We start from the raw sequence: 72,089 nt of genomic DNA on the forward strand, positions 1-72,089 counted from the left end.
TATGTCTACATGTAACAAACTCAGCAGTACATATTCTTTTAAGGAAGCTGAGAGGTAATGAGAGCAAATGTATATTTATAGTCTGCTGTACTAAGCTTTTTATTCACCCTCTCTGGTTCTCTTCGATCCTCCCTGTGAACGTAAGTTACCATGTGTTGCTATTTCTTTACTGGAATACAGTTTTGTTCCCAGCTACTTGTTTGTGCTGTTATTGTCAAATATATTCCATTTCTGTAATGCTAAACAATACGATTACATTCGTAATGTTTTATGCAGTTGCTTTCTAAATCAGTCAAGTGGAGAAAAGATTAAAACATTATACAATTACACCATCATTGTATATTACCTACATAATTACCTTTATGTTGCTGTCTCTTTTTTCCTTTCATGTGGCTTCAAATTACTGTCAGATGTCACTTGCTTCATGCTTGAATAACTTCCTTTAGTACTTCTTATAAGGTAGTTCTGCTAATAACAACTTCCCTGTTTGTGTTTATCTGGGAATTGTTACCTCTCCTTCATTTTTGAAAATTAGCTTTGCTGGCTATAAAATTCTTGGTTTTTAACTTTTAGCATTTAGAATATGTCATCCCTTCCTATGGTCTCCACTGTTTCTGTTAAGAATTTCACTATAAAATTACTGGTGTTCCCTTGTACATGACGAGTCATTTTCTCTTGTTGCTTTCAATATTTTTTTGAGTGTGGCTTCAGCATTTTGGCTATAGTGTATCTGTGTGCAGAAATTTTTATGTTAATCATACTTGGAACTTTTTGAGTGTTTTGGCACATAGATTGTTTTCCATCAAATTTGAGAAGATTTTAGCCATTATGCTTTCAATTATTTTTCTGAGCCTTAGTCTTTCTCCTCTCTTTCTGATACTCACATTATGTACATGTTGATACATTTAATGAAGTCTCACATTCCTCTGAAGCTGTCTTATTTTACTTATTCTTTATTACTCTGTGTTCTTCTCATGCATGACTTCTACTGCTGTATCTTCAAGTTCGGTGATTCTTTTTTTCTTTTTTTTGACAGTTCAAATCTGTTTCTGGGAACTTACATTGTGTTTTTCTCTTTTGCTATTGTATTTTTCCACTTCTGATTTTACCTTTATATATGTGCCAAGTCACTTCAGTTATGTCTGACTCTTTGTGACCCTGTGGACCGTAGTCCATCGGTCTCATCTGTCCATGGGATTCTCCAGTCAAGAATACTGGAATGGGTTTCCATGCCCTCCTCCAGGGGATCTTCCTGACCCAGGGATTGAACTCTGAGTCTTTTTAATAATTTCTATCTTTCCTGATATTTTTTATTTAAAGAAACATTGTCATCATACTTTTCTTTAGTTCTGTAAGTATGATTTCTTTTAGCTTTTGAATATACCTCTAACTGCTACTTTGGTGTCTTTGTGTGCTAAGTCCAATATCTGGGCCTCTCAAAAGCAATATACATTGCCTGCTTTCTTTTCCTATGTATGGGTCAAGATTTCCTATTTCTTTTCATATCTCTTATTTGTTTTCTGAATACTGGACATATTGTAGTGACCAGGTACTGTTGCCCTCAGGAATTGTTTTCTTGTTTGTTTGCTTCTTTGTTTGTGACTTGGCAGAACTGATGTTACAAAGTTTATTTCCCCTGCAGTGCGCTGCTCACAATACTCTTAATCAGACCTTTTTACTTATTTTATTTCTTTAGGTTTGTACTTATTGGCCAAAGGTTACGCTTAAATCCCCTTAGGCAGTTAGTTTTTTACCTTTCACCATTGGACCTGAAAGTTGATATAGTTCAGAGATTCTATTTTCCTATTCCACACACCCTGCCCCCACCCTCCTGCCTCCCAGCCACCTAGTACATTTTCTTTCTTTCTTTTTTTTTTTTTTTTTAATATTATTTTATTAGTTGGAGGCCAATCACTTCACAACATTTCAGTGGGTTTTGTCATACATTGACATGAATCAGCCATAGAGTTACACGTATTCCCCATCCCGATCCCCCCTCCCACCTCCCTCTCCACCCGACTCCTCAGGGTCCTCCCAGTGTACCAGGCCCGAGCACCTGACTCATGTATCCCACCTGGGCTGGTGATCCGTTTCACCATAGATAATATACATGCTGTTCTTTCAAAACATCCCACCCTCACGTTCTCCCCCAGAGTTCAAAAGTCTGTTCTGTACTTCTGTGTCTCTTTTTCTGTTTTGCATATAGGGTTATCGCCACCATCTATCTAAATTCCATATATATGTGTTAGTATACTGTAATGTTCTTTATCTTTCTGGCTTACTTCACTCTGTATAATGGGCTCCAGTTTCATCCATCTCATTAGAACTGATTCAAATGAATTCTTTTTAACGGCTGAGTAATATTCCATGGTGTATATGTACCACAGCTTCCTTATCCATTCATCTGCTGATGGGCATCTGGGTTGCTTCCATGTCCTGGCTATTATAAACAGTGCTTCGATGAACATTGGGGTGCACGTGTCTCTTTCAGATCTGGATTCCTCAGTGTGTATGCCCAGAAGTGGTATTGCTGGGTCATATGGCACTATAAAACTCCTAGAGGAGAACATAGGCAAAACACTCTCCGACATAAATCACAGCAAGATCTTCTATGACCCACCTCCCAGAATATTGGAAATAAAAGCAAAAATAAACAAATGGGACCTAATGAAAATTAAAAGCTTTTGCACAACAAAGGAAACTATAAGTAAGGTGAAAAGACAGCCCTCAGATTGGGAGAAAATAATAACAAATGAGGAAACAGACAAAGGATTAATCTCAAAAATATACAAGCAACTCCTGAAGCTCAATTCCAGAAAAATAAACGACCCAATCAAAAAATGGGCCAAAGAACTAAACAGACATTTCTCCAAAGAAGACATACAGATGGCTAACAAACACATGAAAAGATGCTCAACATCACTCATCATCAGAGAAATGCAAATCAAAACCACAATGAGGTACCATTACACGCCAGTCAGGATGGCTGCTATCCAAAAGTCTACAAGCAATAAATGCTGGAGAAGGTGTGGAGAAAAGGGAACCCTCTTACACTGTTGGTGGGAATGCAAACTAGTACAGCCACTATGGAAAACAGTGTGGAGATTTCTTAAAAAACTGGAAATAGAACCACCTAGTACATTTTCATCCAGAGAAAAGGCGTGTGGAGGCTCCCTCTCTGAGTTTTCCTGGAAGGGCACAGTCTTGTATATATACAGTTTTCCAGACTGCTAGGGAGGAGTGTAATTTTATTTTTCAATCTGGTTTTCTGAGAGCTCCTTCTAGGCCAGAATGCTTTATTATTAAACAGTGTTTTGTCAGAGGTTGTATTTAACGCCAATATGGCTTCACCCCTGTATTGACAGTTCCATGTGTCCCTTGCAGCATGCTATCTCATCTGTCCGATCTTGCTGTGAATTCTCCTGAATGATTGCCTGAGTGTATGCATGCTCAGTCTCTTCAGACATGTCCTACACTTTGCAACTCCATGGACTTCTCTGTCCATGGGATTATCCTAGCAAGAAATACTGGAGCAGGTTGCCAGGTCCTCAATGGGTGCCATCAGGCAAATGAGCACACCCTTTTGCCTACCAGAGTTGTCTATGATCAGAGAAGGGGTCTTCTTTGCTATCTCCATAACACTTTTGGCTGCACCGATGTTTTGCTTGTATCAGAGCTACTGACCACTCTCAGTTTTCCACCAAGATACCTTTTTCTTTTTTTTGAGGACACTCTTAAGCATGAAGTTCTCTACTCTCTATTTCAATTAAAGTGAGTACCTTCAGGTAGAGCTGTGAAGATCTTTGTTCTTATGATCTCTCTCGTCTCTCCTGCAGCACTATATCAGATCTTGGCTCTGTGACCTCTTTTCCCTAAGATGACATGTGTGACACTGGTGTGAGCGGCAATCTTTGTCTTCTCTTTTTGTTCCTTCTGGCATGGAACTTCCATCCTGTGAGTGAGCTGGGCAAAGGGTCCCAGTGTTTCAGCTGAGTAGAGAGAGAGCTCTGTTCTCAGCTGTAGCTGCCCAGGACAGAACTTCTGCAACACAGGGATGTAAGGGTGCGGGATGCGATGAGAAACACCAGCAACTTGCCCCTCCTGGGGTGAAAGAAGAGAGTCAGACTGGGAGTGTTTGGGGAAGGGAGTCCCATCTTGTAGACCGCACATGGCCAGGGCAGAATTTCTGTAACACAGGGCTGATGTGTGTAATTACAAAGTCATGATTCACATGCCACAGACATTCACTGTTCCTACTGACATTTAGTAGATTTTCTTCTATGTGTATTTCTTCATTTGTTGTATGACCTTAAGGAAATTTCCAGAAACTTTGGAAAATAGCTTTCTAATTTCACCACTTAATTTATTGTTTTCCTGGGGAGGGCATCTACTGTACTCTTTACTCCCTCAGTTTGGAGGTCAGACGCCTTTTGATTTTCTTATTGTGTTTCTGCTGAGACTTCTGATTTTTTTGTTAAGATTTCCAGACATTGGAAACTTGTTTTGCTTTACTTCATTGAGAATATTTATAATGGATGCTTTAAAATTCTTTCCTGTTAGTTGAAACATTTGGTCCATCTTGGACTCAGACAATTGCTTTTCTCATTTGAATATGTTCTATTTTCTTGGTTCTTTATGTATCAATTTTGGATTGTATCTTGAACATTATCAATGCTGTCTAGGTTCTGAATTCTGTTGGTTTAATCCAATGAATATTGTTTCCATGCTTTTAACAGATAATTTTCAGGGCTGAACTTGAACTGCAAACTATATTTCTTATGTTGCAGATTCAGTCTCAGTTCAGATATTCTGAATGGTCCTGGATTGTTTAGGGTCTGTTTCTCACATGCAAAGGCATGACTCCTTTATTGTACTCAGTCTGGACTATAAGTCACAGAGGTGAGAATTATATGGCTTCCTACTCTTTCTTTGCCAAGCAGTTATGAACCCTCTACCCAAAGCTGTCTGCTTCTGTTTCCTCTCAAACACTTTCTAGCTCCTTTCTCGTTATGTTCAAATTTTATATAGTAGATATTTTATGCAGGCAGTCTTATCCAGTAGTATCTTATTCTGTCATACTCAGCATGTGAAACATTTATAAGAAGAACTTTAATCAAAATTCAGTCTTTTTTATAGATATAGTGGCTTCATAGATCCAGTGTTTGATACTAATATAGCCACTTCTGCTTTTTTAAAATTAGTCTTAAGATATTATATTTTTTGTTATTCTTTTACGTTTAAGTTGAAGTGAAAGTGTTAGTTGTTCAGTTGTCCGACTCTTTGCGACCCCATAGACTGAGTCTGCCCGGCTGCTCTATCCATGGAATTCTCCAGGCAAGAATCCTGGAGTGGGTTGCTGTTTCCTTCTCCAGAGGATCTTTCTGACCCAGGGATTGAACCCAGGTCTTCTGCACTGCAGGTAGATTCTCTACCATCTGAGACACCAGGGAAGCCTTTTTAGTTATGTCTTTATAGTTAAAGTTTTTTTTATTTGTAGACATTATATAATTGAGCCTTGCTTTTTAAAATCAAATATAATTGACTCTGTAGTGCTTAACTGTTTGCATCTAATGCAATTATCAATAAAGTTCAGTTTAAATCTTGCTATTTATTTTCAGTGCATCCAATAAGATGCTTGTTTCTTTTCCCTTTTTTGTCTTCATTTGCATTAATTTATTTTATGATATCATTTTTATCTCCATTTTATTAGTTATACTCCTTTATTTATACTTCAAGAATAGTATAAGAAGCTTAAAATTCAATAATTCCATTTCTCCACTCCCAGGCCATACTAGTACTTTTATACCTCATGTTCTTTCCTATTTACAAAGCCAAAATACATGTTATTATTTTGCTTTGAACAGTTCTCATTAATAGGAAGAATGTCTTATTTTTATATTTTCCCACATTTTCTTTTTTTCCCACACATATTTAATATTTCTGGCATTCCTCCTACATCTGTGGAGAGCCATATTTCCAATTATTATAACTTTCAGTAATTACCTTCTTTAAAGTTTCTTGTGGTACTGGCCTACTAGTAATGAATTATCTCAGATTTTGCATAGCTAAACTTGTGCCTTTGCTTTATAATGATAATCTTTTCTGGGTATGGTGTTCCAGCTCTTCTCCCTCTTTGTCCTGTCCTTCTTCTTCCAATGTTTTGAAGATATTTCACCATTGTGTATTGAATTTTTGGTTTTCTATCATGAAAGATGCTATTTTGATATTTATTCTTCTCTTCCTAAATTTTTTTTTCAGGTTGCTTTTAAGATTTTCCTTTCTATTCATTGCTTTTCAGCAATTTGTTTATGGTGTGATTTGATGTTATTTTCCTCATGTTTTTTTCTTAGAATTTGTTTAGCTTCTTGAATTTGTGAATGTGCAGCTTTCAACAAGCTTAAAAGAATTCTGGAAACCACTTTTTCAAGTCCCATGTCTCTATCTGAGACTCAATTTACATATTTGTTTAATCTCTTAATGTCAGCAGCTTATTGACACTATGTTGATTTTTTTCAGCCTTTTTCTTTTTACATTTACTTTGAATAGTTTCTATTGCCAAATCTTTCAGTTAATTTTTCTTTCCATAGAGTCAAATCTGTTGCTAATGTCATTCAGTATTTTTTTTAATTGCGGTTTTTATCTTTAGAAATTAAAGATGGGTCTTTTATATATCTTCTGCTTCTCTCCTTATCATGCTTATGTTTTCTTATATCTTCTTGTTTTATGTCTTTGTCTATGATTTCTATCATCTTCATCATTCCTGGGCCAGTTTCTATTGACTGTTTTGGACTTTTTCTGGGTACTCAAGCCAACTCATAGATCAATTTGCTCATTTAAAACCTCCCATGGCTTTCAGTATACTTAGAATGATATCTAAGCTACTTTCCTTGATTTACAAAACTGTATATGTTCTGATGTCATATCTAATCATATTTTAACACAATCTCTTTGTCCATTAAGATTCAGCCATCATGCTTATTTGCTCAGTCATGTCTGACTCTTTGTGACTCCATGAACTGTAGCCATACTAGCCTTCTTACCATCCTCTGAACACAGTGAGCTTGTTTCTACCATCGGGGTTTTGGCACTAACATTTTTCTTAGAATTCCCCACTCCTCTCTGAAAGGCTAGCTCCTTGCCATTTGTGTCTCAGTTTCATGTGATTTTCTTGGAAAGAACTCCCTTGACCACCCAGTCCTTAAAGTGGTTGCCATTTACTTTCTATTACACAATTTACTCTAATTCTCCTAGCATTTATCAATATCAGCTCTTTTGTATTTCTGTCTGAATTCCTTATGCCATATATGATTAAAGATTAGATTAATCTTAAAATTAATCTTAAGATTAGAGACCCAAACTTATTGTTCACTGTTTGCACAGTGTCTGGCAGAGTAAGCACTTAATACACATTTGCTTAGTGAGTGAATGAATAAAATCAGCATCTGAAACTTAATCATCTATGTAGATTACAAAATATTGCTGTGGCTTAAGCGAGCTCTTTAAAAGTATTTTCCAGTATTGCTATCATTTCTTATATTATCCAACTTCCTTTGCATTTCCCTCCACTCTGTTTTCTTTCTCATCCTTCAACTCTGCTTGTGGGTTTTGGTTCCTATTTCATAATGGGTCTAATGATTATTGCTTGGTTAGCGAGGCTTCCCTGGTGCCTCAGATGGTAGAGTCTGTCTGCACTGCAGAAGACCTGGGTTCAATCCTTGTGTTGGGAAGACTCCCTGGAGGAGGGCATGGTATACCACTCCGGTACTCTTGCCTGGAGAATCCCCATGGACAAAAGAGCCTAGTGGGCTACTATTCATGGGGTCGCACAGAGTCAGACATGACTGAAGCAATTAAGCAGCAGCAGGAGTGAGTCCTGCCAATGGAGAGTTAATACCAGCGGTGTGGAGTTTGTCTTTAATCCCAAGGACGTGAGATGCCATCTCTGACCTTAACTGAAGATATCAGTTTTATAAAATTATCTTCAGGATCTGGATAAATTACTTTTAGGTTTTCTATGGATCTGCATGGCATGCTATCCTTCAAACTCCTTTCCTCTTTCCTCCCCTAAACTGTTATTTTCTGTTTACTCATCCTCAGTTGAGCAGTGCATGTATGCCCAGTCTTCAGTTGTGTCTGACTCTTTGAGACCACATAGACTGTAGCCCACCAGGCAACTCTGTCCATGGGATTCCCCAGGCAAAAATACTGGAGTGGGTTGCCGTTTCCTTCTCCAGAGGATCTTCCCAACCCAGGGATTGAACCCATGTTTCCAGCACTGGCAAGCAGATTCTTTACCACTGGCAGGCAGAGCGACCTATCAAAATTCAGGGTTTGTCATAAGACACTGCACTGATATATTACCCTTTTCCCCAAGTCTATCAATTAAAGTACTCTCCCATCCTCAGATCTAGACATAGTCAGTACACTGAAGTGCATGACTTCCATCACAACTTCTACTATCTGCAATATATTCAGTTAGTGGAGGTTATAGTGACCTGACCTGAACCCTTACACTCTTCTTGCCCAACACCCTGGACAGATGGAGCACATATTAAATTATAATCCTTAGTATGTATTATGCTTTCAAGGCCCATTCTAGCCCTACATTTATTTTTTCCCTTCCTGGCATTTTATTGCAGATTCTATAGCTGCCAGGATAGTCTACCAGAATTCTAGCTGCTTTAAAAAAAAAAAACAAAAACAAAACCACCTTTCTAGTTGTTTTGGTTGGCATTGATCTTATGTTTCGGAACCAGGAAATAGAGTCTGAGAGAGATGAAAGGTGTTCCTGACAACTTTCAAGAAAACAGGATTATTTCTTTTCTAAATTATACCAAGAAAGCATTATCATTCTACTTTTCCTGTATCGTCTTAGATATCTTAGCAGGCTGCATCTAGGCCATCAGCTAGAAGATTTCATTAAATTATAACTTCTATCTGTCAATTTTTAATCACTCTTGGAGGTTTCTTTTTGTTTTTTTTGTTTTTTTTTTCTATATTTGTTTCCATCCCATTCTTCCATTCAGGGATTAAAAGTGTGGTAACACATGAAGAAACTAGAGATGGGAGAGAGCCAGAAAACTTGTACTTTTTGAGTTCATAACATGTGCCAAGCATAGTGTTGTATGATTTAGTTTTATTCTTCAACCATTGGAGTTAGGTGAAGTTATTCTATTGCACTGAAAAAACTGAAGGCTTAAAGACATTAGGTAATTTGTTCAAGGCTGCACAACTACATATTTGTTCAAGTTTTATCTGAATGTACTATAAAAATTGGAATAACAAATTGTTAAACATCTGTTCATTCATAACCCGCAGTTTTTACTTCCAGATCTTAAATGAATTGTTTAACAGAAAAACAAAACAATAATTCCCTCTTTCTAATCCCTTTGTTTTTTATTTGAAGATATTCCCCTCTTTATTTTGTGACAGAGACCAATACATAATATGTAACTAGATATGAAAGTACAATCTACCATACAAACTGAAAAAGGATGTTCATGATATATGCGGAATACTCTGCTGTATCCTCAGCTTATAAAATGTGTTCCTCTCATTTTTCACATTATTAATAAATTTCTTGTCCAGAGACTGAACATCTAAATTATCATTTACTTTTTTTTTTTAAATTATCATTTAAAAAAGGACCCCGGTATTCAAGAGAGTTGCCTGGTACCTCAGTCTGTAAAGAATCCACCTGCAATGCAGAAGACTCGAGTTTCATCACTGGGCCGGGAAGGTCCCCTGGGCCGGGATGGTCCCCTGGACCGGGAAGGTCTCCTGGACAAGGAAATGGCAGTTCACTCCAGTATGCTTGCCTGGAAAATTCCATGGACAGAGGAGCCTGGTGGGCTACAGTCCATGGGTTTGCAAGAGTCAGACACGACTTAGTGACTAAACCACCACCACTTCTTACCCTATCAACAAATTTCCTGTCCAGGGACTTGACATCTAATTTATCAATTAAAAAAAAGACCCCAGTACTCAAGAAGCATGCAAATTTAGTAGGAGAATTACTGCCCCAACTCCATGATAAGGAAAAATACATTTATCTCTCAAGATCCCCAGCTTCACTGAGGGTTTTTCTGGAAGAACTGATCGTGGGAAACTTGGGAGGAGACAGATCTTGTGTTTCCAATGTAATTGAAAGGCAGGAGGCAGGGGTGTGTATGTGGAAAGTTTCAGGAGAAGGGCTGGAGGCAATAGTGTAAGAACTCACTGTGAATCTACTATAGAGAGAATGTCACTTACAGGCTTGAGATTAGAACAGATAAGTGGAGTGAGTCCTGCTAACGGAGAGCTTTGAAGACAACAGTCAGGAGTTTATCTTTGATCCAGAGGGCAATGGATGCCATCCCGGAACTTAATGAATAGGCTCCTTTCCAGGCAGTGTGGTGGCCATGCAGGGCTGTTCTATGGCACATTTACTACTGGAATGCTGCAGCCAGTAAAGAGGAGGGGAGACAAACAGGCAACTACTAAATTCACTGAAGAGGGGAAAGCGGTCCATTTTCATGTCATTGATTTCTACAGTTTGTTCACCTGTTTGTTGAGGGTCGTTTCATTTACTTGCTATTCCTTTTTTTCCCACTGCTCAGCACTTCTCCCAAGTATTGCTTGGTTATTGACTGAGTGTGACATTTTATGTATAAGTTAGGTAACTGGGGGAGGAGGAGCTCGTAATGAAGGACAGTAGGCTCTGTTTAGCTAGTTATTCTACTCGTGCATAAAAAATTCATTGACCAGAAAGGGTTAATGCCCCTCCAAATGGCTTAACTTAATCCCAGAGTGCAATTGGCTCATTTGGAGGATTTGGCCCATTGAGTGCATGTTAGGAAAGAAGCTGAAACACCTCTTCACTAAGTCTGGTGCAGTGAGGTTAAACCCAAGGGCATATAACAGGTCAGTAGCAGAGTCAAGAATAAAATCTCAGCCTTCTGAACCCCCTGAAAATGCTCTCTTCACTTGACTAAGTTTCTTTCTCTTACAAGGTATGAGAAGAAATATTAAGGAATGAAAAAAGTGAAGGCATCAAATAAAGATGTATGTAGAGCAGAATTTTTCAGACATACAAAAGGAAAGAAATTTGGAAATAGATAAAACAGACTTCAAGAACAAGTTAAGCAAAAATTTTCTAAATGCTTAAAATGCAGCAGGGCATATACTTCTGTTTAGGGATTGTACATGGAATGCATTATGCCCTGAAGGGTGAAAGCAGTCATCTCTCCTTTGGTCAGCTAACAAAATATTAAAATTAGCATTGTTTTTGAATTACATACAGAGATTTTACATGCAGGAATTACATATCCTGGAAAGGCATACATATGGATACAGATGGCAAAAATAATGGCTATTAAAGAACTAAGCAAATAATTGTGCATAAGGGTAGTATAATGGAGAGGTGAAAAATGCTTGGAGACTCAAAGGTCTGAATTTGCATTTCTGCTTTATCACTCTTAGTTCAGTTGCTTAGTCATGTGTGACTCTTTGTGATCCCATGGACTGCAACACGCCAGCCTTCCTTGTCCATCACCAACTCCTGGAGCTTACTCAAACTCATGACCATCGAGTCAGTGATGCCATCCAATCATCTCATCCTTTGTTGTCCCCTTCTCCTTCCACCTTCAATCTTTCCTAGCATCAGGGTCTTTTCCAGTGAGTCAGTTCTTCACATCAGGTGGCCAAAATATTGGAGTTTCAGCTTCAGCATCAGTCCTTCCAATGAATACTCAGGACTGATTTCCTTTAGGATTGACTGGCTGGGTCTCAAGACTCAAGACTCAGAGACTAAGAAACTAAGAGTCTTGAGTCTCATCACTTTTAGTAGTGGTGATCAAAGTCATTTAATCTTTTAGACCTCAGATTCCTTAATTGGGGGACTAGGAGATTAAGTGAGATAGTTTATATAAGGTAACTAAGACAGTGCCTGACATACAATAGACACTCTTTTCCCCTTAAACATGATATTAATATTATGGATGTATTCATGTATAATTCACAAATCAGCCTTAATTTATTTTTTCCCTAGGCAAGAATACTGGAAAGGGTTGCCATTTCCTTCTCCAGGGGATCTTCACAACTCAGGTATCAAACCCATGTCTCCTGCAATGCAGGCAGATTGTTTAATACTGAGCCACCATGGAACCCACAGACATTCAGTATGCATTAGCTCTTATTAAAGCTTACCAAAGGGCTATCTAAGTTGGGACTGCGGTGGATGGAGGTCAAGTGAGATCTTAGGGTGATACCTTATAGTTTTCATTTATGTTTTCTGTTGCCAGTATCAAAGCTAAAGAGAAATGTAATCATGAGCTTTTATATCCAGAACTAGGGAAATTGAATAGAATTTTAAAAAACAGAAAACCAAGGTAGAATATCCAAAGAAACACACACACAAAAACGGATGAAACAAATGTAGACAGCTTAACATGTTCTAAGGGCACAACATATATCTGCACTAAAAAAATATTAAAGGCTATCTTAAAGTACTGTATGGCCTAGCAAATCTGTTTTCTCTTCTACATCAGAGTTTAAAATTTTATAATTAAGTGGTCAGTGATGTGGTATAAACTGGAAAAGGAGATTATTAAGATATGTATTTATTTAAATCAGCACTATATCCAGAGACAACATGAATTGAAGACTTATGAATTTGATCAATAAAAACCCTTAATTAAAAGATAATTGTGGTTTAAAATATGCTTTAGTTCAAAAAGATTTCTGAATCCAAATTATCTAGATAACTGCCTGCACTATTTTGATGCTATTGTTTCATTTAAGGCATTATCCTAGGTAGCAACTGCAGAGGAGAATTCCTTTGTTCAGTTAGTTACCCTGGCTACTCAGACTTCAGCCCAATATCCTTGCTTTATTCAGTGGAATAATCTGTGAAGAGCCACTGAAACTTTAGAAAAACTTCCATCTGTTTGTGTATGTGTGTGCATTTCTTTGGGAACAGAGTATATAGTATTCATCAGATCTTTGAAGGAATATATGACATAAAAAAGCTGGACACCATTAACCACAGGGTTCTTCTTCATTTTGTGCAAGCATTTTCTGACCCAAGGTTGCATTTTGTCTTTCAATGACTTCTGCTTCTGGCCACATGTCCATGCCTAGTCCACACCCTAATCATTGTTCTCACTTGATTCTCTTATTCCTGGTTTCTTATCTTATTCCACAACTTTGGCTAGCCAAAGTCAGGAGAGGATTTTTTTCTTTTCTGATAGCTTACTTCACAGTGTAGCTACATGGAAAATGGATATACTTGAATATATGAAATTTACCTAATCCAGATGAAAAATCTCTGAGGGAGGGGATATCAAGTTTACAGACTGAAAACAAAAGCAGCTAAGACTTTCTCCACTTTAGGGAGCTAAAACATAGATTCTAAAAGGCAAAAGGAGAACAATGAATTGTACTGATTCACAGCCTACCTGATATTGATATTGAACTTTTTATAGGTTTGTGTCAGAATGCCCATATTTTTCACAACGGGGAAGACAGAGTTTAGATGATAGAGTACAGGTACAGTTTATAATCCCGTAAACACTAAGATAAATGCTGTGTACAAGAGAGGGAGCATGTAAATATTGGGTGGATTAATTTGGTCATATTCCTCACTTCTACTTTTTTGTCTCTTTACCTTCATCTGATAATTTTCATTAATACCACATATATGGATGTTTTTTATTTTCTAATCAGTAGAAAGATAACTTTCTTCTTCTTAGCAAGTAACATTTTTTCTTCTGGTCATGTCTGAATTATCATTAGTTAGAATGTTTTGCAGTATTATTGCCTACTTGAAAAACACTTTTCTAGGCTTTATTTTCAAAGAAGTAGTCAGGCAGTTTAAAATCTAATGATCAAATGCACTGAACTGCTAGTTTTCAATAATAAGGAACACTTAAACTGTTTTTCCTTCCCATTTCCAAGTAAAAGAAGTCTCTAAACTACGGTTCTTAATAGGAGTCATTTCACACTCCCATCCCCATCTCAGATAATATTTGGGTAAATTTGGATTGTCACATCTAATGCTTGTGCTCCTCGTATATAGTGTGTCTATCCTACACTGCATAGGACAGCCCCTCTGTAATGAAAAATTATCCAGTCCAAAATATCAACAGTGCTGAGGATGAGAAACTCTGCCCAGCGTCTCACTCACCATGCCTTATGCTCTCCCTGCCCAGAAAAGAGGAGCAACTTATTTGGTTCGCAAGTATGAAGTGGACTTGCCTGCCACACTCTGTCCCTTCGCTTTTCTCTCTGGAATCCCACAGCCTACAGAGAGGGTGGATTTACACCTGCTGTCAGCTGTGTGATAAAGTTGATCGAGCCGGCTGTGTTCCACCTCTGCGGACGGCAGGGGTTTTGTTTGTTGTCTGTTTGGTGGTAATGGGAATGGGGTGACTTCAATTCAGAGGAACCTTAGCAGGACTATTAGGACTTATCTAAACTATGTCCTTCACGATTGCTTTTATCAGTAATAAAGCTGACATTTTGATCTCTAACTGCTTGACTCCTGTATCATTCTCTGTAAATTGGTTCTGATCTCGGGTTGGGAACAGTGGTGTTATTTTTTGACCCCCTAGAACCCAAAATCTGTTACTGTCTGGTGGTTCAGGAACTTAATGGCTTACCTCTAGGATTCCTGGACTTCCCTATCAGAGGATCTCACTCAGTAAGTAAGATCCAAAGTGTAATGCCAACTAATTAATTTAAGACACATGATAAGGTTGAGATGATCAAAATAAGAATACTAGATATCAGTTTCAAGCCTTCTTTTTTTGAACGTAGTGTTTTTGCTTTTTCATAGGTAATATAAAGGAAAATTTATTATAGAGATGACCTTATGGGATTTTTCTTTTGTCTCTGAAAATAGCAGTTAATTCCTTACTCAGAAAATCTAAATAAATCATATCATAGCTGTATGCATTTTATAACCACCTCCATGAATTTTTTTCACTGGTGACAGATGGGCTATATTGAACTTTGGGAAATAAGAAGCAAAGTAAAAGAGGTCACTTAGGGTTTGTAGCTAAAATAAGAGGGGGTAAAGTTATTCAAGAGAACACCATGATTCTAACATGAAACAGATTCTATGAAGTATTGTCATTAATAATGAGACTGGTTGCCCAAAGCCAGACACAAAGTTCCTTGGTTTGTGTCATATCTGTATGTGAGAAGAATATAGTGCTCACATGACAATGCGGAGGGCTGTAAGTGATTTTAAAAAGAAGGATGTTGTACACAATACCAAATAACCTAAACCCATCCAAAAAGCAGGCCCTATCAGTCAGGAAGGCTTAGTACAACACAGGTGGATTCTGTGATGCTGCACGCCCGCTGTGGCCCTGTGCTCCTTGTAGCCAAGCGGGGGCCCAGACCATCAGAGGGTTCACCTTCCACAATCTCTTTGACAAAGCCAAGGGAAGCTGAAGTGTCACCCGGTGGTTTTTAACTCTTCTTCCAAGAAGAGACATATATTTCTGGTTGTTGAGGCAAATCAACAATCACATCTAACCTCAGAGATGGTGGGTAGTGTCCCAGTGGCTTGGGGGGTAAAAAATTCACTTGCAATGCAGGAGACACAGGAGATGTGGGCTTGATCCCTGGTTCAGGAAGATCCCCTGGAGAAGGGAATGGCAACCCATTCTGGTATTGTTACCTGGGAAGTCCCATGGACAGCGGAGCCTGGCAGGGTCACAGTTCATAGGGTCTCAGAGTCACACATGGCTGAACGACTGAGCACGAGTAACCCTACCACCTGCTTGAAAGGATAGAATTGAAATTTTGTGACTAGCTCTCCTAATCACATAAATTGTTACCAAAATTCCAGCACAAACTAATGATACTTCTCATCACATATTTGATTACTTTTTCACTGTTGACTGTCATAATTTACAAAGTGCCTGAATTTCCAGAATAATCAGCGTATCAGAAAATACTTTCAGGTAGCCAAGACTTTTGTCATCTCAGTCTTGGATGGTGTAGTGTTTACTATTTTGTATTCCAGAGTCTCTGAGGCCTGTACAGCCATAGTGATTCCCGGCTCTGTTCGTGGCACACACCACATGTACTAACATGGTGCAACACGTCATTTGGGAAGACCCGCAGTGCTGTAACCCCATGTGTTCACAGGTGCCCAGCCTGAACTGCTGTGGTGTCCCTAAGGCACATACAAGAGACTTCTTGCTATTTCTTTTACTTATGCCTTCATTTTTAGTGATATAGCTTGAAAGGGAATATGATGGAAATTGGTAGATGTTCTAAATTATGTTTTTTCCATTAAGCAAATGATCCAACATAATGTGATGACTTTATATTTTTCTTGTTTAGTCACCAAAATCTGGACATTCTTGGGTATCTATACATGCAGTGTCAGACTTTATTTTTTGGGAGCTCCAAAAATCACTGCATACAGTGGTTGCAGTCATGAAATTAAAAAAACGCTTGCTCCTTGGAAGGAAAGCTATGACCAACCTAGACAGCACGTTAAAAAGCAGAGACATTACTTTGCCAACAAAGGTCCGTCTAGTCAAGGCTATGGTTTTTCCAGTGGTCATGTATGGATGTGAGAGTTGGACTTTGAAGAGAGCTGAACACCGAAGAATTGATGCTTTTGAACTGTGGTGTTGGAGAAGACTCTTGAGAGTCTCTTGGACTGCAAGGAGATCCAACCAATCCATCCTAAAGGAGATCAGTCCTGGGTGTTCATTGGAAGGACTGATGTTGAAGCTGAAACTCCAATACTTTGGCCACCTCATGGGAAGAGTTGACTCATTTTAAAGACCCTGATGGTGGAGGGACTGGGGGCAGGAGGAGAAGGGGACAACAGAGGATGAGATGGACGACAGAGGATGGCATCACTGACTCCATGGGCATGAGTCTGAGTAAACTCCGGGAGTTGGTGATGGACAGAGAGGCCTGGCATGCTGCGATTCATGGGGTCGCAAAGAGTCGGACACGACTGAGCAACTGAACTGAATTGAACTGATACATATAAGAGGTGAATTATGCTACAGTCTAAAGAAATACTGGACCCTAAACAGACAAATCCTAGCTTTGTTCTTTCACAGTGATAACAGAAGCACTGGAAGCAATGAGATCAGGGGAATTAGAGGAAATGCTCATTAAAACAAATTTAAAAGGTCTAATGATTAAAATATTGATTAATTAGCCAAACATTGATTAGCAGTCACACTTTATCAACTACAAAGTTTCTAATTACTGCGCTATTATTCCATAGATTGACCTGTTCTCTTTTGTCACTTATGATGAAGAACAATTTTTATTAAGTGGGTTTTGGATTTTTGACCTGTAAAATTTTAATAGGGAGTGCAAAGTGGGTGTCGTGTGTGGTTTGGCATTTTATTCACCAAGGGACTGATAGTTACTGTCTCCACTTAACCAGAAGCACAAAAAGTGCAGAGGGACAAGATTCACTTAGGGATTAAAATCTTACCATCTTCCCAGTCTAGGGGAAAAACAAGCCACATGTTGATCGACTGAATGAGGAAAGAGGAAAATGTTTGCCCTTCTGGTTATGCAGAGAATGGCTGATACACTCAACCAAAGTGTATCAGTTACAGATTGTCCAGAAACACAAACACACAATGAGTGATGTAGAGTGAAGAATTTGTCATAGAAATTTAATTTTGTGCACTTTGGGCACAGCTTAAATCATCTATGCAAGGCTGTTGCTCTTGCATCTGATACTGGGTATGGTCTCAGCAGGGCAGACAGTTGGGGATAAATGATGGAGCAGAAGTGGGGGAGAGGAAAGATACACTGGAACTCACATTTGTCTCTCACTGTCTCCACCTTCAGTGATACAGATCACCTGCAAGAGAGGCTGGCACTCTTTACCAGGGAACTGCCCCTGCACATGGTCCCAGATTCACGTGGGCCCAGCCATCAGTCACGCATGTCTGACTCTTTGCGACCCCATGGACTGTAGCCCACTTGGCTCCTCTGTCCATGGGATTCTCCAGACAAGAATACTGTAGTGGGTTGCCATTTCCTCCTCCAGAGGATCTTCCTGACCTAGGGATCAAAGCTGCATCTCCTGCATTGCAGGCAGATTCTGTACCGTCTGAGTCACCAGGGAAGCCTATCCAGGATTCAGAGATGCTGAGAAAGGAGATTCTGTAGGAACTAGAAGAGCTTCCAGCCCAGCTAGTGCTCCACACCAACACAGTACTTCAGCAGATCAGGACAGCCAACTGCCTCAGTGCCTGTGCAGACATTCAGAGTGGAGAAATAGTTGCCCTTTTACTTCTAGCTTCCAGATCTTGCAGGTCAATTTCTCTTGCAGTTCATCCTAACCCACCATAATCAGGAAAGGCAGTTGTGGGAAACAAAATTCCAACTTAACTAAGTTGACACAGTAGAAAGCCACCACAGAAAGCAAAAAGGATTCTAATCCTAGTTGTCACAGACAGCAAGGTCTGAACTCCTAAAGGCACGTCACACAAAAACAGACATCTGGGCTCAGGTGCCACTGTGAAGGAGATTTGCCACCAAACTAACATGATTTTCCCTTTCGGGGAGAATTCTTTTTCACTGATACCAAGGAGGAAAAACAACAACAACTGATTCATACCAGGCCAATGAAAACAGTCCATTTAAAATATTCCAACTGGGCCACTTCTGGACATCTTGCAAAAGATCTCGTTGATCTCAGTAACTGTCTATTTAAATCTTCTAGGGCAGTACTTATGCCCTGATTCACCAAAAGAAAAGGCCAGCACGGCACATAGGGTTACAATCTCAATATAACTGTCTGGAAGTGCTGCTCTGGGTTTACTCCTGATGAGATCAGCTCGGAGGCCAGAAAGCAGATTTACAGCGTGAACATAAATGAGCAGGGGGCACACCTTTCTGATCATGCATATGCTTGACAGAGAAAATGTGCTTACGACCTTATTGCCAAATAAGTAACAGCACATAAGCTCCTTGCAGTCAGTGGGAAAATGACATCCTGAAGACAATTCAGCGCTAGGCATTAGGCTAAGGAGATCAACAGCCACAGTCTGGGAAGAGGCAGGGTGGAGGAATTCAAGCTAGTACCCTGCAGGGGAGGGACTCCTACAGGCTCAGCTTCTGGGCTCCATGGAGGGGCCATGTTTCAGGCACAGCTGTCTTATTGAAGTAGTTGAAAGGGGAACTGCATTCTGTTCAGATAAGAAGTACCTCGCTGGCTTCCGTGTGTGAGGATACCAAAAACGAAGCCTATAAATCAAGAGAGCCAGCTCAAAGTCTGAAGAATTCTTCACAGTTCTCCCACTTTATGTATCTGAATGTACACTGGCACATAAGATGGGAAAGAAACTGTTAGTCTCTCTGTCGTGCCCAACTTTTTGCAATCGCATGAACTGTATGTGGCCTGATGGTTTCCTCTGTCCATAGAACTCTCCAGGCAAGAATACTGGAGTGGGTTGCCATTTCCTTCTCCAGAGGATCTTTCTGACCCAGGCACTGAACCCAGGTCTCCTGCATTGCAGGTAGATTCTTTACCATCTGAGCCATCAGGGAAGCCATAGTCAAGGAGGTCTTTTGCTATTAGCAGTTTCACTGGTCTCCTGCAGTTTAGGTGACACATTTTATTCAGTACTAGTCCAAAGTTAAAATTTCAAAGTGGGAGGAAATGTTTAAGAAATTATCTGGATAACTCCAAGTTATCTGGCACTTAAAAGTTCTTTTTTTTTTTCTTCTGGCAGTGCCATTCACCTTGTGTGATCTTAGTTCACTGACCAGGAATTGAACTTGTGCCCCTGCAGTGGAAGCTCAGAGTCCTGACCACTGGAGTGCCAGGGAATTCCCTCAAAGTGCTTTCTGATCCTGAATTAAGATTTTCTGCTCCTGAGATTTAGACTTGCATGAAAGTGAAAGTTGCTCAGTCTGTCCAACTCTTTGCAATCCCATGGACTATATAGTCCATGGAATTCTCCAGGCCAGAATACTGGAGTGGGTAGCCTTTCCCTTCTCCAGGAGATCTTCCCAACCCAGGGACTGAACCCAGGTCTCCCACATTGCAGGCAGATTCTTAACCAGCTGAGCCACAAGGGAAGTCCAAGAATACTGGAGTGGGTAGCCTATCCCTTCCCCAGAGGACCTTCCCGACCCAGGAATTGAACTGGGGTCTCCTGCATTGCAGGAGGATTCTTTACCAACTGAGCTATCAGGGTAGCCCTTAGACTTGAATGCTGCTGCTGCTGCTAAGTCACTTCAGTCGTGTCCGACTCTGTGTGACCCCAGAGACAGCAGCCCACCAGGCTCCCCTGTCCCTGGGATTCTCCTGGAAAGAACACTGGAGTGGGTTGCCATTTCCTTCTCCAATGCATGAAAGTGAAAAGTGAAAGTGAAAGTGAAGTCGTGCCTGACTCTTAGTGACCCCACGGACTGCAGCCTACCAGGCTCCTCCGTCCATGGGATTTTCCAGGCAAGAGTACTGGAGTGGGGTGCCATTGCCTTCTCCATAGACTTGCACATATGGTCACAATTATGTGAAGTAAGACATGCAAGTAAATACCTGCTCTTACATTTACTATATGCGGCAAGTCTAAATATTAATTCAGAACTAAACACGGGGAAAGACTTTTGAGAATCCTTTGGACAGCAAGGGGATAAATCTAGTTAATCTTAAAGGAAATCAACCCTGAGTATTCATTGGACTGTCTGATGCTGAAGCTGAAGCTCCAATACTTTGGCCACAAGATGTGAAGCACTGACTCATTGGAAAAGACCCTGATGCTGGGAAAGATGAGTGCAGAAGGAGTTAGGGGGTGACAGAGGATGAGATGGTTGGATGGCATCACCAACTCAATGGACATGAGTTTGAGCAAACTCTGGGAGATGGTGAAGGGCAAGAAAGTCTGGCATGCTGCAGTTCACGGGGTTTCCAAGAGTCAGACACTAAAACTTAGAGACTGAACAACAACAAAACATTAATAGATGACCGGTCACAACACTACCTCAGAATGAAGAGTTATGGCAGCTTCCCACTTTTCTAGTGAAAATATGGAAACAATATCAGAGAAGGAGCATAGATTGAAAACTTTGAGGCTACTGATGGTATCATATTGAGGCTAAATTAGGAGACAAACATCCTGGTAACAATAAAAGAAGAAAAATAAATTATCTCATTATTAATTTTTAATGTCCTTTTCCTATTTTAATGTTGGATTTTATTATTGTTTATGAATTTGGGAAAATTATTTTCATGTTTTTATATATATATATATAAATATACATATACATATATATATATATATATCTCCAGCAATCAGGTCCTTCAGAGTCTACCCCATCTGTGCTCCCCAAGATCATTCCATTCCAAGGACATCGTATAGTTGCTGACTGAGCAAGGTCAAGGTATAAAGCATGACCATTTCAGCTCAACATAAGACACTAACGGGCAATTTTTGCTCCATAGCCTCCTACTTAGTTGGTATGTTTCCTGCTGCTGCTGCTGCTAAGTCATGTCAGTCGTGTCCAACTCTGTGCAACCCCATAGATGGCAGCCCACCAGGCTGCCCTGTCCCTGGGATTCTCCAGGCAAGAACACTGGAGTGGGTTGCCATTTCCTTCTCCAATGCAAGAAAGTGAAAAGTGAAAGTGAAGTCGCTCAGTCGTGTCTCACTCTTAGCGACCCCATGGACTGCAGCCCACCAGGTTCCTCTGTCCATGGGATTTTCCAGGCAAGAGTACTGCAGTGGGGTGCCATTGCCTTCTCCAGGTATGTTTCCTAGGACTGCTTAAAACAACAGGAAAGTATGTCTCAGTGCTGAAGGCTAGAAATCCAAAATCAGGATAGTGGCAGGGTTGTTTTTTTCTGAGGGTTCTTGGGATAATCTCTTCCATGCCTCTCTCCCACGTTCTGATAGCTTCAGGCATTCCTTAGCTAATAAATGCATAGTCTAATCTTCTGTCTTCACATGCCATCCTCCTTGTGTCTCTGTCTTCATATGGCTTTTTTCTTACAAGGACAACATTCATTTGGATTAAGAAGCCATTATACTCTTGGGGACTCTCCTGGCAGTCCAGTGGTTAAGACTTTGCCTTCCAACGCTGTGGGTACTGGTTTGATCCCTGGTTAGGAAGCTAAGATCCCACATGATTTGTGACCCAAAATCAAAACATGAAACAAAAAGAAAAATGCCTTGATTTTCTGGGGCTAATAAAAGAACAATATTTTAAAAAAAAAAAGAAAAGAAACGAAAGAAAGAAACGACTTTACAGATTTTACTGTCTGTGAATCTATTTCTGTGAATCTATTTACTCCAGTATGACCTCATTTTAACTTAATTGATTACATCTGCAAAGTCCCCATTTCCAAACAATGTCACATTCATAGTTATTGGGAGTTAGGACTTCAATATCTTTTCGGAAGGAGGGGCATAGACACAACTCAATGCATAAGAGTTGGCCAAGGTTCTTCTTACCTGCAGTTTGACTTGTCTCTTTCTAGTTCTGTTTATTTCATCTTATTTTCTTATCTTCACAGATTTTGTTCCTAAGAAAAATCTTATATTTAAAATATTTCAGCTTCTTCTTTGAAAAAACCCAATCTGTGACTTAATATTCAGATTATCATTGTTTTTATGTATTTAATTATTGTTGTTGCAAGTTATTTCAAAACTCTTCACTGATTTTTACTTATTCCCATAACAATATTGCTGCTGTTGTTTAGTTGCTTGGTCATGTCTAACTCACTCTTCCTATATATATATTTCAGATTATTTTCCATTATAGGTTATTACAAGTTATTGAATATAATTCACTGTGTAATCCTTGTTGTTTATCTATTTTATGTATAGTAGTTTGTATCTGTTAATTCCATACTTCTAATTTATCCCTCCATCTTCCATCTCCTCTTTGGTGATCATAAGTGTGTTTTCTGTCTGTGAATCTGTTTCTGTTTTGTATGCAAATTCATTTGTATTATTTTTTAGATCTTACATATAAGTGATATCATATAATATTTGTATTTCACTGACTTCACTTAGTATGATATTCTCTAGGTCCATCCATGTTGCCACAAATAACAATATTTCATTTGTTATTGGCCAGCTGGAAGTTTTCTTTGGAGCTTATTGATATATCTCATGGTCAACTCATTTTACTCCCTGCCTCACTGTGACCTCTTATTTACCTACCACTGTACCTTTGGAAAAAAGGGAGACCATGGAACACTTCTGGGTTCTCATTTATCTCCAAAATTAATTGTATCAATAAGCTCTTTTTAGACTCAGGGCTTTTATTGCTCCTGAGGCTTGCATTAAAGCCTAAAATTAACATCAAAAACAAACAGTGTAGTTAAATATAGCTAAAATGTAAAACCAGGTTTTTGGGGTCAATTGAACCTTAGAATTTAGAATTGTTCTATGTTTAAGATCAAACTCAATGTAGCATATTATATAAAAACATTTGAAAATTTGAAGAGAAGTTTATATTTTTATGAACTTTTAAAAATTAACCATTAATTTGTTGCAAATAAACTCTATGATTATTATAAAACACAATACATATTTCTATTACTTAAAATTTATTCTTAAGAAGTATAACGGAACTTTGGGTTGCATGTAATAAAAATACAACCATATTTTGATTTAGGAAACAAGAAGAATTTAAGGATATGGCAATCTTCACAAAACAAGGATGAAGTAACTACTACATTCAAGAACAGAAGAAGCATTAGGATTCTCCCTTTATATCTGACTTCCATTCTTCTTTAAACTTATTTATTCTTTTCTTTCTCTTCCCAGACCAGCTAATGCTATTCTTCTAGTTTTTTGAGCAGGGAATATGGCTGTTGACTTCTCACTAATTGCATATAGTAGGGCATTAAATTCCTAGGGAGAAACTGATTTTGTAGATGTCTTCCTTTTGCTAAATGCTATGAAATGGTCTGATGGGTCCAGCTGGTTTAAAGTACCTATTGTTGGACAGTTGTTTGTAGCCAGGGGAGGATAACTGAGGAAGGAGCTACAGTTTATCTTACTTGGATTAAGAGTCCTTCCTTGAACCTATCAACTGAAACCAGAAGTCATATGCCTTCATACTACAGGGCAGTGTATATTATATTCAGGTGACAAAAGCAGGGAAATATGGGTACTTTTCCAAAGGAAAGAAAATACTTTCCCAACGAAATAGGAGGTAGAAATGCTGGGTCAATAAAGTCAATATAGTAGCACTCATATGCATGAGCACTTAACAAAAGTTTTCTCCTTATGAGAATGAGGATGAATCTTGTCTAATTTTTTTAAAATGATGATCTCATTTTAACTTTTCAAGTAAATATTATTGAGCTTGCTTCTGATTTGAATTCACAATTGTCATCTGCACATGGAGAGGTAATATCTCCATTTTTCTGAAGAGAGAAATGATGGTACTTTGTCACTCACAGTGGAGTTTTGGGGCCTTTTTGGAACCTTTTGACAGCCTATCCATTTCAAACAGGTTTAAGTAGAAAGGGAATTAGATACAATGTTACTTTTAAACTTTTTTTTAATAGACATTTACAAGTAAGTGGTTTAGATTCACTGGAAATATTATATTGAATGCTTGACAACTGAGAATTAGCCATAGACATTGAGTTTATCATCCTGGAGCTGAACAAGAGTGACTGTGGGGTCCTCCAGCAAATCTGGATAAGGAAAATCTATGAGATGATAAAAAAAATATAAAATTATCAGAGTCTACCTGTGAAGATTAACTCCCTGCTGAATTTGTCTCTTCCTTGGAGAAAATAAGGAGAAACTAGTCAATATCAATCAAGCAAACTCAATTCTCTGAACCTCCATGAGGTTTTCAACATCGAGATAGCATTCTTTTGGCCATTATCTTTGTTTCTGCCTTGACAATTCCTAGATAATGAAACAAAGTATTATTCTGATTGTTAAGAAGAGGCCTGGGCTCCACCTGACCTCTTTGAGAGTTCTCTGGGGCCATGATACAGTCTACAGAGAGCAGTGAAGATAATGAAAAAAAAAAAAAAAAAAAAAAAAACACACCAAAACTAATACCTAATACTCTCCAAGCCCCTGACATGATAATTAAAAAAAAAAAAAAGCTTGTCAGACTTAACACTAAAATGAATGATAATAATATATTTCTAGAAAATGGGTTAACTTTGTTAATATAGATAGAAAACATTATTTCATCTCCTTTTTTCCCTTCTAGTTAGACTAAAACTTTGTAGAAATGCTCCTTATAGATTTGATTATGTATTGTGTTGGCCTCAGCCTTCGGTCCCCATTTATGTCTGTGCAGCTGAGGATTAGGATCAAGAGTTCTCTGACATTACAGATCTATATTCTGAGTGACCATAAAATCGTGCTGCCAATAGCCCTTACTTCTACAGCTCTGCAGAGAGAGGAAGAAAACAAGATTAAGAGAATTGAGATGCTGTGATAGAGAGCATCTTAGGCTTTCCAAAAAAGTCCATCAGTCTATAAAACTAGAAATATACGTATGTGTTCAGAAAAAAACCGTTCTTGCCAGCATCAATGAAAGGAGTTTTGAAGGGACTGCACCTTAGCATTCAGTTGGATATAATTCAATGGTTTCGCGTGCTGATTTGTAAACTAACAACTTTAAAAAAGCTCTTTGTTGCTTTACAAACCTGAAGTGGTGTGATTCCCCTGGGAATTCGGAACAAGCAAATATTTTTGTTAGACAAGGCAGTGTTTTATAGGAATGTTATTATCATTGGTTTTAGCGCAAATCCTGAGAAGATGTTTTACTTAACATGTAAGGGGCTTGGCAAACCATTCCATCTGGAGTACAGGAATCATGCCTATTAATATGAGAATTACATACAAATCCTCTAAGGCGTGGATGGGAGAATAAACTTCAGACTGTGCATATGCTGCAGCAATATTAACATGATAGATTTTCAATGCTCTGCAGGATCCATTACTGTGTTTTGGGCCAATAGTCCATGAATTTGAAGGATTTATACAATGGACCATAACAGCTCCATAGGTACAATTACATCCCATCAGATGAAAAAATGTCTTTTTAAAACCTTCCTATTAACCTGTTTGCTCCATAGACCATAATCCTTTGAAGGTTAAATTATATACATAGAAAAATGGGCCAAATCACCTCATTTTGTGTTTTAAAATGTATTTATGGTGAAAAAGCTCTCCAAAATGGGAGAGTAGAAATTGTACCCAAGAGTACCATCAAATCAAGGTGATTTTTAAATGTGAGTAACAAGCAATACTTGCAATTTCTGCTCAGGAGAGAAATCTTGATAACCCAAAGATAACACTTACTCCTTTATGTACCATTTACATTCACAATCATCTAAAAATAGATCAAACAACTTAATACAATCTGAGTAGTCAAATAACACAAAGTAACAGCTCTCAAAGCATGGGCAGGCACAAAGAATCAAAATAAAGCTGTAACCTACCAATTAAGTGGAAAAACACTGCTAAAATCTTTATACTGTCTACATCTTATCTATACTTGGTGCTTAGATGAGAAAAACTAGATCACATGATTTTTGAATTATTAATACAACTTTATTTCTTTCACAAATACTGTTGAACTGAGTATTGTGCTCAATACATGCTAAGTATTTAGTGTGTTTTAATGACTGTATTTAGACTCCATGGGGTCTAAATAATTTAATCTCTCTCTCAGATAGTAGGAACCTTCTGATAGCACTTCCTTAAACCATATGAGCAACTATAATGAGTTACTGGAAACAAGTGCTTGATGATCAAGGCATTGTTATACCCCTTATGGTAAACCACTGTTCAGTTCAGTTCAATGGCTCAGTCATGTCCGACTCTGTGATCCTATGGACTGCAGCGCATCAGGCCTCCCTGTCCATCACCAATTCCTGGAGTTTACTCAAACTCATGTCCATTGAGTCAGTGATGCCATCCAACCATCTCATCCTCTGTTGTCCCCTTCTCCTCCCACTTTCAATCTTTCCCAGCATCAGGGTCTTTACAAATGAGTCAGTTGTTCACATCAGGTGGCCAAAGTAATAGAGTTTCAGCTTCATCATCAGTCCTTCCACTGAATATTCAAGATTGATTTCCTTTAGGATGGACTGGTTGGATCTCCTTGCTGTCCAAGGGACTCTCAAGAGTCTTCTCCAACACCACAGTTCAAAAGCATCAGCTCTTTGGCACTCAGCTTTCTTTATAGTCCAACTCTTACATCCATACACAACTGATGGAAAAACCACAGCTATAACTAGATGGACCTTTGTTGGCAAAGTAATGTCTTTGCTTTTCAATATGCTGTCTAGGTTGGTCATAGCTTTCCTTCCAAGGAGCAAGCGTCTTTTAATTTCATGACTGCAGTCACCATCTGCAGTGATTTTGGAGCCCAAGAAAACAAGGTCTCTCGATGTTTCCACTGTTTCCCCATCTATTTCCCATGAAGTGATAGGACTGTATGCCATGATCTTAGTTTTCTGAATGTTGAGTTTTAAGTCAACTTTTTCACTCTCCTCTTTCACTTTCATCAAGAGGCTCTTAGTTCTTCACTTTCTGCCATAAGGGTGGTGTCATCTGCATATCTGAGGTTATTGATATTTCTTCCAGCAATCTTGATTCCAGCTTGTGCTTCATCCAGCCCAACATTCCTCCTGATGTACTCTGCATATAAGTTAAATAAGCAGGTGACAATATACAGCCTTGATGGACTCCTTTCCCAATTTGGAACCAGTCTGTTCTTCCATGTCCAGTTCTAACTGTTGCTTCTTGACCTGCATAGAGATTTCTCAGAAGGCAGATCAGGTGATCTGGTATTCCCATCTCTTTAAGAATTCACACAGTCAAAGGCTCTGGCATAATCAATAAAGCAGAAGTAGATGTTTTTCTTGTACTCTCTTGCTTCTTTGATGATCCAACAGATGTTGGCAATTTGATCTCTGGTTCCTCTGTCTTTTCTAAATCCAGCTTAAACAACTGGAAGTTCACAGTTCATGTACTGTTGAAGCTTGGCTTGGAAGAATTTGAGCATTACTTTGCTAGATTGTGAGATGATTACAATTGTGTGGTAGTTTGAGCATTCTTTGGTATTGCCTTTCTTTGGGATTGGAATGAAAACTGACCCTTTCCAGTCCTGTGGCCACTGCTGGGTTTGCCAAATTTGCTGGCATATTGAGTGCAGCACTTTCACAGCATCATATTTTAAGATTGAAATAGCTCAACTGGAATTCCTTCACCTCCATGCGCTTTGTTCATAAGGGTCCAGTTGACTTCACATTCTAGGATGTCTGGCTCTAGGTGAGTGATCACATCATTGTGATTATCTGGTCGTGAAGATCTTTTTCATAAAGTTCTTCTGTGTATTCTTGCCACGTCTTCTTAGTATCTTCTGCTTCTGTTAGGTGCATACCATTTCAGTCCTTTATTGAACCCATCTTTACATGAAATGTTCCCTTGGTATCTCTAATTTTCTTGAAGAGATCTCTAGTCTTTCCCATTCTGTTGTTTTCCTCTATTTCTTTGCATTGACCACTGAGGAAGGCTTTCTTTCTTTTTTTTTTTTTTTTACCTAGTTTTATTTTCAGTAACATTGTCCCACATATGCTTGGTTTCTTTTAAACTTTTCTTTCTTTTTTATTTAAAAATTTTTTTTATTAGTTGGAAGCTAATTACTTCACAACATTTCAGTGGGTTTTGTCACATATTGACATGAATCAGCCATAGAGTTACAGGTATTCCCCATCCCGATCCCCCCTCCCACCTCCCTCTCCACCCAATTCCTCTGGGTCCTCCCAGTGCACCAGGCCCGAGCACTCGTCTCATGCATCCCACCTGGGCTGGTGATCTGTTTCACCATAGATAATATACATGCTGTTCTTTCGAAGCATCCCACCCTCACCTTCTCCCACAGAGTTCAAAAGTCTGTTCTGTACTTCTGTGTCTCTTTCCCTATATGCAAAACAGAAAAAGAGGAAGGCTTTCTTATCTCTCCTTGCTATTCTTGAAACTCTGCTTTCAAATGGTATATCTTTTCTTTTCTCCTTTGCCTTTCACTTCTCTTCTTTTCATAGCTATTTGTAAGGTCTCCTCAGACAATCATTTTGCCTTTGCATTTCTTTATGGTGAACCACAAACCAGTCTCTTATCTCAACTACTTAGAACCAATCCTAAGAGTATCCCAACTACTTAGAACCAATCCTAACCAATGATCTCCTTTCAAAGTTAAGTACTGAAGGTATAGGCCTATTTAAGATTTGCGATGTGTAGGCTCAATTATTCCATTAAAACCTTTGAAATAAGAATAGTGAATCGGTCAATGCCGAGAAAAGATTGTTACTCTCAATCGGGTACTTTGGTGAATGTCTTTTCACCACTGTCCTTACTTGCTGTTCTACTCCTTCCTTTGAATCCCTGTTAGTGACATGCATAATTTTTCCATAAATTTTGAAAAAGTACTTTGAAATCTTTGGAGGAATGACAGGATACATATAAAGAGAAATTTAAAATTAACATACTGTGGTTGCCAGGGGAAAGGATGGGGGAAAGCATAGTTAAGGAGTTTGGGATCAACATGTACACAGTTGCTATATTTAAAATGGATAAGCAATAAGGATCTACTGTATAGCACAAGCAACTCTGGTCAGTGTTTTGTGGCAGCCTGGATGGGAGAGGAGTTTAGGGGAGAATGGATACATGAATATGAATGACTGAGTCCCTTCACTGTTGACCTGAAACTATCATAACTTTGTTAATCAGCTATACTCCAAAGCAAAATAAAAAGTTGAAGAAAAATAAAAAATAAACATAATACAAACCTAAGCAGGAACAGAAAATAAACACCTGTGTACTCTTCCAAAATCCTCTTCTCTTTAGCAAATATTGAAGGAGAAAGAATGGACAAGACAGTAAAAAATGACTATCAAAATTTTATCCTCTAATATAAAACAATCTAAGTTTTCTCACTCAAATGAGTGAGTCTTCTGTATCACTGAGTATCAGCACGCAGTTTGATAGTATACATCCTCACAGCCTTACTGTCTCTTGGTACAATTTACTTCAGGTGGAGATCTATTTGTAGACTTAAACTATAGTGTGGGTCCCTGTTAGTCTGCATGCTATGCCAACTCATTTGTGAACTTAAGGATTATTAAGTATATTGTGATAAAAGAAAGTGAAAGTGAAAGTAGCTGAATAGTGTACGGCTCTTTGAGACCCCATGGACTATATAGTCCATAGAAGTCTCCAGGCCAGAATACTGGAGTGGGTAGCCTTTCCCTTCTCCAGGGGATCTTCCCAACCCAGAAATCGAACCGAGGTCTCCTGTATTGCAGATGGATTCTTTACCAACTGAGCTATCAGGGAAGCCCTTACTTTTAAAGGGATCCTTATCAAACCTAAACGTAAACAACCAGTGCAACTGCATTACTTTTCTTGATAACATTTTCCCCCAATAGTAGAGAGATTAAAATGGGAAAGTTTTAAATAAATTTTCTTCCTGCTCTTTTATATACTAGGCATGGAAGAGAATTATTTTCATTCAACTTGGCTCTTTTTTTACAAAGATATGTAGGAGTGAGAGGAGTCAATTGCTGTTGTAAAGAATCCCAAAGCTGCTGGCTTTCTCTGTGTCTTCATTTTAGGCTGAAGGCCCCCTATCACAACTTAGTAGGAGTATGCTCTCAAACACTCCCTGAGCATTTATGTTCTACTCTCGGGAAGCACATTTGAGGTACGAATAGGCAAATCCACATGAGTAAAATGCCTTGTGGGTCTACTCTGATTCCTAAGCTGTAATTTGGCATAATGCAGAGCCTGAGGAAAGGAGCATGAATCTTCCTTAAAGAAGCCACATATTTTCCTTCTTTCTCTCTTAGCTTGGAGGCTCATGAGAGTGTCTTCCAAATGGAAAGAGTGAAATTACATTGGGTTTTACCCAAATCTGCTTAATGCCATTGGAGTAATGTCTTCATTTCTTCTACAAAGGGACCACTCATGTGATTAGGCAATAAGAGTTTTGCTTTTTTCTTTATTTTCATTTTTATATCCAGTTATGAATGTTTGACAATGGAAATGCCAATGGGCACAAATTCAGGAATATAAAATGCTATCTTTTGACATTGGGCCTGACATAGCCTGCAAGGGGAAAGCATCTACTGAAAGGATTTTAGTTTATCTTATTCCTTTGTAAATCACTAATGGCAAAATTTTTTAATGGATTAATCATCTGAATGCAGGAGTTTTGCTACAAAGTGTTTCCCATTTTACTGTTAAGACTAAGTTTATTAAAGGAAGATGATACTGAGAGTTCGACGTTAAAAAAAAAACCAAAAAATTCAACTTTTGCATTCCAGGCATTCATGACTGTGACCTAATTTGAGCTTTGGGCACTAGACTAGCATATGGGTTGTGCACAGCACTGCAGAGGATGACATATTAGAGGGAGAAAGCTAACCCTGGCTCCCTATTTTCTCCCAGGCAAAATTATGCACCAGTCATACAACTGAGTATTAGGCAAAACTAATGTTGCCCTTGATGGGAGAAGGAGTATCAGATTCATTAATACTATAAATAATATAATCAATTTGGACCCCAGTGTGTCAACCATACATTAGCATCATTTGCTTTTCAAAGTTCTCCCAGCAATTACCCAATTGGTATTTATAAATTACAATCACACATGCAGATGAAGGAAACCCGCTGGAGCAATTACCTATGCTCGAATGATTTCACCTTTCAGGACACTAGTAAAAGTAAGACATCAAATAAAACTAGTTTATCTTTCTCTGTAGCTTGGAGATTGAGCGCTATTTAATGCTTGAAAACAGGCATTAGTGGTCCAGGATAAGTCATGCGCCAATCCCAGTAATTTACACTAAGCAAAAAGAAAAGAAATAAAGGAAAGGAGAGAAGAAACATGAAAACTAGACCCACAAGAAGACAACCAGAATTAAACTAGCATAGGAAACTTGTAAGCAGATACCCAGAAATCTGCCTGCACTGTTCATAATCAGATTGCAGAAACCACTGTGAGCTTAGCCTGTTGGGACTACTTTCCAAACCAGAGTCTGAAGACATGGTGTGATGTCAAAAAAGCTATTCCAGGTAAATATATGACTTAAAATTCCTCTGTTTCATATACCAGGGATACCCCAACCTTCTTTTTAGATTTCAGACACAGCCTGGTTCCCATGAAAGATAAACTTCCTCCTTTTCCCTCAGGTTAAAGGTGGGGATGAGGTTTGGGGAGGAAGGAGAAGTTAAGGGAGAGGAATTGAATCTTTCGGAAAAGCACTGGTACAAATATCCTATGATGCCCTGCCCAACTGAGTAATTGAAACTCTCTGTGAAGCCTCCACTGATATGTTTGTAAACCACTGTAAAGCATAAATGATTTTTTAAAAATGATAATTTTGATGTTGCAAGCCATCTAACAATTACCCTATGCAACTGATATAGCTCGGTGGTAATAAATGTTTTAAAAGAGAGATGTCACCGCCTAACGGAGCCCCCTACAGAGTCCTACCTTTACGTTGACTGCTGCTTGATTTTGTTTTGTGTGTGCATGTGTCAGTCATGTCCAACATTTTGCGACCCCATGGACTGTAGCCCGCAAGGCTCCTCTGTCCTAGGCTATTTCTAAGGAGAAACGTGTGGATCAAAGTAGAGGGTGCAATGAGTGAGGCCACTCTAATGGCTCATGGAGGTCCATATATGAGCCCAATGAGTGTCCCTTCATTGGTCTAATATGCTCCCCACATTTTTCTCAAGGCTCATTCAGACTTCTTACTCTAATTTCACTTCCTGATGATCACTTCCTGTTTCTCTACTGCCTCATTACTCCATCCTCTTACCATGCACTATTTTTATGCATAACACATGTTATCCTCTGATTTTAACATGCTCATTTATTTGTACACAAGTATACAAATTACACAAGAGCTGGAATTTTGTCTCTTGTATTCACTGTTTTCATTCTCAGGATCTGCCATATAGGAAACATACAATGTACAAATTGTGAATGAATGCACTTATTATTCATACATAGCAAGAATTATAGCAACTAATTATTGGCTCAAGGGTTGTCTTCCTGGATGTAGTTCTAAAACCTTAGAACTGTTAAAGATGTATTGACATTCTTATTTCAATAGACTGCATATTTACCTCTCAAATACGGGCAGCAAGATCTTTAACACTATATATATAAAAATACTTATATATGAAAAAAACAAGGAGAGAAACAAACCATTGCAATGTGTAATGTAGTTGGCTGGCTTTGACCCAAGATAATCAAACCCCACCAAAACCCTGTCTACTCAGATACATACCTTATTCCCATTCTCATAAAAACTCTTCATGTGTTTATTTATTTGCACAATATCTGAATTGAAAGGAGTCCCACTTTAAAATTTTATCAGTTTGTGTCATAACCTTAATGTCACTTAAAGCTACACCTTTAGGGAGTCTATTTAATATTAAAATAATTACTTAAGAATAATGCCTATATTTTGGAATTTTAGAAATGTAATCAGGGTAGACAGCCACTACTTTGTGCTACAAATCTGAATGTGAAATTTCAGAAATCCTCCTTGCATTAAAAATGAATTAACTGTGTGATTATTAATTGTGCATATTCCAATCCCTTTGTGCTGTACTGCATGTTTCTTGAATCTCATTTGAATCCTTTGGCTAAGTAATGTGTCAAGGGGGGTATGAGCCTGAATGCCTGAGTTATTTAAAAGGCAGGACAGCTCTTCCAGATTAGAATACCAATGAGTGGGGTTAAAAAGCCTCTACAGTAGTTGGAGGGCAGCTCTCAGTCTGAGAAGTACCTGAAAAGGACCTCTATGGACTAATTTTCAGAATCACATTGTAATGTGGGCTCATGTCAATCATCAGAACAGACAGCTTCATCCCATGATATAAACTAGTTATACATTCAAGAGCTGCCAGAAGATCTTCATTAAAAAGGGACTTAGCATTAAAGGAAAAAGGTTGTTTTATTATAATACTTCAAACACAGTTTTTTGTTTTATATGTTGTCAGAATTCTTTTTTGTTCTTTGCTGCAATATCAAAAAAAGTACCACAGAAGATGGAAAACATTAAATATTCCATTTTTTAATAGGAATCAAGGAAGCTTTCTGGTTTAAGGCATTAAAATCATATACATTTTTCCTAAATTTATTCATGGCTTTGAATAACAAAAAGAAATCTCTAGATGTAATAGGAGGATGTTTTTAATCTTTTGTAGGAAGGGATTTGCAGGGCTGACTACTCAAGGTAAAATATCTACTGGCAAAGCATATCAGTGAGAGCTTGATACATATAAATTTGTATAAAACCTTTGGGCTCTCCACAAGCTTCCAGATACCAGTTAGATATTACAATTGATGTCATTAAAATTTAATATAATTGTGTTAGGAGGAAAACAGGAACAATATCCATGTAAGTAAATCATTGACACTATAATCTAGTATTTAAAGAAAACAACAGGGGTTTAACAAAACAGATAAATGTATTTTTTTACCTATATTCGAAGGTGTCATATCAAAATTTTAATTTAAATATATTTGTACAAGTCAGGTAACCTATTCAAAATATCCAGCATATATACATATTTACCTAAATCATCACATTTCAAACACCAAAAATGTCAAAGCAAATAGCATGGTAAATGGAATTAAAACAATTACAGAGTCTCTTGCAAGTAAGGTATTTGTCTCAAAGGGTACAATAAGCTCTGTTTTCTGTGCACTTTCAATGAAGAAAATGCAATACTGTGACTCATTTTCTCTCCTGTAACTGAAACTGCCAATTCCAGAACACACAATCTCAAATTGGTCTCGTTATTTAAATGTGTCCCTGATAGATGCATCGGTATTTATTTACAAGTAACTCATGTTAAACTACAATTTACAACTTTTCGTTATGACAGGATCATGCTATATGTTAATTTTTAGTTGCTTCCCCTTAGGAGTCTACCTGGAAGCACAATCATTAAAACTACCAGTGGAAGCCAGGGAAACGTCCTGGTGGGGATGTTCTCCCAACATGAGGAGGAATAGGGCTTAATTAAAGGTCTTCCAATGCTCAAAGACCAAGTGCTCATAAGAAAGCACATGTCTGAAGCCTCTGTCTTCACTCTTTCTCCCATGAAATGACTTTTTATGCACAATTGCTCATTTTCCTCATCATCCTCATATAAACAGGCTCTAAAATTCATAGTATAGAAAGAACTGAGCATCTTTTCAATGCTTTTACTATTCACAGTGTTCAGAGCATTGAGGGTGGTAATTTTATCAGCCAAAATTTGAAAGAAATCATAAATCAAATTTTTGTCCAATCCCCACAGTACTATGGAGAGATGAAAGATGGAAAGGGAAAAAAGGGAAATATTATAGAGCTTGTACATTTTTAACCCACAGATTTATCCAGTTTCTAGGGAGATGTAGCTTTATGCCACTGAATAGATTGCTGTTTTATCTATACTCATAATATCCAGCAACTGATAAGAACTCAAAAATACATTTTATCAAGTAAATAATGTCATATGGTGTTCACATACTATTTTGATAAGAAATTAACAAAAAAAATGCTAGAATCATAGAAAATGGAGCTGCATGTAACCTGGCCTTCAATTTATTGCTCCTTGCTACTGGATTCAGGATAAATAATGTTAATTCACTGAATTTTGTAGTTTGTTCAAAATGTTTCAATACAAAAATCATTAAAAAGATTAAATACTGTTCTTAAGTTGAATGGCTGAGATTCATGGTTAAGACATATGAGTTGTGAATATCTAATTAAATTAAATTCCATGCTAACTAGTTTAGAATATTATAGAAAAAGCCTGTATTATTCATATTATAGTTGAATTTTCATTTCCATGAAAACTTCTTATGTATTTTTAAATTGATCTTCTCCTTTGTAGTTAAGAATACCTTTATGGCCAAATATTCACAGTGGTCTGAAATAAAATGTTTTCTTAAACTATTATATTTTCATATTTCAACACATTTAAATAATTTTAAACTTAAAAAATGCTTATTGAAATATTTAAAATTTTATTTTTGTCTAAGTTTTTCCTATCTAAGCATCTACAGAAAAATGACAGGTGAAAAATGGTGCAGTTTTATTACTTAGTGATTCTGTTCTATACACTATCATCATATAAGCCCCACCAAAACTCTTTTAATCCTGACACATGGATCTGATACCAAGACTTCTAGTTACTAGGTAAGTATATTTCTTGAAGGGTACCTTAATATTCATCATTAGTACATTTATTGATCAATCAGGTATTTTTAATAAATAGCTCAAGGACCATTGGTTTTAGCATATGAAATGACAAAAAAACTTCATAGGTCATGGGGAACAAAAAATATCTTTAATACCAGAGGTTTGTTTTATTTTGTTTATCTTGGCTGCAGGATCATAACTCCCTGACCAGCAATTGAACCTGGACCCCTGGCAGTGAGAGTGCAGAGCCCTAACCACTGGCCTGCCAGTGAATTCCCCAGAAGGCTTATTTTATATGGAAACATTTTCTAAGAAAATCTCAATGTATTTTCTTTTCCCCATTGAGCTTCTATTAACTGTTTCTATTCCCCAGCACTTTCTGGTTAAACATAATTGCTGAATGAAAGCAGCAGAAAGAATGATTCGATAGACCTCATAATTATTTAAACAACAAAGGCAAAACTTGGATAAAAGGGAAAATAACGTGGCTGTGTTCTGTGAATCTTTGGGGTGATAGTGCAAGCCCAATCTGTTGGGATCTATGAAAACACTTTAAGAAATTTGTAAAAGTCATACAAATGTATTGAAATATATGTTTGGGTTAATAGAGGTTAATATTCTATAGAACCGGAGAGAGTAAAGACCTGAATTTCTTTATTCCATGTGTTTATATATAAATATTTGTTACATATTATATATAGAAAGTATACAATAAGATACACAAATATATATTTGTACATATTAATTGCTGTATTATATAGATTTATTTCATACACTATATATTTCTTAATTCTTGCTGTCTGAAGCACTTTCTTATAGTGTAAATCTTTTCTTTTAGAAATATAGTTGATTTACAATATTGTGTTAGTTTCTGGTGTACTGAAACACTTTCTTAATATTTAGTAGAGTTGATGAATTTTGATTATGAGGGAAGAAATATGCATATATATATATTTGTACTCACATTTATATCCATACCTACACATATATATGTACATACATGTAAACACACATATATACATATATATGCATACACATTTACTTCAGGGGAAACATATATGTATATATTAAAAAATACCTAAATGTTTATATACATTAAAAACACACATAAATTTTTTAATGAAATAAATATGATACACTGAAATATGATGGTGGTCAAAAGCAACAGTGATTTACATAAATCAGAATGTAGAATGAAAAATAAAACATATTCAGATTTATTAAAATAATCTTTTGAGCGTACTATGAAAGTATTATTATCAACTTTTGTCACAAATTTAAAAGGATGGGAAAAGTAGAGGACCAAAGAGTGTAGGGAGAGAGAAACATAAACATCACTGACCCAACTTGATGATACTTTATTGAGCTTTAGGAAGCTTTCAGTGACAGTACTCAAAAAATGTCTTCCATGTAGCAGCAGTAAAGACATCGTCAACAGCCACTTCAGACAGTTCAGATAGAGCTTCCCTCCGAGGATGGAAAGAAGTGATAAGTGGAATGCTGCTGTAAGCATCTGGACTTAGAAGGATTTCTCAACTTTATATATTGATGGCCAAGTTGAAAGAATGTGCAGCAAGGTGAGAATCTTGCTTGTGAAACAAAAAACCAAGGAAAGGTGGTCAATAAAAAGGTGAGAAGGAGTGCAGTTGGATGATTAGAAACCTTGAAGTTAAATGACTTTTTGCAATTCATTGTGAAAGAAAGAGCAAAAACCACTGAGACTGAACAAGGAGAATTTCAAAAGAATTCTCCATTTACAAATGTGCCTACAGAAAAATGGAACATATGAAAAGGAAGAAGCTTCAGGTCTGATTATACTTCATCACAGCTTTCAGATGAAGAGTGAAACGTTGTTTAATCCTCTATAGATATTTTCAGGCATGTGTGTAAATAATGAAGTTGAAAACAGGTTACTGTTTCTTAAATCTGACATCTATTGAATAGTATGAAGTCAGATTTTTCTTTAAGTCAAATAACAGTATGTGATATGAGTAAAGCTCTTACAGAATTATTATCTCTACAGATAACTTTTCTAAACTAGCAACAGATGAAGAATTTGAGGTGAAATTCATGTTTTTGAAATTTCTCATTTTTTTGTTCTACATGATAGTCACAAACCGTGGCTTCTTTATTTATGTATTTATTTTTTTATGGAGATGCCTGTATGTATGTAAGTACTTGTTTATTTGTAATATGTCAACAAACCCTATTTTAAAATAACTGTGAGTACCACTTTTTTTAAATAAGTGTGTGAATTTTTTCAAGTTTTTTTTTTTTCAGCTTTTATGAAGTGGTCGATTTTTCTGCTTTGTGTTTTGATTGTTTTGGGGAAGGATGGTATTATTAATCAATGAAATTGATCACATTAACCAAATATGGACAGAAAGAAACAATATTTCCTGTTATATTTCATTGCAGAAACATGGTCATATTCCACTTCCTCTTAACAGTAAAACAAAATAAAACATATGTTTCAAATATTTAAGTCAACTAAGACAATGCACTTTGAAGCAGAATATGCTTCAAATTATAGCATTCTAGTTCCCCATAATTCTACTGGGACAGGGCTGCTATTTAAAGAAACTCTGTGGTTTGAGAAATGACGATATGACAAAGAAATGTACACAATCCTGAAGGGAACCAAAAGGACAGATGCTTCAGGCTATCTGAGCTTCTGTTAAATATGAGAACCAAGGGGCATGAACCTAAGCTAGAGAATGGCCTGGCACAAAAAGTGCTTCCAACTCTTTTGCAATTGCCCTTTGTGGAATAAACAGCCCAGAAAAATATAACAAGCAGCAGACACAACAAGAACATGGACAAGTGGCTCTGGACAGAGCAATGGCAATTTAATGAGTAGAAATCCTCAGTGTTCTATTTTCAGGTTAAATATGTATATGGATGCTCTGAAAATAGGCATTTTCATTAGAGTTAAATTTGTTCTAATATTTTTAGGAGTTCAAAATCATACTATTAAAGGCCAGATATTCATCCATTAAACATTCACAGCTAAAGAAAATTCTTTGGGGAATATTAAGAAATAAAAAATGTTTATATCTGGGAATAATTTTTTTACACACATTTAACTTTATATTTTTAATAAAGAACTAGCCTGCTTTTATTCCCCAAACTGAATACATCTGCTAAAAATGAAGTTTATTTCTTTAAAAGGTCTGTTATTCAATCTTTTTCCTCTTAACAGGTGTCCACAAAGCAGAGAATATTACAGAATTAACCAAGACAGGTATTAATCTTACTCTCTTGAAACACTTAGGAAGTCATCAGGAATCACACTTTTTAGAATTGTTACAGTTAAAAAGGCTTTAGAGTGAGCTCCCTCATTTTGAAGACAAAATAGAAATGTGAAATGATTTACCTCTAGTTTTGTGATCAGGGCATCCAGGTTCTTAATCCACCATTCTTTTTCTTTTATTAAGTAGGATGAGGTACATAAAGTGCTTAGCACACTGCCTGGCACAGAGGTAACACTTAGTAACTATTGCTAAAGTTATGCAGAGAGCAATAGATAGAGATGAATGCACCCAAAGATGTACACACCCAAACGCATATACAAATTCTGATGGTAAGAAAAGTAGCTGAGCAGAAGTAAGGGTAATGAGTTTTATGTTATTTATCAAAAGTATTTACATCAAGCAAATGCTATTTTCAGTAACTCAACACTAAGCCAGTTTTATGACAGAATTTCCTTCAATGCCTTTATTATTATATAGGATAGTAGGTGATTCTCTGCCAAAGAGATCTTGTCTTTCATCTTTGTATGCCAAGCACCTCTCCTAACAGGTTCTCAATAAATGGTGCTCTGTATGGATGAATCAAATGATAGCAAATAAACAATCATGAAGTAATAGTCAAATTCTAACTAACTCAGAAAACTCAAATATGAACCGTCAGAATTTGCTTTTAACAAACAAAGAAATGCATGTGGCACCCGTTGCTTCCTTACTGCTACTTTGCCTACAGAGTTGAGGACAGGTGTATCTTATTCATGATTATTTTGGGAGCCAAAGCATATCTTCCAGTGCAAATGAATGTATTTGAGGGCAGGTTCTCCCTGGTCTCTCATTAGTTGTCAAGAGTGACCTAGAGGTATTTAACCTTAAGGACAGAGTTTTTCATTTGCATAGTTTTGTCCTGATCTCTGTCCTGACTAACCAGCCCAGCTTGCCTGTCTGGGAGTACAGATGAGCAAGGAGAAAAAAAAAACCCAATTAAGCTAGTTTATACACTTTAACATGTCTGGAAAATGGTAGAATCAATGGCTGCAAACCATCTCTGATACTTTAGTCAAGGAATCACTTTTTTTTTTTTTTTTCCATTTTCAAAATGTGCCTATGGGAAGGAGGGAAAGGAGAGGCCCAGTGAATTCAGCCCCACATCTCCCTTTGTGGTACCTGTTAAGCCAGTGCATTAGCAAGAAGGAGAAAGGATAATAGGGTTAGTAATTGGCAGGGCTGTCCAACTACAACTCCTCTCTCTCCTACCACTTGGCCCTGCCCAATTTATCTCTTCCATAGCCCCTTGATGCCTCATCTCTTCTCCAAACTTTTTAAAAGTTGCCCCCTGCATCTGGTGGCTTGTTATATAAGGATATTCATCAAAGCTCCAACCTGAATGTTCTTCCACTTGTTAAATCAATATTAAAACAAGAAAGAACCCCTAGTTTAAAGCATCTGCCTTGCCATTCCCCCAGCTGGAGGGCCACTGCCAATGGTAAGTGTTGAGGGAAAAGTATAATTAAAACTTAACTTTCAAAAAGATCTCATAGTTTATGCTCAGTAAGAAGCTCTTTTCGCCACGTGAACTTTCAGGTGGCTGTTCTGAACAAAATAGGTGTGAATTCCTTTTATGTGAAACCCTTAAGATAACTTTAACATGGTCCTTTGCAGTTTAATTTATCATAAATTCTGGCACCATTTATCACTAAATGCAAAATGATGAAGAAATGGCTCTATTAAATCTGAATAACTATTGAATTAAAAAGCAGTTAAATGAGTTGAATCACATAGCACTGTTAACAATATGTGGAAGTGTGTTTGGCTGGAATACATTACTTTCATACTCATCATTTGAAGAGTCTACCTTTGGAAAAATATGTTCAAAACTTCACATCTTGATTCCTTGACTAAATCCACATGCACTGCTAATGTACTTTTAAATTGATTTCACAGAAAACAGGAGGAAATGCCTGGTCTGCAACTCCTAGAATCAAAACAAAATGTCTCTATTCAAACATTGAAGAAAAGGACACTTTAAAATAGGTATGTAAAATAAAATAACAGATTTAAAGTAAATATATTTTACTTTCCTAACTCTTAATCTTTCAGAAATGGCTTTGTAATGTATCCATGTATTTTAACATTCTAATTTTTTTCAATGGCAGTTCTCGCAAGAGAAGTATTTTAACATAGCCTAGCACATGCACAACACTTTAAAAATTATAATAATTAAAAAGGATTGGCTTAAACACCTAAAGGGTGGATTTTTATGAGAAATTAGTAATTAAAACAGAAGGGTTGTTCAAAGGAAGGCTTTATCAGATAATCTGTTTGCATTTATAGTCTGAAGAACATTAACAAAAAAATTGGACTTTAGAATGCTATATATATATATATACACACACACACACACACATATATATATATATTTCTAGGATCCATGCTGGTGGAGTGCTGCTACCCAGATATGTCCCCTTGCAGGGTTTCAGCAGATAGTGTGAGTGTTCTTAATCCTTACCCACATGAGGGCACTTTCTAGTGTCTTTAATTATCACCCTGGTATTGTGATTAGAAACAAAGACTTTTCAATAGTAGTGTCCTATTGCATGTTTAGAGATATTTCTGTGTGAAATCTTTAATAGAAAGGATTTGTGAATGAACTTAATTAGCCCTGTTAAAAACATCCAGCAGACAGCAATTTCATGTCCACACAGAGAGCTGTGTCATGGTATGGGGGCAGGTTCCTTGGCTAGACTCTTTCTGTGTGAAAAGCAGAAGTGTTTTTCAAGAAAGCATAAGTTTTTAAAATATGTTTACCAAATACAATAGCCGGTTTACAGAAAGCAGTTTATTTAGTCTTTCTGAAAGTCAACCAGATTATGTTGTTTTACTGGGCTTACAGAAACATCTATAGACAGAATGCTAATTTACAGACACACACAGAAAGAGACAGAGCCAGAGACACAGAGAGGTATACTCTTGAATTCCAAAAGTATTCCAAAGACATACCTTTTTCTTTATGTATCTAATTTTTAATGGAATCTATAAACTATGCAGATAAGAAAGCACATATCAATAAAACAATATTGGTTGCTATAATCTTTTGTTTTGTTTTCATGCACCCTTCTTCATCCTCCATTCTGCCAGTCCATCCACCCCAGGAAGGGAACTCAATGGTCTCTAGGTTATTATGTGCAATGGAGCAGAGAACGAAAGAGAACAATACCACGGAAGTTAGAAGATGGAGTGGTGGGAATAGAATACTTACATTTGAGTGAAAGGAAAGTAGATCGCTCTCTAACAGCCATAAGAGACTTTAGTAGTCTTGGGCTGTTAGATTATGGGATACTAGGAGATTTAAAATTTGGTACCCACATCATTTTTTTTTCCCTTTCCAACTGAATTTTCTCTGGGGGTGCTTTCAACCTGGGATGTGGCCTTTAATTATACAAAACAAAGGAACCTCAGGAGAGGTTTCAGATGAGGGAAAGCTATTGAAATGGTTACTAAATTTAGAAGGGTGGGATGATCTGGGAGATTGGGATTATATATATACTCGGCTATATATAAAAGAGAAAACTAATAACTAATGAGAAGCTACTGTATATATAGTCAGAGAACTCTACTCAGTGTTCTATGGTGACCTAAATGAAAAGGAAATCCATAAAAGTGGGGATATATGTATACATATAGCTGATTCACTCTCCTGGACAGCAGAAACTAACACATTGCAAAGCAACTATAGTGCATGCATACTCAGCTGTGTCCAGCTGTTTGTGACCCTATGGACTGCAGCCTGCCAGACTCCCCCATCCATGGGACTCTCCAGGCAAGAATACTGCAGTGGATTGCCATTTCCTCAACCAGGACATCTTCCCAACCCAGGAATCAATCCTGTGTCTCCTGAATTGGCTGGCAGATTCTTTACCACTGAGCCACCTGGGAAGCCCATAAAAGCAAATGTAGTCCAAAGAAAATTTTTAAAAACTTTGTTTGCTTGTTTGTTTCTTTTCTTAGCTTTCTATTGTAGCTTCATTGTCTTAGTTTAAGAAGAACAAAGCAGATAAGGATTCAGGGATAGTGATAGTAATCTAATTGAGAATTAAAGTTATGCATGTGTCTGGGTCTTCCTTGTGTTGTGCTGGTAAGAGTATGTTTTGAATGAAAAATTCTTTAAGCACAGATACTGCGGAAGCCAATTAAGGGATACCACTCAAACTAGAAACTTAGAACTCATCTGCCCAGTGGTTAGAAAAATTCTAAGGCACCCTCCCCTACTCCTGCCCCATACACTAAGATTCCTGTCCTTTGGTTATTCAGTCAAACACTAATCTAGGAACTTCTGGGAAGGGATTTTGCATACGGAAATAAGGTATAATAATCAGTTCAGTTCAGTTCAGTCTCTCAGTATACCGACTCTTTGAGACCCCATGAATCGCAGCATGCCAGGCCTCGCTGTCCATTACAAACTCCCAGGGTTTACTCAAACTCATGTCATTCGCGTCGGTGATGCCATCCAGCCATCTCATCCTCTGCCATTCCCTTCTCCTCCTGCCCCCAATCCCTCCCAGCATCAGGGTCTTTTCCCATGAGTCAACTCTTCGCATGAAGTGGTCACAGTATTGGAGTTTCAGCTTCAGCATCAGTCCTTCCAATGAACACCCAGGACTGATCTCCTTTAGGATGGACTGGTTGGATCTCCTTGCAATCCAAGTGACTCTCAAGAGTCTTCTCCAACATCAAAGTTCAAAGGCATCAATTTTTCAGCACTCAGCTTTCTTCACAGTCCAACTCTCACATCCATACATGACCACTGGAAAAACCATAGCCTTGACTTGACGGACCTTTGTTGGCAAAGTAATGTCTCTGCTTTTTAATATGCTATCTAGGTTGGTCATAACTTTCTTTCCAAGGAGTAAGTATCTTTTAATTTCATGGCTGCAGTCACCATCTGCAGTGATTTTGGAGTCCCCAAAATAAAGTCTGACACTGCTTCCACTGTTTCCCCATCTATTTGCCATGAAGTGATGGGACCAGATGCCATCTTAGCTTTCAGAATGTTGAGCTTTAAGCCAACTTTTTCACTCTTCTCTTTCACTTTCAAGAGACTTCTTAGTTCCTCTTCACTTTATGCCATAAAGGTGGTGTCATCTGCATATCTGAGGTTACTGATATTTCTCCCGGCAATCTTGATTCCAGCTTGTGTTTCATTCAGCCCAATATTTCTCCTGATGTACTCTGCATATAAGTTAAATAAGCAGGATGACAATATACAGCCTTGACGTACTCCTTTTCCTATTTGGAACCAGTCTGTTGTCCCATGTCCAGTTCTAACTATTGCTTCCTGACCTACATATAGGTTTCTCAAGAGGCAAATCAGGTGGTCTGGTATTCCCATCTCTTTCAGAATTTTCCACAGTTTATTGTGATCTACACGGTCAAAGGCTTTGGCATAGTCAATAAAGCAGAAATAGATGTTTTTCTGGAACTCTCTTGTGTTTTTGATGATCCAGCAGATGTTGGCAACTTGATTTCTGGTTCCTCTGCCTTTTCTAAAACCTGCTTGAACATCTGGAATTTCATGGTTCACGTTTTGCTGAAACCTGGCTTGGGGAATTTTGAGCATCACTTTACTAGCGTGTGAGATGAGTGCAATTGTCCAGTAGTTTGAGCATTCTTTGGGATTGCCTTTCTTAGGGATTGGAATGAAAACTTAACTTTTCCAGTCCTGTGGCCACTGCTGAGCTTTCCAAATTTGCTGGCATATTGAGTGCAGCACTTTCGTAGCATCATCCTTCAGGATTTGAAATAACTCAGCTGGAATTCCATCACCTCCACTAGCTTTATTCGTAGTGATGCTTTCTAAGGCCCTCTTGACTTCACATTCCAGGGTGTCTGGTTCTAGGTGAGTGATCACACCATCATGATTATCTGGGTCACGAAGATCTTTTTTGTACAGTTTTTCTGTGTATTCTTGCCACCTCTTCTTAATATCTGTTTCTGTTAGGTCCATACCATTTCTGTCCTTTATCGAACCCATCTTTGCCTGAAATGTTCCCTTGATATCTCTAATTTTCTTGAAGAGATCTCTAGTCTTTCCTACTCTGTTGTTTTCCTCTATTTCTTTGCATTGATCACTGAGGAAGGCTTTCTTATCTCTCCTTGCTCTTCTTTGGAACTCTGCATTCAAATGGGAATATCTTTCCTTTTCTCCTTTGCTTTTCGCTTCTCTTCTTTTCACAGTTATTTGTAAGGCCTCCTCAGACAACCATTTTGCCCTTTTGCATTTCTTTTCCATGGGGATGTTCTTAATCCAGGTCTCCTGTACAATGTCATGAACCTCCATCCATACTTCATCAGGCACTCTATCAGATCTAGTCCCTTAAATCTATTTCTCATTTCCACTGTATAGTCATAAGGGATTTGATTTAGATCATACCTGAATGGTCTAGTGGTTTTCCCTACTTTCTTCAATTTAAACCTGAATTTGGCAATAAGGAGTTTATGATCTGAGCCACAGTCAGCTCCCGGTCTTCTTTTTGCTGACTATATAGAGCTTCTCCATCTTTGGCCGCAAAGAATATAATCAATCTGATTTCGGTGTTGACCATCTGGTGATGTCCATGTGTAGAGTCTTCTCTTGTGTTTTGGGAAGACGGTGTTTGCTATGTCCAGTGCATTCTCTTGGCAAAACTCTATCAGCCTTTGCCCTGCTTCATTCTGTACTCCAAGGCCAAATTTGCCTGTTACTCCAGGTGTTTCTTGACTTCCTACTTTTGCATTCCAGTTCCCTATAATGAAAAGGACATTTTGGGGGGGTGTTAGTTCTAAAAGGTCTTGTAGGTTGTCATAGAACTGTTCAACTTCAGCTTCTTTAGTATTACTGGTTGGGACATAGGCTTGAATTGATATAGGCTTGATATTGAATGGTTTGCCTTGGAAATGAACAGAGATCATTCTGTCACTTTTGAGACTGCATCCAAGTACTGCATTTCAGACTCTTTTGTTGACCATGATGGCTACTCCATTTCTTCTAAAGGATTCCTGCCCACAGTAGTAGATATAATGATCATCTGAGTTAAATTCACCCATTCCAGTCCATTTTAGTTCGCTGATTCCTAGAATGTTGACATTCACTCTTGCTATCTCCTGTTTGACCACTTCCAATTTGCCTTGATTCATGGACCTAACATTCCAGATTCCTATGCAATATTGCTCTTTACAGCATTGGACCTTGCTTCTATCACCAGTCACATCCACAACTGGGTATTGTTTTTGCTTTGGCCTCATCCCTTCATTCTTTCCTGAGTTATTTCTCCACTGATCTCCAGTAGCATATTGGGGATGTACTGAACTGGGAAGTTCCTCTTTCATCCTATCATTTTGCCTTTTCATACTGTTCGTGTATAATAATCAACTGACTTTAAAATAGGGAGAGATTCCAGGTAACTGGAGAAGGAAATGGCAACCCACTTCAGTATTCTTGTCTGGGAAATCCCAGGGACAGAGGACCCTGGCAGGCTACAATCTGCGGGGCAGCAAAGAGCTGGAAACTACTTAGTGACTGAACAACAATATAAAATTTTAAGATCATAAACCCATAATTTATAAAAATGGTAGGCAGGTCTGTGAGTGGATAAAAATTTTCCACACATTCTGCAAAGTAGAAAACAGATAGATGACTGGCAATTCATGAAGTAAGACAAACAAGGTCCCACATCAGTCTTGCAGCCAAAGGGACAGCCCATAAACCCAACAAAACTCCAAAGAAACCTGGGATTCAAGAGGGCAAAGTGTGGTTGAGAGTGAAAAAGAGCAAGATGTTGAAATCATGAGACTTAATGAAAAGTCACTGAACATAGCAATTGAATTCCCACTTCTACTCCCACTTTTCTGCACAACTGTAGTAGCCAGATGTTTAGTTCCTGGGGAGGAGGGGATGGGGACAATAAGAACAAAACTAATGTGCTACTTAAAGGAAGTGAGCAAACTCTCCATGGAAACTAGGGCAGCTGGAGCTCATCCAGCAGAAGCATTTTCATTTTGGACAGTGGGAGACCCAGTGGCTGATTCACTGACAACTCTCCACATAGTGAAGTCTGCCAGTGGATGAGCAGGTTTTCTCTCATTTCATTCTTAAATATGAATACTCTACTAAGCATCACCAGATACTGGATGAAATTCTACAAAATGAAATTTCAGAGGAAACAGAGATAGCTCAATGGACACAAGATTTTCTTGTAAGCTAAGTAGTATAATCAGGAAGATTGAAGATGCTATTATAAACATTAAAAAAATGCATGATGCTGTTAAAAGTAGAGGAATCACAGAGGAAAAGGAAGACATGTTAGGGACCAAAAATTTGATTACAAAAATAAAAACAATCTTATAGATGAGTTTGAGGAGAAAATTAACAGTCAAGAAGTGGAACAAAAACATAAAATCATAAAATATGAGAAAAAATAATTTAAAGATATAGAGGATTAATCTAAGAATTCTGTAATCATGTTATTATGAATTCCAGAAAATAATAGCAGTAAAAATAAGAAGAAATGATTAAATAACAATTAGAGAATTTCTCACAGCCAAAGGGCACAAGACTTTAAGTAGGAAGTGTCCAGCATGACTAATGAAAAAGAATCAGAATTTGATATATGATTATCAACTTTAGAAATGGAAAGTAAAAAAATTAAACACTTTCAGAAAAAAACAGATCTCTTAATGAGAATCAGGATATCATCAGAGTCATCTTCCAACAGATACTGGGAGAAGGAAAACAAAGCTTCACTGTTCTGTGGGAAATAAATACCAACTTAGAATTACATACCCAGCCAAATTATAATTCAAATGTGAGGTTAGAGATAACTATAGTTTCAGAAATGAAATATTAGTTTATCTCTCACATTCTTTCTTCTGACACCATTTAAGATTTGTCCTACCTAAATAAAGGTGAAAATATAAAAAAGGATAATCTAATAGTCAGGAAACAATAGGTAAAAATTTGGAGAGCAATAAAGGGAAGTTGCAAGATGACAGATGTACCCAAACCTCTGTGTGTGTGTGTGTGTGTGTGTGTGTGCGCGCGTGAGCGCTTAGTTGTTCAGTTTTGTCCTCATGGACTGTAGCCCACCAGGCTCCTCTGTCCATGGGATTCTCCAAGCGATAACACTGAAGTGGGTTGTCATGCTCACCTCTAGGGGATCTTCCCGACCCAGGGATTGAAACTGAGCCTCTTGAATTTCCTGCATTGGCAGGCAGATTCTTTCCCAGTGTGCTACCTGGGTAGCCCTGTGTCCAGAGCTAAGGAGATCTTAGTGCAAATGGGAGATAAAAGAGACAAGCCCCAATGGGAAATAGAAAGGGAATTTCAGGAATTTTATATTTTTAACAATTGGACATCCTTAAATTTGCATCAAGGAATTCTTTGGTATGCTAAAAATGCATAAAAAAGAAAGGGATTATGAAACTCAAAAAGCTTGTTTAATAAAGATAATATATCTGAATAATATACCAATGTTCATTTCTTAGTTTTGATGATTATACTATGAGTATGCAAGATGTTAACAATGGGGTAAGCTGGGTGAAGGGTGTACAAAGATTCTCCATATATTTTTTGTAACTTTTCTCCAAGATTAAAATTAATTCAAGGCATCAAAATAAAGAAAAACTAAAGCAAAAAAGACATCACGGTTGTATGCTTTTTGAATACAATGAACAACAAATACACAGTCAAGACATAAACAACAGAAAATGGTGGGGTAACAGCATAAAGCAATTCATAATGTAGCATGTAGTGTGACTTTGGTTTTGTCTGTGTCAAAAGCAGTGTCACCTGAGTGAAATGGTGCCAACGTAGGTGATCAAAATGCCAAATATCCAAATCTTTACCTGTAGCTGCTACCAGAAATTTTCTCAGAAAATGTTGGGAGTGGAATCAGGCAAAGAATTTACTGAAAAAATTCAGCAGCTAGGAGATAGGTATGGAAATGGGTGAAAGGGTGAACAGAGAGGAAGATGTTTACATTGTTCACATTGGTTGTAGAAAACCAATGATAATCTGTTGGAGCTTCTATTCATGATTAATGCCTGCAAGATTGCTGCATCCAATCAGGTTGCTGTACTTGTTCCAGATTCCCCTTGAGGCTGCCAGAATCAGAAAAATAATAATTGAGTCCTAGTCTTGACCAAACTTACTGCAAGTGTGTTATGCACACAGAAGACATGGGTCATGTGATCTCTGTGAGACATGTTTCTGAGACAAAGGTTTTTAACAGTCCTGTGAAAAACTTGTATATAAAGTCAGCTGTCACAAAGTGGATGAAGAATAATGTCTCTGATTTGAAGCAACTGTTTTTTTAACACATGGAGCTAAGGGACAACCTCCAATGAAAAAACTTGAATGTGACTTTTGCCATGATTGACAAAGACGAGAAGTAGGACAGTGGTGTGGAGTTCATGGAAGTAGTTGGAAACATAAAGGATCTTGACCACCGTTGTGAATATCATAGTTGTCAACTGAGATCCCACTTATCATGAAACTGATATTCTTCTCTATGATAGAGACACTTGGGTTGAAGCCCCTTCTGACTCATATAATCTTTTCTGTTCTAGCCATTTCTTGTATCAACAATATGTGCTTTGATGTAGTTAATTATTATACTAATACCATACCTCTCTGGGCCCTGCCTACAAGACTAAAGCAATACCTAAGAGGATCAAATTGTTTCCAATAACTACATACCAGAACAAAGTCTAAGCAAGCCAAAATAAGTAAATATATACATATATTATAGATGGCAGATGTGATTTTTACCTTTTTGTGGTATATATGTATATATATATATATGTATATCGATATGTATATATGTATACCACAAAAAGGTATATCTGTAAACCACAAAAAGGTAAAACATGTATATATTTTATGTAGTTTGACTATGTAAATATAATACATTATATGTAATATATGTAAAATATATATTTATATGTAAAATAAATTTATATATGTAACATATGTAAATACATATGTGTGTACATATATCACATAAAAGGTAAAAATTACAATATGTACCATATATCCAATAACAAATTACTAGGCATGCAAAGAAGAAAAACACAATATAATAAGCACAAAAATTAGGCAACCGAAACTGCCTTTGAAATGACACAGGATATAATTAGTAGACAAGGATATTTTTAAAATGCTAAGTCTGTACTCCATAGAAATACTAAGAAAGATTGGATACATTATGTAGATACATGGATTATATAAAAAAGAGTCAAACCAAACCTTTAGAAATAGAAATATTAAAGTTTGAAGTAAAAAATCTATTGTTTAATAGATTCCTTCAAATCAAGAAAAATCTTGTGAAATACCACTATCAGAAATAATTACCATCAATATGGTAGATTACCCTGCTAGTAATGACACAATACACATGTATATGTGTACCTATGTTCAAGTAATTCTGTGTAGTTTATGTGGTGTTGTCCCTAAGTCACACCTGACTCTTGCAACCCCGTGGACGATAGCCCGCCAGGCTCCTCTGCCCATGGCATTTTTCAGGCAAGAATATAGGAGTGGGTTGCCATCTCCTACTCCAGGGGATCTTTCTGATCCAGGGATCGAACCCCGTCTCCTGCATTGGTACATTTAAGTAGCGTTAAAGTTAACAGTGTAAAATATGTGAACAGATGACAGAAGCGCAAATGTTAAAAGTTAAGCATAGGGAGACTATGGCAGGTAATACCTTAGGAAATCAACATATGCTGCTACTTTTGAAAGAACACACACATGCACACGCACACACAAGTATATACTGTTTAAAATAAAATTGTAGTGGAAAACTCTTACCAAAAATAATGATGTTATTATCATTGGTAGAAGGTAGGAAAGAAAGTGGAGATGTTACAAATAATCACCATCCATTATAATCATAGTAATCAATAATATCTAAGAAAGATCAATCAAAACTAGATCTATTAAACACATTATTGGTAAACATATAGTGAACTACAGAAAAATGGAAAAAAAGGAAGAGATACAACAAATTCCCTCTATGATATAGATATAGGTGGTACAAATTAAATTAACCTAAACAAATGGCACTACAACACTATCTAAATTAAGTATGCTGATAGTGCATACAAATTAAAAAATGTGTATTTAAAATATTTTCAACTTTGTATTTAGTGTATGGAAAATATGCTGAAGATTTAATAGTGGTTGCTATTTTAGCTATTTTGATTTTTCTATGTATTAATTAAAAATAGTAATGTCATACCTTTTCCATATTTGTATCTAGAATTTCACTCTTGACTAACTTCTTTGGGCAATGGTGATAACCAATATAGTTCCTGAGTTGAAGAAAACTACTCTTTTACTCACGTATAAGCATGATACTGGTGTGTGTGTGGACATGCATGTGTGTGTGCAGTGTTAATGAAGATGATAGGGTTTTGATAAGGGTTTTTGTCAAGAATAAAGTAGAATTTATTTATTTGCTTCTTCAAAGTATTGTAATTGCCAGAAATAACATTCTAAATAATCAGCTGAAATATTATTGGTGATTATTTTTAATCTTCAACAATTTTCTTCTCTATTAGTCTTTCTGAAGTAGCCAATCAGAAAGTCTTTTTTTTTTTTTTTTTTTTTTGAGAATAGAGACTCAATATTATATAAGGACAATTAACACTAAGGATGCTTAAATTCAGTTTCAGTTCTTCAAGCAAAGTATTGGCATATTGGACAAGTGACCTAGGAGTGCAAATCTCTAAATGGTTACAAGTAAGTTTAAAATTAATTTCCCACTAAGATGAATGGGAATTTTTAAACATGACACCTGGGTTAATGCTATTGTTTTGTAGCACTGCATACTCAGACAAGAGAGTAGGTAGCAGCTTCATTGAAGGAAGTAGTTTTCAATACAATCAAGGTAGATTTATAAACTCCTAAAGAAACTTCCCTTGGAGAAGGAAATGGCAACCCACTCCAGAACTCTTGCCTGAAAAGTTCCATGGACAGTGGAGCCTGTCGGGCTATGACCCAATGAGTTGCAAAGAGCTGGACCTGACTGAGCAACTGAGCACACAAAGAAACAAAGAAAAATTAACATTACTTTGTTAATACTGTTAAAAATGCTGCAAAACCATTTATTGAAAAAGAACATTTCTACTATTATTTGTTTGTTTAAAAAAGAATAATGTACTTTTCCTACAAATTATTTTTGTTTATAGGTCCAACATTTCATAAAGTGAGGAAAAGTATTGAAATGATATATTGCTATAGGATTAATAAAGGCAAAGCAGGTAATTTATGAGAGGGAAGGAAAGGTTTTGGAAATTTGGAGGTGGGAGATCAGAATATCTGAATTTTAGTGGAAAAAAGATAAAGAACAGAAGATCAATTATTAGGGAATGGGGTAGAAAAACACTTAAGGAGTAAAATGTTGAGGGAGACCCACTTGATGAGGGTTTGTGTTGTAATTAACATGTGTATCAGGTAGAAAGCTATTTAGAAACCTACTACGAAAGGTATATAGGATAGAACAGGATGCTATAAAATAAGGCAATCCTCCTCTTCTTGGAAGTGGGACCACAACTGGGACTCGGTGTGAAAAAAAAATGAGAGATGCAGTAAGCATAAGGGTTGGCAGTAAAACTTCATCAGAATTAGAATGAATGTCATTACCTAAGAATTAATTAAGGAAAAATCTACAAGTTTGAAATAGATCACCTATTTATAGAAGCAAAACTACTCTAAGCAGTAAGCTTATAAACTGCACATGGAAGCATTGAGGTGACCAGAATGAACACCTGAAAAAATATAACCAATTGGGTATTCACAACAAATAAATTTAAATATGTATCATCTTTTCAAGGTGCCTTAGATTGTTTAGAAGCAGGCTATAAACAAATATTTAAGTGCAAGGACTGTATCTGGGAAACATAGGCACTGATGACAGAAAGTTGTGGATCAAACAGAGAGGTAGGCAGTCAATAAATGGGGCTAAATGGAGCAATATAGAAAACAGAACTAAACTGAACATCATGAAAACCAAGGAAATTCAGTCATAAGATAAAACCATGGCAAACAGTGTAAACATACACACATATCTCAGAGTTATCAAACATGTGGGACAGAGAAGATACCATATCAGTCATGGGTTGAGGAATATTATTTCCCTGGTACTTCCAGCCTGCCAAGCCAGAGGGAGAGCCTCACATCAGACCCCACAATGTACTGTAGCTGGAAGTCAGCGAGGATTCCTGAATAGGTAAGATCCTAGGCACAATGAGCTGGGCATAGACAGCGTCTGTCATGCTAAAGAAAACATTATTTTGAATGGAGGGGTTGTGATATGTATTCTTAAAAGAATTATGAAGACTATGTCAGCATATCTTTATCATTATCCAACTTGTGATTGTCTTTGACATGTCATGATTACATAATGGGACTATCAAACTAGAGGTTAAGATGACCCAACTAAACTTCTCTTACAAGTTCATATATCTCCTAGTTGTGATTTGACATTCTATGTGAACTTGCCAACAGGTTAAGAGGATTCAGTATTCTAGTCTTGATCACATTTTTTTCTTGGTTGATATGAACATGTAGGTATCCTGGATGATAGAACCCTCTCTTTGATTTTGTTTAATCCTAGTTAGTTACACTGAGACTAAACATTTCTGGAACTCTTCCTAACCCAATATCTGGACCTGCTAATCTGATTATCAGAACCAAGAACTTGAAGAGTCTAGTGAGGATTTATTACCCTTTCAGTAATTTTCTAGATAAAACACAGCCTAGCGAGCACATGTGGAACATAGCAGTTTCCAGTGGTGTATGTGTATTTGTACTTGCAAAGACACTATCACACCCAAACCCATTAAGTCTTCCTTGCTTTTTTGGTGGCTCAGATGGTAAAGAATCTGCCTGCATTGCAGGAGACCCAGGTTCAATCCCTGGGTCAGAAAGATCCCCTGGAGAACAGAATAGCAATCTACTCCAGTACTCTTGCCTAGAGAATACCATGGACAGAGGAGCCTGGTAGGCTATAGTTCATGGGTCATAAAGAGTCAGACATAGCTGAGGGAGTATCAATTTCACTAATGTCAGGGTAGACTTTATATTTCTTATGAACCTTAATGGATGCTTATTATAGACTTACATGAAATCACATCAGGTATTTTTTTCTCAGCATAATATGGGTGTCTAAGTTGGTAAAGAATCCACGTGCAATGTAGGAGACCCAGGTCCAATCCCTTGGAGGGGAAGATTACCTGGAGAAGGAAATGACAACCCACTCCAGTATTCTTGCCTGGAGAATCCAATAGACAGAAGAGCCTAGAGGGTTACAGTCCATGGTGTCGCAAAGAGTCAGGCACAACTTAGTGTCTAAACCACATAAGTAGTTTTATAGACTATGAAGATTTTACTGGCTGTATTATTCTAGAGATTAATATTTTAATGACATTCTGAGTGGCCTCATGTTTCTCCTTTTGTTCCAATCAATGTAAAAAAATCACATGAAGCTTCCAAGAGAATTTATGAGTGCTTTCTGTTCTTTAAATTTTATATTCAATATTACAATATGATATAATACATACCTAAGGAGTTGATGGATAACAATTTAATTATCACTATATTAATCATCTTCATTTGACTTCCATTATATAAAGTATTATACTATTAGGAATTTAAAATGCCTAGGATTTTTGTTACAAATATTTCTGAATCTCTGATAATGGAATATAAATTATAAAACACAAACTCCATTCTCTCTTCTTGTCTTCTTGTTTAATTAAAAGCAAGACTATAAAGACTTAAGGGATTGAAGTGGAATAAGTAGAAAGAGCCTGGCATCAAATACTACAGATATTTGAATAGATGGAAAAAAAGGACTTTTGAGGCTGAAGAAGAAGGTAGGGTAGGTTGATGAAGAGATGAATTTCACTGAGTATCAGCTGTCAGATGAAAAAAAAGAGGGAATAGGAAAAAATTTCCCACAATATCTAATTTCTCTTCTATTGCTAACTCTGTTATCTTTAGGGGCTTTAGTGTCACATCTTTAAAATGGACATAATCATGATTTACCTGAAACTAGTATACTCAAATAATAATTTCAAATCTAAATTAAGGATACTGTACCAATCGGAAATTAGAATTCATAGATCTTTACTGATAGTTAAAAATTAGAATATATTTGAAATTTTGAAGAGAGAAATATATTCAAAATCCTGAAATGAAAAACCATGCAATGCTCAACTGATTATAGTCTCTGATAATAATTAAAAAAAAGCAAAGGAGTTTGAATACCAAATATATCAAAATTACCATAATTGAATAGCCTCCACCATATAGTCATTAAAAATCATGCAGAGCATGTAACTTTTTTATTGGCTTGGAATTTAGCCATTGCCCTCATTTTTAAATTTTAATGACTGTTTTAACCCTTCCAATAAGGCTCAGAGAACTCCCATCTTCTTTTCTGTAACAAGAACGTTCTATAGTAATATTAACAGAGGCATACCAGGTATATTTGCAGTTGAGGAAAGGTTGCCTTCGGATGATCTAATCACATCTTGACTTTGGTGTTATAGATGAAATTAAAGACTATTGCCCCCGTAGAAATCTTCTTGGATTAAATATTATTCTTAGAGTATGCAATCATTCTCTTCTGTGTATTATAGAGCACACGTTATAGAATATGAATTGAAAATATATTTTATAGAGAAGTAAGAAGTTACATATTCTGATACTCAGAAAAATGAGAATGCAGTCAGGAGCAATATGTATTATCTCACATGCAGAAACTGTTCCTAAGCAGTGGTTTATTTAGATAGAAATAGAAGGCTGAAAACATTATAAGAAAATCAGGTATTCATTACAAACACATAATAAACCCTTAAAATATGCTAGACATTGTGTCACAGGTTGAAATACAGAGATGAATATGATTCAGTTTTTGCCTTCTTGTAACACACAATTTAGTTAGCAGATAGGAAAATAAGAATGATCATATAATGCGCTAAATGCAATGATAGAGATTTATACAAAATATAAGGATGCAAGTCTCTCTTCTGGTTCTTAGTATGCGTGCACCTAGATCTTTCACAGATAATGGCAACCTTTCTAAGATTCCAGAAAAGGGCAGCCAGGGTGGGGTTGGTCCATAGTCTCCCTTGGAAATGGATTCCTATATTAAATGTGCTCTGCTGTCAGGTTAGTTTTCTTTGAATTCCCTGGGGATCATTTTCTTTCTCAACAGGGGAGTGGATTCAGTGATCTAATTAATAGCACATTTTCATGTTGGAAATGATAAGTACAATGGTTGCCAACTAAGAGATATAATTTGGCAGCAATGCACAAGAGATCATGATCTTCAAATTATGTTACTTCTTTGAATTAGTTAGAAGACAATGGGAATAAATGAAGGTCTAAGTATAAGGCCTAACTGCCATCTCCAAGAATGTAGAATTAAATGTATAATCTAGGTTGCTATTTTATCCCATATATATCAGAATTGGGTTAATTGAACAAATTATTTTTAAGGTTTTTCTACAATAAATAGGATCCCAAATTAGAGTAACAGTGCAAAACCTAGTAACTTGTTTATAGTAAAATCATCCTTGTAGAGAATTTATTTAAATTTCTGGGAAAACAAATATTTAGAACTGAATGTTCTCAGAACCTGTTAAAAATTTGTACTAGCTATGTAGAATATTCCTCTCCTGTTGACAATCTCTTTCTTTTGTCAAGCTTAACCTGAAACAAGATCTTGGTGGTTGTTTAAGAATATCAGACAGAGTTGAAAATAATTCCTTCGGTCCTCAATTTTTTCCCACCACCTCATTGCAAAACAAAAATTTCGTTGGTTGATGTCTCACCCATTTTACAGTGAATGACCCTGCCCTGATGTGACATCCTAGGTCGGTGACTCTTTTTCAAACATATAGTATAGTTTTAGTATATTAGAGCAATCTAAACTGATAGTCTTCTTTTTTAATATGTATATTGTGACTGACATATACATACTACTATATATAAAATCGATAACTAACACAAACTGTATAACACAGGGAACTCTACCAGTGCTCTGTTATGGCCTATATGGGAAAAGAATCTAAAAATAGTGGATATGTGTATACGTATAATGAATTCATTTTGCCATATACCTGAAAGTAACACAACATTGTCAATCAACTATACTCCAATATTTTTTTTTAATATATGGTGTTTTGCTTTTATTTAGCAAAATATCAATTTGTGTCTTATAATTAACAGTATGCAGGAATACTTCAGAGATATTGAAGGTTTGGTTCAAAATCATTGCAATAAAACAAATATTGCAATCAAGTTAATCACACAAATATTTTGGTTTCCCGGTGCATATAAAAGTTATCTTGACACTATACCATAGTCTTTTAAAGGTACAATAGCATTATGTCCCAAAAAACAATGTACATATCTTAATCTAAAAATACAGTATTGGTAAAAAAAAAAAATAATAATGCTAGCCATTATTTGACCTTTCAGCTAGTCATAATCTTTTTTGCTGGTGGAAGGTCTTGCTTTGATGTTGATGTCTACTGACTTATCGAGATGGTGGTTGCTTAAGGCTGCGGCAATTTCTTAAAATAAGACAACAGCAAAGTTTGCTGCATTGACTCACATTTCATGAATGATTTCTTTGTAACATGTAGTACTGTTGGATAGTATTTTACCCACAGTAGAACTTCTTTCAAAATTGGAGTCAATCCTCTCAAACTCTGCTGTTGCTTTATCAATTAAGTTTATGTAATATTCTAAATTCTTTACTGTCATTTCAACAATCTTCACATCTATACCAGGAGTAGATTCCACTGTCTTTGATTATCCACAAGAAGCAACTCCTCATTTATTAAAGTTTTACCATGAGATTGCAGCAATTCAGTCATATCTCCATATCCCACTCTAATTCTAGTTCTCTTGGTATTTCTACCACTTCTTCAGTTACCTCCTCCACTGCAGTTCTGAACCCTTCAAAGTCATCTATGGGAATTGGAATCAACTTTTTTCCAAACTCCTGTGAATGTTTATATCTTGATTTTTTTCCTCATGAATTATGAATATTCTTAATTGCATCTAGAATGATGAATCCTTTCCAGAAGGTTTTCAATTGACTTTGGACAAATCCATCAGAGGACTCACTCTGTGGCTATGGCCTTACAAACTGTATTTATTAACTAAGACTTGAACGTCAAAATTAGTCCTTGATTCATGAATGGATATTGTGTTAGCAGGCATGAAAGCACTAATCTTATTGTGCATTTTATTCAGAGCTCTTGGTTGACCAGTCATGTTGTCAATAAACAGTAATATTAATACTTTAAAAGTACCTTTTTTTCTAAGTAGTCATTCTCAACAGTGGATTTAAAACATTCAGTAAACCATGTTGTAAACAGATATGCTGTCATCAAGCTTTGTTTTTCCATGTAGAGAGGATAGACAGACTAGATTAAGTATAATTCTTAAGAACCCTAGAGTCTTCAAAATTGTAAATGAACATTCATTGGCTTCAACTTAAAGTCAACGGTTGCATTAGCTCCTAAGAGAGTCAGCATGTCCTTTGAAATTTTGAAGCCAGACATAGACTTCTCCTTTCTAGCTATAAAAGTCCTAGGTAGTTACCTTTTTTCCCAGTGGAAGGTTGTTTCATCTATATTGAAAATCTGTTATTTCATGTTAATCAATGATTATTTCACTAATCATCTTGGCTAAAACTTCTGGATGACTTGCTGCAAATTCTAGCACTTGTAGCACTTGCTGCTACAGCCTATATTTTTACATTATGAATATGGCTTCTTTCCTAAAACTTCATGAACCAACCTCTGTGAGCTTCAAACTCTTCTTCTGCAGCTTCTTCACGTCTCTCAGCCTTCACGGAACTAAAGAGAGCTGAGAGCTTGCTGTGGATTGAGCTTTGGTTTAAGAGAATGTTATGGCTGGTTTGATCTTCTATTCAAACTACTAAAGCTTTCTTCACATCAGCAATAAACTGATAACCAGTCAGTGGAACAGTCAGAACATTCCTAACATCTCTCTGTTGAACCTGCTATCTCATGTGGGTGCGGTTCACGGCATCCCAAAGCAATTATGTAACATCGAAATTCACTGATCACACAGCAGCATAACAAATATAATAATAATGAAAAAGTTTGAAATATTGTAAGGATTTGGGCTTCCCTGATAGCTCAGTTGATAAAGAATCCTCCTGCAATGCAGGAGACCCCAGTTTGATACCTGGGTTGAGAAGATTCTCTGGAGAAGAGATAGGCTACCCACTCCAGTATTCTTTGGCTTCCCCTATGGTTTTGCTGGTAAAGATTCTGCCAGCAATGTGAGAGACCCGGGTTCGTTCCCTGGGTTGAGAAGATCCCCTGGAGAAGAGAAGGGCTACCCACTCCAGTATTCTGGCCTGGAGAATTTTGTGGACTGTATAATTCTTAGAGTCGTAAAGAGTTGGACAGGAATGAGTAACTTTCACTTTCACTTTCATTGTGAGTATCACCAACATGTGATACAGAGACATAAAGTGAGCAAATACTATTTAAAAAATGTCACCAAAACACTTCCTGGATGCAGGGTTGCTACATATCTTCAACTTGTTAAAAAAAAATAAAAATAAAAAGCAGTATCTGTGAAGCATAATAAAGTGAAGTATTGAATTGGGTTGGCTCAATGAACACAATAATGTTCATTTGGATTTTTCTGTAATATCTTATGGAAAATTGAAATGAACTTTTGGGCCAACCCAACATAATAAAATGAAGTATGCCCATATTTCTTTCCTCAGCCAAGATAGATATCATGTTTGTTCCATTTTAACAATTCACTTTTTACTTACAACTGCAGTTATCCAAAGGCAGCAAATTGTTTAAATAAATTATGATCTATACAATGAAAGGTATTATCTCCCTAAATATAAGATCTTTGAAGATGAGAATTTTGTGTTAGAACCGTCACTACCTAGCCTAGGTGTTCACACATTGTCAGGGCAAAAAACAAATAAATAGTCAATGACAATGATAACTAAAAAGAAGTTATTATGAACAAGATCCTTTCTTTTAAGAATCATGGGAATTCAGTGAAACAGGTCCAGATGTGTTTGTTGTGAGCAAACTTGGGTCATAAATCTAAAACTTTCTAAACGATAATGTTAAGTTTTTAAACATCTTGCTGAAGTGTAATTACTGCTGTTATGTATAGAAAGAAGAGAGGCAGATGACAATAGTGTCCTGGCCTTATACAGAAACTTCCATTGCACTGTAACAAAGTGGAAATCAAGCATCCTACCTGAAAGAAAATATGTACATCACCTATATTGACCTGACTTTAGGTGCTAGCTATATGGATAGCGTTGATAAAATGACATTATTCCAAGACTATCTTTTTCCTCTCTATAGTGTAGAACATGGGTTAAGAACATGATCTATGAACAGATTTACACTCAAAATCTTGTTCTACTGCTTACTAGTTGTGTTATTTGCTCAGTCGTGGCAAACTCTTTGCAACCCCATGCACTATAGCCTGCCAGGCTCCTAAATGGAATTCTCCAGCAAAGAAAACTGAATGGGTAGCCATTACCTTCTCCAGGGAATATTCCCAACCCAGGAATCATAAGACCTGACCAAATCACTACAGTTTTCTGTACTTCAGTTCCCTCATATGCAAAATGGGGGAAAAGTAACTGTTGCAAATTCAAGAGGTCCTTGTGAGGAGTGAAGGAAATTAGGTGCAAATAGCCACCTGGGACATGACACCTGGTCAGGAAATGAAAAACTGATACAAGCACGCCAAATTCGCTGTATTTCTCAAACGTATTTCTATCTCCGCAATGAATCTGCAGGTTGTGCTCAGAGAACATTTCAGGAAACCTAATTCTTCTCCAGATGGCCTGCTTCCTCACTGGCACTGAGTGAATTGTCATGCCTAATGAGAGGGGGAAAAAATTTTAATTTCTATGGACTCCATTTTCCTCAACTATTAAGTAATGCGCTTAATTTAGTAAGATCCTTTCTCTGAATATACTCATGCACTCAAAGTGGTGTTATTTTTTATGTTTAGTGTCATTAATATGATTATTATCCAATTATTTATCGTGTTTACTCTGTATAAGACTCTGTGATAGGTGTTTTATATGGCTCACTTCCTTGAGCCTCTTAGGATTCTGTCTTTCTTGAGGTACAATAATAATAATTTCAAGTAGTGCCTCAGATGAGGAGTATCAGAAGTTTAAACAATTGAATTTATTTTTTGTTGTTGTTTCCAGTGCACGTCTATATTAAGGTCAACAGCCTATTGGACTTTTAAGTCACAGTAGTGTATTAAATTTGATTTTTAACAGAATGTTAATAACTCTTGAGCATCATTATGAGTTCAGAATCCTATAAATCTAGTTTGGATTAGTTTGCTCTCACAGTTTCACCCTGCTGTATTGAAAAAATACTTTCATCATTTTACTGTGCACTTGGATATTCTTATAAGAATTTCCTGAAATTTGTTATCATTGGCATTCTTAATTGCTATCTGTTGAATCAAGTCCTCACATCATATCATAGTAAATCATTGATTAAGACTGTTTCAAGGTCTTAAGTATCATCAAAATTCTTCACTAGTTCCCCAAGACTTTTAAATTCCTAAATATAAAATGCTCAGACGAGCAGAGACAATAAGTGTGACACAGACCAAATTTGCAGACTGCCTGCTTCACTTTAGTTTACATACAAATGGAATTTGGAAATGAGCAGCTCTAGGAACTATCAAATAATTCCCAGACCCAAGCTAGGTCCAAGAGCTTGAGAGAGCATATTTTTATTAAAGGTTTATGAATCAGCTTGGACTTTTCTCCACACTGACCCATACTTGCCTTATGCCCTTTACTTCTGGGCAAAGATAAATTCTGCTTTTCACATAACATTTTATTATTTGTAATAACAACAATATTGTCACAAAATATTAAATCACAGTATCTAGGGTTATTTTCAGGTTTGGTTTACAGCTTATTAACCGAGGGGTGGGAGGGGGACAACTTAAGGAAACTAAACACTGATACTGAAAAATTAATTTATAATAATTACACTTTTTATTTACAAAACTCATCATATTTTATAAAATACTTCCAAAAACATAATCACAGGGTGATTCAGAACACAGGCAGCCTGGGCTGAAAATCTGGTCCATGATTTATCATCTGTGTGGCTAAGGGCAAACTTTAACATGTTTCAGTTTCCTCATCTGTAACATGACTCTGATGGTAACTGTACAGATCCCAAAGAAGACTAAATAAGCTAATATTTATAAAATGCTTAGGACATTGCCTGGCATGCTGAAAATGCTATATAATTGTAGAACAATGACAAAACCTAAAGAAACAATACTTGTTTTAATACTTTATTATTGTTGTTATTGCTTTTTCTAGAGAGAAGAATTTGTTGCTCAAAGGACTAAATCAAGCTCATATAAGTACTAAGGATTATAACTGTGATTCAAATCCAGCTCTCCTGCTCCAAATCTACCTTCTCTTTTTTCTTCACAAACATTAAATTCTAAGAATTAAACCTTGAGATTATGCATATCTAATCACTTATTTCATTTATGCATTGTGCAGCCAGTAATTTTGATTCACAGTTTCTGTATAACGAGGTACCTTTATACAGCAACATTTTAGCAAGTATCAGAATCACATACTTTCATTGCATTATAGACGTCACACCTGGTTGTGAACCCACTTCATCAACAATACTTAAAACTGTTTGTGGACAAAATCTCCTCTAATGAGAGCCTAGTAGACAGTTAAAAGTCAGTATTATTATAGCTGTATCTTTTATGGTCTGGGAGAAAAAGGAGACAGGCTACTGAAGGTCATTCTACAATAGTTCCAGAATAACCTCCGCATATCAACAGTCAGAATCTTCTCTGTAGCTGTGCTCTTTAACAAGCATGGCTGTTTTGGTCTCAATATCAAGCATTTATTTTGACTTTCCATGTGCCAAGTGCTGTGTTTGGGGCTGGGAAAACAAAGAATGCAACCTATTCTCAAAATGTTCACAGTCTAGTAATAGAGATATAGACATATCTATAGAATCACCAATAGAAAAATCAATAGAATTGATACCAAATAGTTTAGAGTCATTAATTCCTGATGCAAATATATATATGTGAGTTAATGGATACTTCTGCTTTTTCATTTTTACATGTCTTTCACTTTTGCACTTTTTAAAAAAAAGAGTAGGCATCATTTTGCAATATAAGTTTTTGAGGTACAAAAATTAAAATTAAAATTGAGTCTATAGTACAAAAAAGAAAAATGCCTGGGAAGGAATAATTATGAACTATAGGAAGGAGTATGTACAAAGAACAAATGAGGAAGTGTTTGACTCTCCCTATGTCTTAAAAAGAATAGAAAAAGTATTCTGTGAAAGCTTTACAGTGTGATGTGCATGTATGTACATTTGTAATAATTTTAATTGTCTATTGTGTGTGCTCAGTCATTCAGTCATGTCCAACTCTTTGAGACCCCATGAACTGTAGCCCACCAGGCTATTCTGTCCATGGAATTCTCCAGGCAAGAATACTGGAGTGGATTGCCATGCCCTCCTCCAGGAGATCTTCCCAATCCAGGGACTGAACCCAGGTCTCCCACATTGCAAGTGGATTCTTTACTGTCTGAGCCACCAGGAAGCCCAAGAACACTGGAGTGGAGAGCCTATCCCTTCTCCAGGGGATCTTCCTGACCCAGGAATCGAGTTGGGTTCTTCTGAATTGCAGATGGATCCTTTATCAGCTGAGCTACCAGGGAAGCCCCCAGCTATCTACTAGGCAGATTATATGGGGAAGGTGTTTCAGGCTTTTAGAGAAGCAGACTCATAGTTGAAAAGGAATGAAGCCAAGTGAGATAGACCAGGAATGGTCACAGTTTTTCTTTAGCAATATCATGAAATGCAATTAAGGAACTGGTGATAAGAGAAAAGGCAGCAAAAGTGGGCAGTGACCAAAGCTTTATAGGCTCTGTACACTGCTAAGAATATTATATTCTTATATTCTAAAGGATTTTTAAGTAGAGAGCTATCAGGGCAAGATTTACGTTTTCTACTAATTGCTTTTAGATAACCTCCTAGGTTCTTCAATCTTTCAATAACTATCAAATATCCATTAAGTGGTAGGCAGTATTCTATATATTAAGGACACATTCAACAGCAAAATGGACAAAAACCCAGTAGTATGTGGAAGCCAGCCTGTACCAATTTGTGAAAACTACCTTTTACATTTTGAGCAATTTTGCAAATTTCTCCTTAAAGCTTGGTAGCTTGAAAGAAACATGATGGTAACATTCACACCACAGAAACTGGCCTATATTACAAATCAGGGCTTCCACCCCCAAATCCTAGAGAACTAATTGTTAGGCATTTACCAGTCCACCACTGCAGAGATCCCAAATCTCATGGGCTTATGTTTAATATGAATGCATAGCTACATTTATTACATTATATATATAAAGTATATATAGCTTATATTTTATATAAAAGGTATTACAGATCTGAAAGAGACACGTGCACCCCAATGTTCATCGCAGCACTGTTTATAATAGCCAGAACATGGAAGCAACCTAGATGCCCATCAGCAGACGAATGGATAAGGAAGCTGTGGTACATATACACCATGGAATATTACTCAGCCATTAAAAAGAATTCATCTGAATCAGTTCTAATGAGATGGATGAAATTGGAACCCATTATACAGAGTGAAGTAAGCCAGAAAAATAAAGAACATTACAGCATACTAACATATATATGGAATTTAGAAAGATGGTAATGATAACCCTATACGCAAAACAGAAAAAGAGACACAGAAGTACAGAACAGACTTTTGGACTCTGTGGGAGAAGGCGAGGGTGGGATGTTTCAAGAGAAAAGCATGTATATTATCTATAGTGAAACAGATCACCAGCCCAGGTGGGATGCATGAGACAAGTGCTCGGGCCTGGTGCACTGGGAAGACCCAGAGGAATCGGGTGGAGAGGGAGGTGGGAGAGGGGATCGGGATGGGGAATACATGTAACTCCATGACTGATTCATGTCAATATATGACAAAACCCACTGCAATGGTGTTAAGTAATTAGCCTCCAACTAATAAAAATAAATGAAAAAATAAATAAATAAAATGTAACCAACCCACCAGATTCCACATAGCATGATCATATAAATAAATATAAGTTGCCTGGGGAAAAAAACAAAAACAAACAAAAACAAACAAACAAAAAGGTATTACATAAAACATGTGAAAGTTGATCAAAGACTTTTGGAAGGTGAAGGGGTAAACCACTCTGCTCAGGCCCTAGGATAAGAGCAAGCCTGGTGTGATGTTGGGAGAGTGAGTTGGGGCCAATGACTGGGGCAGAGTGAGTGAAGGGAGGCATATTTAGGAGATAATAATGGAGACAGAAAGGACCAGCATGAGAATGGGAAGCACCACTACTTGTGTGGACTTGTCCTTTAGGCTGCATGAAACAGGAAGTCAGTGGAGAACTGCAGAGAGAATGACATGATCTGTCTATGGCAACTGCCAATTGATACTTCTACTAAGCATCCAAAGTCTAGTTGTGTGGCTTTATAAACAGTATCTGAACTTCACAATATTTCATTATATTTTTGCCTGAATGTAGCTTTGGTTTTATGATATTACTAAACCTACCCCTAAAAATACTTGACCTCCAGATTTGCTCACACATAAGCGATTCTCATCACCTCCGAATGGTGCAAGTGGAAACCTGCCCAAAGGAGAAAAAGGGTCAACACTACTTAGCAGGCAAATACCCTCCCATTCTCCACTATTACCAGAAGGTTCTGTGGCTCCAGGCTGGACAGAGCTATGGCTTTATACATGATTGTCCATGACCAAGTCCAATGAAACCTTCCCTGGCTAAATGGAAGGAGGGGCCATTAGCATCTCCCCATTTCATATTTCACAATATGAAACCCATTAATATGAAGGCAGCACAAAGTCTATATTATAGGTTTCCCCCTTACATTTACTCTTACAAATTGCAATGGTATAAGTCTGTATTTATGCACATTGGTCTTTTAAGTGGTAAATTCGAAGAGTCCAGAATCTGTGTTTCACTGATTTTGAGCAGTATGTAAGATTATCATTAGTAGGGAACTATTTAATAAACATTACAATGCTGATGATACTGATAGTGATTGAGCACACAAATAGTGAAAATTATTTTAAGTCTTGTTAGCATATGACTTTTCCCTTATTATCACAAAAGAATGAACTGAGGCAGTGTTAGAAATCACAGTGGAAATGAATTGCAATCATGAGTTTTGATTAAGCTAGTGTATAGTCAACATAGAGAATCAAAAAGAAGATAAAGAACATGCAATAGTACAGAGTCAGTCTTCTTGAATTGTGGTGGACAGCTGGCTCACCTCTAGCTTTTCAGTCACCACATCCTAATAGGGACAAGAAACTCATAGCTGAGAAAAATGAGAGAACAGAAATAAGTGTTATAAACTATACAAGAGTAAATTAAACACAAAGTTTCCAAACCCTGGATCAAACAGCAATGCTCTGCACAGACCACATGATAAAATAACACGTCTCAAAGACCTCAATTATGTAGCCACTTTATTTAGTAGTAAAACAATGAAAAATGTTTAAGCTTCCTTTAGTCATGGAAATAATTTTGGAGGCTATAAGGCACTTTTTTATGGACATCTGTTTTTCCAGATTATTTCTAAGAATGAATGGGTAAGCTGAATAAACCATTACCACTTTATTTCAGTCAATAGTATATTATTTAACAATCTGAATTTTCATTATTTAACATTTAGTTCATGGTATCCCTGGTCTGAATACAAACTCAGCGATTAAAATGAAGGTATAGTATATCTGCAAGATACAAATAGCATGTTGGTGTTCTTTGTGAATTCTGAACAATTTAATAAACAGTTAACAAATGCAATTTGGGAACTTCTTGAGGTGCAGATTATTGATAACATACAACATCAATAGAATGAATATATGCCACTTTCTCTTCACTCTGTTTCAATTCTTTGAGAGGTGTAGCAGCAATCAATACAGTAAGACTCAGCACTTCTCCATCAAATTTGTATTTGGTACAAACATTGAAAAATAATACCTCTTACTTATCTGATAATATAGAAACATGCAATACAAAAGGATATCCATTCATCCAGTCATTCTGCAGGTGCAATATACTCTATTTTTAAGTGTGTTTGGAAGACTAATACTTAAAATGCAATTGCATTAATTATACCTCCCTGCTTTGATATAACAGGATATGTCTATTCAAGACTCTTCTAAATTTCTGTACAAATAATAAATCAAAGTAGAAAAATGAGTAGCTTAATGCTTCTTTCTTTAAAATAATTTAGTGGATTCAAGCAGTGACTGAACTAGTTAATTAATATGGTGAAAAATAAGAAAGCTGTGAAAAACATCATATGAGAGAGAGACTTTTTCTAAACATAGCTTTTTAAAAGAACTTACAACTTGTCAAATCCCACCAAAAAAGAAGCATTTTTATGAGATTTTAATGAAAAAAAAAAACAGCCACTTTTAACCTATGTTTCCTAAATAGAACTCTTTATACATCAAGGTTTCTTTTCTTTCCAGTAGATTTTTCAGGTAACAAAAACTAAAATATCTCAAAAAATAGAGCCAGAATTCAAGTCATTATAAAAGCCTATTATTATCTAGTTATGCTCTTTGTATCTAAACAGTTTGGCTTTGTAATAGTTAAATTTTCATCCATTTAATATCACTAATTATTTTCCCTCTGCAGCTTTGATGGGTTAGTTATAGCCTGGAATAAAAAACACTGCGGTAAGGACAACCGTACAGCAAGGTTAAGTGCCTTCTTGTCTTCAGCACCAATAATTACCTTTAAACAAAAAAAGGCTGTTTTCAGATTTGACAGTTAATTTACTAATGAGTATGTGGACCCAATTTATAATAAAGTAATATTGACCAGAAATAATCCTGCATTGGTACTCATCTGAATTATTTTATTGTTCATGTCCTCTATTAAATAAATTGAAAAGGATTAATTTTGCAAGATGGGATTGTCAGAGACTGTTGCATAAACTAGATGCATGTCAGCACTAAATTTAATTATTGATCACAATACAATAGTGCTGACTGTTTCAATCCCCAAACAGCTTCCAGTAACTATCAGCAGATTCCAAACATAGAGACTGAAGTAAAAATTTGATTGCAGATGACTATATTTTTAATAAATAAATATTTCATCAGCACTAAATAAAAATTTAATTTTACAGAACTATTTAGATCATTCATTGAACCATGGAGCAAATGAACGATGAATGAGGGTGACTTCCTTCGAGACACAAATTTTATTTTATGGTTTAATGGTCTTAATATCCTTGGGATTATTTTTCTCCCTTCCTTTTGGCACAGAAATAAAACTTGTAAATAGAAGACCACTTACAGCATGCCCTTATGTTGTTGAATAGCATAAAATAGCAACTGACTGGCTTGGATTTGGATCTGGAATTCTGGACCACGGTCTCCTGCAAAACATTAGAGACTAATGTAGTACAAATATCAGTACTGGAATATAACTTGAAACATGACCATTTGAAACTGGGTGAAAATTGAGAAATTCAATATGCCAATTGGCTATAAAATAGGAAATTTTTTTTAATTGAAATTGAATTCATGAACTGGTTGTATTGTTAAGCAGACTTTACTAGTCAGAGTGGACATTTACCTTAACTGATTAATCACTTTGACATGATGTAAAATATTCTATAAGCTTAACAATCAAAGAGATTTGCAACTGCTTTTCCTAGGATATGGTTAAATAATCAATGAGTGTGTATTGAGAGATGATCTATTTATAAGAACTGAATTAAATGATAGTTCTGCTACTAAGAAAATAGACATGATCTTAGCTGCAGTCAGGACTTCTCTCTGTGAAAACTCCAATATTCAGTGTACTCAAGATTTTATTATATAACCGTAAAAATTTTATTTCAAATTAGAAAATAAAAAGATATATTAGTATTACTATTACAGTTTGTATGACTTGGAATATTCATTCTGGGATATAGTGCTCAAATAAAAACACAAAAATATTTAATACTATGTGGAAATATATTGCAAGAGTAGAAGTCATTTTATTTTAAATGAAAAAAGCAGCAAAATTGTCCTACTAAATAAATCTTAAAGGAGAAAAAGATGCTTACTGCTTTTACCAAGAATTTATAGAGTGAAATTCAAGCAAATGTTGATTAGATCATTTGATTCACTCAATTTATTTTTAATTTGATGTAAAACTTTGGAAATTAATATACTGTTTTAATTTTGATAAGCATTGGTAAGGGAGAAAGTCATCATTACTCTAATAAATTTTTAACATGTATCTTGACAATTTTTCAATTTCCTCTGACCTTTTGAACAATAGCCCCACACATAATTCTTTACTCTAAAATTAATCAGTTTGGTTTGAGTAGAATTTATTCTTTTCTATCTTGAATTTGAATCCAGCTATTCATTTTTTGTATTACTGTAATAAATCAGTAAATTAAAAATAAGACTTAGATATATTTCAGAACTTATTCACTTATGTGATGGCATAGAACATTAAAGAACCAGGCTTCAGAGCTATGCAGATGATGGTTCAAAACCCAAACTAGCCATTGAAAGCAGTGTCATCCAAGGAATTCACTTAAATCCTCTTGACACTCTACCCATCTGAATTTTTAAAAATTACTTTTAGTTAAATAAGAGTCTAACTTTGAAAATATGTCTTTAAAGTTTTGTTTGTTGTGGTTAGTTGCTAAGTCATGTCTGACAGTAGAAGTGACAAATAGATTCAAGGGATTAGATCTGATAGACAAGAGTGCCTAAAGAACTATGAATGGAGTTTCATGACATTGTACAGGGGGCAGGGATCAGGACCATCCCCCAGAAAAAGAAATGCAAAAAAAGCAAAATGGTTGTCTGAGGAGGCCTTACAAATAGCTGTGAAAAGAAGAGAGCAAAAGCAAAGGAGAAAAGGAAAGATATACCCAACTAAATGTAGCATTCCAAAGAATAGCAAGGAGAGATAAGAAAACCTTCCTCAGGGATCAGTGCCAAGAAATAGAGGAAAACAATAGAATGGGAAAGACTAGAGATCTTTTCAAGAAAATTAGAGACCCCAAGGGAACATTTCATGCAAAGATGGGCTCAAAAAAGGACAGAAATGGTACAGATCTAACAGAAGCAGAAGATATTAAGAAGAGGTGGCAAGAATACACAGAAGAACTATACAAAAAAGATCTTCATGACCCAGATAACCATGATGTTGTAATCACTAACCTAGAGCCAGGCATCCTGGAATGCGAAGTCAAGTGAGCCTTAGGAAACATCACTATGAACAAAGCTAGTGGAGGTGATGGAATTCCAATTGAACTGTTTCAAATCCTAAAACATGATGCTGTGAAAGTGCTGCACTCAATATGCCAGCAAATTTGGAAAACTCAGCAGTGGCCACAGGATTGGAAAAGGTCAGTTTTCATTCCAATCCCAAAGAAAGCCAATGCCAAAGAATGTTCAAACTACCGCACAATTGCACTCAGCTCACATGCTAGCAAAATAATGCTCAAAATTCTCCAAGTCAGGCTTCAACAGTACGTGAACTGTGAACTTCCAGATGTTCAAGCTGGATTTAAAAAAGGTAGAGGAACCAGAGATCAAATTGCCAACATCCACTGGATCATCAAAAAAGCGAGAGAGTTCCAGAAAAACATCTACTTCCGCTGTGTTGACTATGCCAAAGCCTTTGACCATGTGGATCACAACAAACTGGAAAATTCTTCAAGAGATGGGAATACCAGACCTCCTGACCTGCCTCCTGAGAAATCTGTATGCAGGTCAAGAAGCAACAGTTAGAACTGGACATGGGGCAACAGAATGGTTCCAAATCAGGAAAGGAGTACGTCAAGGTTGTATATTGTCACCCTGCTTATTTAACTTATATGCAGAGTACATTATGAGAAATGCTGGACTGCATGAAGCACAAGCTGGAATCAAGATTGCCAAGAGAAATATCAATAACTTCAGATATGCAGGTGACACCACCCTTATGGCAGAAAGCGAAGAACTGAAGAATCTCTTGATGAAACTGAAAGAGGAGAATGTAGAACTTAAAAATCAACATTTTGATCTGTGGCTTAAAAATCAGGATTTAGAAAATAATATCATGGCATCTTGCCCCATCACTTCATGGCAAGTAGATGGGGGAACAATGGAAACAGTGACAGACTTTATTTTGGGGGCCTCCAAAATCACTGCAGTTGGTGACTGCAGACTTGAAATTAAAAGACATTTGCTTCTTGGAAGAAAAGTTATGACCAACCTGGATGGCATATTAAATAGCAGAGACATTACTTTGCCAACAAAGGTCCATCTAGTCAAGGCTCTGGTTTTTTCCAGTATTCATGTATGGATGTGAGAGTTGGACAATAAAGAAAGCTGAGTCCTGAAGAATTGATGTTTTTCAACTGTGGTGTTGGAGAAGACTCTTGAGAGTCCTTTGGACAGCAAGGAGATTCAACCGGTGCATCTTAAAGGA

This window comes from Muntiacus reevesi, chromosome 3, assembly GCF_963930625.1.
Source record: "Muntiacus reevesi chromosome 3, mMunRee1.1, whole genome shotgun sequence".
In the NCBI taxonomy this organism is placed as follows: domain Eukaryota; kingdom Metazoa; phylum Chordata; class Mammalia; order Artiodactyla; family Cervidae; genus Muntiacus; species Muntiacus reevesi.